Raw genomic sequence first — 68498 nt, 5'->3', positions numbered from 1 at the left:
GCAGTCTTTTTTCTTAAGCTCATGCATCTGGTTGTACTGACGTCAAAGGAGAAATTAAAAATTAAAAAAAGGAAAAAAAAAAAAAAAAAAAAAAAGTAGTCCCACACTTCCTAGCTTCTCCTACAAAATAAGCTCTACCCAAAGGCTGTCAGTGACAAAATGAAATACCACTTCAAGGGGAATCTTCCAAGTACTTGAATCATCGCTGCAGAACAAGTTCACTGAGCTTGGTTTCTTTTCAGTCCCTTTGAGGAGAAAAACAGCATGCAGAATGCCTCACTCTGGACTTTCTTGACTGGTGAAAAAATACCTCACCCAGCTGTAACGTTAAAACAGTCTTCACACATTCCAGACAGGCTAATAAAAAACACACAAATGCAGGAACTTATAGCAGTGATTTCTTAAGGGAAAAAAAACAAAACAAACATTCACCTTGAAAAGTTCAAATTCAGTTCATCATAAGACAACTGTCACACAGAACAACTTGGATGAAATACCCACATTGAATAATTGCACTTTGATTAAGCTGTATTAGTTAGCTATGCAAAGATCCTCAGAACCAACTGCCCAGTTGCGCTCCATTCTCTAAGGGACAGATAAATAAAAAAAAATCCAACTTCTGAAAACATTACAATCTTTCAGGGGAAAAAAAACCAAAAAACAACAAAAAAAAACCAACAACAAAAAAACCCACACATTCCTATGTTTCTGGAGTTCACATGACTCTTTAATGCCCTGCTGCTTATGCACTTCAATATACAGAGTTGTGCTTTAAATCCATGGAAGCAGTCTCTTAAATCTTTGCTGAAAATCCCAGAATCACAGAATTGCAAGGGTTGGAAGGAACCTCAAGAGATCAAGTCAACCTCACTGCTAAAGCAAAATAGGTCTCCCAGGTAGGTTTCTAGATGGGTCTTGAATATCTCCACAGAAGGATATCCCACAAGCTCTCTGGACAACCTATTCCAGTGCTCCATCAGCTTTACCATAAAGAAGTTCTTCTGCATGTTTGTATGAAACTTCCTATGTTCAAGTTTCAGGCCATCGCTCCTTGTCTTATTGCTGCATATCATAGATAAGAGACTGGCCTCATCCACTTGCCTTCTACATCCCTTTAGATGTTGTTAAACATTAATCAGATCCTCCCCCCACACAACAAAGGTCCTTGAGTTCCTCAAAACAAGGCAAACAAAAATTATCACACGTAAAAACCAAAGGAACTGCACTAATATAGCCTCGGAGGTGTTCTATTACACACTAAAGCAGGAGCTGCTACATCAACACCTAGGAACTTGCCGCAAATCTACAGTTGCCCACTGAAACACATTCATGCACTATTTTGGATGTCTAGGCAAGTAACAAGCACTCCCTTGCCAAACATTTCTGTAGGAAGCTCTATAAGCTGCAAATCTCTGTGATTTCAACTTTCCCATGGTATTTTATGAGTATGCTATCTAATCTGACTGTCAGGAGAGAATGGAGAAGGAAAAAAAATAAAAATAAAAAAAAATCACCACACAGAAGATACCTGGCATAGCAAGATGTCTTTTGTGTTATATCAAGGAAAAAAGCAGAGTTTTAATCAAAAAGTTGTTGAAGTATCATAGTTAACTATAAGGCCATCAAACAGAAGAAAACTAATACTGACAAGTGACCTCTATGTGTGCACATACCTACTTGTACCAAACAACATATCAAAGAAGAACAAATTCAAGTCTCTTAAACTCCCCTTTTGAGCTCCATTATGCTTAAAATAATTAGTTACTTACTAAGAAAGTACTACTGAAGCTATGGTTACAGGCTGCTACAACTGTATTTTACAATGCTAAATATATATATATATACACACACATATATATATATATATATATACATACACACACACACTCCTCCCCATAAAGTTTTAATTTGTATGGAAGAAGTATTTCCTTACAGCTTTGCTTACTGCCTGGCAATCCAGATGGTTGAGCTGCATTGTAAACTATGCACTGTGCTGAAAACCCAGTAGCAGGGTTCTCTATATGTATTATATACTATCCAGGTGCCTTGTTCAGAGGCCCCAACTGGATTCTGGTGATTTAAAATGCAGCTTTGCAACATATCTTGTCACAACACCTGTGACCTCCCTCTAGATTTGACTCAACATTTACAGAGTCCTGTCTTCTTTGTGAAAGAATTTAGTACACACAAGAATTAATAATTTCTTCTGATCTCAAATCCCCTTCTGTGATCCAATATACACAGCTTCTTTGCTCTTTGGTGTGAATAACTCTTAAGAGTAACCTAATAAAAATCTCTCAGGTCTAACATACTAGATAACTGACCAAAATCCATTCCCTCTCCCCTCTTCCACAGTCTCTTTGAGACAACTGTGGTCACAAATCATACCTAGCCCTGCAATACTATTCTACATGCTATACCTCACATTACAGTAGCATTCTGCAGTTCAGGCTGAAAATTTCTTGGCATGCTGCTCAGCAAGATGAAAGGCATCCCAAGCAAGGTGCTTGGCTGCAGCAGACTTTAGCCAAGGTGTTCATCAGGAAATAAACCAAAAGCCAAGAATTTTTAACATCCCATTGGGAAGCATGCCATTGTTTCAAGCATCTCCGAAATGTTGCAGTCTTGACCAGCAGAGAAGTGTTTCCCATAGTTATGATCTCAAAAAGAGTTGTTACTTGAAGTTCTTGGAATTACTGTTCAGAGAGGCATCCTGGCCTGTAGCCAGCAGACTACAGAGGTGACCATCCTCCTGTACTCAGCCCTGGTGAGGCTGCATCTCACACACAGTTTCGGGCCCCTCACTACAAGAAAGACATCAAGGCCTATGACCTGTTTAATGAGTTTTGTTTTGAATTCTCCAGAAATATTTTACTTGAAAAAAGCACTAAAAGTGCCAATAAATTATAAAGTAGCTTTTAAGCAGGGTAATTTTAACACTTTCATGATGCTTGTGCTCGTCTTCGTGTACAAGTTAACATTAAACCCCAAAACACTTTTACATACAGCAAGGCATTGTCACTTAAGACCCAAGTTTTGTAGTTCTTTTCCCAGACAGAAGCGTGCTATACTCACTTCCTCAGAGAGTCCTTCTTATTAACATTCAGATGGCCATTCAAGAGTTAGCTCATTACTGCCCAAGTAGTTAGCTCATTCTGGTGAATAAAACTTGAAAAAACATCAGGTTCAGGAGTGCACAGCAGTCATCCCACAACAACGGGAGCTGCTTCTTACTGACAAGACCTGGTGAGCTGAACTCTAAAAGTTTAGCATTAACAAACACTAATTCCCCCATCCTCCCTGTTCTTTACCTGCCACAGAATAAAACAAACTGAATTCTTCACTCTAGCTTCCTTGCACGAAGCAAGCTTGTTAGATGACTGTAATGCAATGGAAAGTGCAACAATGACAGTGGAGCAGCAAGGTCCCAAGCTGCAGCAAGTAAGGATCTGTTCAAATGCTGTGGGCACAGAAATAAAGGAAGGAAGCTGCTTACCTCCAGAATGTCTCATATACACAGTGATCCCTACCAAGATACCCTTGCCTCCACTGCCAACGCTTAAATGAGGTCTGAGAAGCCAGGATCCACCCATTCTGGTCAGTCAGGTACACTGCACCTGAGCTCCCCTGGGTTGGCCCTGTCCTCCTACCAGGTGCTCAATCACTGTTTCAAGCCTTGACTTAACATTTCCACTACAATGATACTCTAGCTTTCATAATGAAACAGGTATATTACTGTTTGTTTTCATTATGCTTTGGAGAGTCGATCAACAAAAGGAAACAAGTAGGAATGCTGAGAGTTAACCACTCCAGAGAGATTCTCCAGGGGACATAAGTTAACATTCAAAGTGAAAAGTATTTCTCAAAAGCCAAAAGAATAAAAGTAATTTTCATTAACAAGAAACTAAGAGTGTCAAGTTGGACTTTATTTTACATAAAACAAGAAAAGAGTTATCCATTTAAAAAAAATAAATGCAAACCTTCACCAAGCTCCACCTCTAAAGACACACATGCAGTTGGACTCCAAAAGCCAACAAAAAGGAGACACAGGAATGGCTCTGGTAGGATGCTTCTCAATCTGGAAAAAGTTATTTCCCTTCTCTTGACGTCATTCTCAGTTTAAGCAATGGATACATTCTCTACCCTTTCCTACAGCACAGGAAACCAAAATAGTATTTGAGTCACTATAAAAAGAGAACAGATGTCTGGTATCAACATGTTATCCTGCTCAGAGGAACCTGAAACTCACTTCCCTGTTTAATCCAAGTATTTTATGCAGTGAAATTCTAAGCTCGACTGCATACTGCTTCTTACTCTGAAGTGTTTTAGATACTCAATCTTGCATTGTCCACAAGGGAGCCTGCCTGAGAAACATGGCACCCAAGACTTCCTAGGTTACACCTGCACCAGAGGATATTTGCACCACACTTGAGCTTTTAAGTCCCACTTTACCTGACTATGCAACCTGTAGACTTCACAGACACACACACACAAAAAAAGCAAATACAGCATAGCTGTGCTAGCACACGGACCCTATGATTTCTGCAGCAGCAGCAGCATGCTATAGGAATATCTTACCTCTACTCTGATCATTTTCACATAGCACTGTATTTCACCTTTAGCAGATATTAAATAGCTTGAGGCCCCCTCTGGCCCTTCACTCAGGTAAGTGAAAGAACAAGTGAATTATGACAGATAAAATAATGTGTTAGTGCTGCTCCACCACTCTAGAAACAGCTGTTCTAGGGTGACATGTAAGATTAGTAGGGGGGATAAGCGCACATGTGGGGTGGCAGGGGAGTGGAACTACTACTCTCAATTCAAATTCTTATCATGCAATTTGGCCCACTATCAAGACTTACCATCAAGTTTTTCTTCAGTTCAATGAAACTTTGAAATCCCACCACAGATTGTTTCTGGCTGCTCATAAAATCAGACAAAAATCAGTTAAGTCAGATAGAAAAGTACTATACAGGCTTTTCCTGTAATCTTATCTGAAGGTCTTTGAGGCACAGAAAAAGCCAACAGGATGTTAACAGAGTAATTTCCAGCCTCTTCACGGACTACAGGCAGTTTACAAAACCAAAAGTTAACCCTTCACCACCATCGCCACCAATTAGAGAACACTGATAAGAAGAATTTACAGGGTGCATCATTTGACCTTAACCTTATTCCTCGTGATGCAGACTTGCATTTCATTTCTGCAGCTGGTCTTTATCACTTCACTCTTTATCATTTCAAAATCACTTCCACTAGTTGGTGAAGATCTTCACACCAACTAAGATACTTCACTACACTGTTAAATGCATTGGCACCCTCTCCCATTTGACACCCCCACTTAAAATGCAAAGCAAGCTTCTGAGGCAGATTCAGATCTCAGTAGACATCTCCTCACATACACAGATTTAGCAACAAAGGCTGACAAAGTTATCTATGCCCTTGCCATTCTGCAGAGCTTTCTCCAGTCATCGCAGAGGCGTACATCAGGACTTGGCATATTTCAAACCACCAACATCTTGAGATAGAAAAAGCCATCAGGTTTCGAAATACAAAGTCTCTCTTAACAAGACCCTATGTAAGAGATAAATTTAAAGTAATGTTTCTCACGCAAATTGTTTATCTTTCCTAGACAGAATAAGACAACAAGCAAACAATGTAAGATAAAGAGTGTTGAGTGAAGTACTTCATGGAGAAAGTTGATCCAGGAGCCAGATAACACCTCAGTGAAGCAACTGCTGTCACAGTGCAGCTGGCAATCTCTTCCATAGCATTTCTTATCTCTATCAGAGAAAAATGGTCTCATTAACTTTCTTTGTTAGAAGACACTTTTAATGTAAATTCCAGCCATTGTTTGAAAAATAATGGCACTTCAAGAGTTAAACTCATTAATAAGTTTGATGGCCTTTATTCAAAAATAATTTTATTCTAAGTAAGTTCCATGAAAACAACTATTACTTGCTCCTACAAAGTCCAAGATAATTAATGTAATTTCCGCTGGATGTAATAGGAACGGTTTCAATTACCCTACTTTTCAATTATTCTCCGTAATATCTTTTATTTTAGAAAGACTAGAGTGTCTTTATTAATAAAAGTGTTAAACTGATAATGATGCTTGGGGAAGTTAGGGAGAAGAGGGGAGAAACTGTCTACATAGGAAAAATTGTATCATACATTATTTACCCTAGTTCACTCAAACTGCAAAGAAAAGGGAAAGACAGAATAAGTGACTTAATGGGAATGTCTGAATTGGACACATAGATGAGTTATAAGGATTAAGGTCAAAGGATAGATAAAGGGCATAAATCTGTTCAACTTTCATTAAGATACAGATGTTTTATTTAAAGACACTCCTAATTCAGACCAACTTGAATTAAAAAGGTCTTTGTGATCAGTACTGACAGATTTTTACTACAGTGAGCTCTTTCCAAATCACTGCACAAGATTTAAGTTAGTGGCAAAGAAATGTAACTTGAGAGCACTCCTTTTTAATGCAGCACTTAGTCCCCATTTTGAGGTACTATATATGAGGGAACAGGGTGAAAAATATTGCATGCTATTACAAATACTATGCCTACCGCTTACCGCTGAAACTCCTGTTTACTAAAATAATTACCTTACCTGACACAACATACTTGCTGATTACCAAGTATTCACGCCCTCACATCTACATTGTGCCTGCATAAGCATTAACATGTTCAGTTCTGAGTATGAAGAGCTTTCAGAACACAAAGGTAACACCAAGAACTCTAACACTCATCCTAGCAGTGTCCTCGTTACTTCAATAAGTCTGTCTGACCATCAGATCCTGGAAGGTGGTAGTGTTTTTTAACCTCAAAAAAATTTAAGAGCCTATGCTTGTACTTCTGCTATTTTAAGTACTTTCCAGAGGTCTTAGCTATGAAGTATAGAATATTTATTCTACCAAAACCTTTCAATTGATTTACACAGGTTTTTAATATACGAAGATCTGTGTATTCTTTCATTATTTTTTTTTCTTTTTATTTCAACAGTTTGAATATTTCAGAATGCACCATGTTCAGTTTGTCTGCCATTTTAGAAAAAGTCAGTGAACTTAAAAACAATGGATACTTTTCTATGCTAGACCTGGTATTTACAAAGCTCTCAAGCTAATTTTAAGCAGTAGTCATTGATGTTCGAGCAATAGACCTGTGACTATTCCATTTGGAGAATGCTGAGAGGGGTTCTCATCACTGTTTAGAAACACCTGAAGTGAGTTAAATCAATGGAGGCATGCTCTTTTTGGTGGTGGACAACAGTAGAACAGGGGGCAACAAGCAGAAACTGGAAGACAGGAAATTCCATACTACCACAAAGAACTTTTTCACTGTCAAGAGTGGTGGAATAGGATGCCCCAAGGGTTTGTGGAGTATCCTCCTCTAGAAATATTTAGAGACCTGTTTGGACAGCTAACTACTGTCACAACAGGGTTGCACCAGACAGTCACCAGAGGTCCCTTATAACCCCTCCAATTCTTTGATTCTGTGTTATTAATTTACACCAAATCATCAAATACATAGTAATAATACAGCAGATACTTAAAACATAAACACTACTGAAGTGCAAGAATTAGGCTATAACTTATATTAAAACAAGAAACACTTATACTATCAGTGGTACTTTGAAAACATGATATAGATTCAAATGTCTATTTATGCTTCCATTATAAATCCTGTTTTGAAGCTATTAAAGACTTGTCCTGGTTGATTTCCATCAATGTGAAGTCTTGCATTACAATTCTTCATTTAGATGCACATTCACTTTCCTAATATTGAAAAACATTTGATGTAAATCATTCCAGATCTTTTCATTATTAGATGAGCTTATAACTTTATTGCTTTTCCAACCAAGCACAAAAGTCTAATATAAAGAACTGATATAATCAGCTCATTCTTTTTGTATTAAGTTTTATTTTTCAGTGTCCAAGAGGAAGAGGTTTCCTCCAGCACATTCATTCTCAAAGCTTCTTTAAAATGGCCTCCCAAGGACGCATGCTAACAGCACTAAATCTACAGAAACAAAAGGGACACACAAAATGCAAAGCATAAATAAACTTATAAGCAGGTCCAGCACAGTACCTCTTACTCACACAGAAGGGCCTTAAATTTCAGTCTAGGCAGATGCAACCAGTTGTGTAACATACATGTTCTTTTATGGAGAGCCTTAGCTTTTAATGGCCATTAGGTACAGCCCATAACAGCTATAGCTTTTACAGAGATCAATCTTTATCTCAGTTTGGGTGCACAGGTGTTTTTACAATATGAGAAAGTGAAGAGAATCAGAGTATCATGAATTAAAAGAGATCCAGCAGACTCAGCTTCACATAGGTACACTGACTTCGAACCATCATTTCACACCTCAGAGGAACAGATCACAGAGTTACTGAAACCTTCCTCAAAGCTCCTCCAGAACTGATCCTTCCTTGCCAAGAGGAGTAGACCTTACAAACAGAATCCTGGAGAGAAACAGGTACAGCTACTTCAACACTTCAGGATTAGTAGACTGAGAGGGCACTTTCAAAAACACACATATACCACTTCACCTTGCACAGCAAAGCAGGTATTGGGTTCTCTTAGGATGAAACTAAATTAGAGCACCCCCTGTATTCCACGCACAGATAGCCCACGGTATCAGATTGAAGCTTATACTTCATATCTACTCTTCTCGGCTCATACTACTTCATATGGGAAACGGTTCAGCATCTCACCACAACACAAGATGCAGGATATTGCACTGCTTGAATTTCAGTTTTCCAGGCTCTACTGTGACCATCTCATAAATCTTATGAGTGTTACACAGTAACTTGTTTTAGTCACAATAATGAAAAAAATGATAACAAGAAAGTTCTTCATTGCTGATAACAATCTAATACATAAGTCATAAAAAAAGAAAATCACCACAACCCCCACACCATATCAACAATTAAGGTATATCATCAAATAAAAGTAATGATTCCTGTTCTCCTAGGAAATGCCTTCACTATTTTTAAATTGATCTGTCAAGTTGGAAGAAATACATGGGCAAAATCCATGGGAAGAGTGAATATAGGAAGTTATATTATTTGCCCTTCTACTTTGTGAACTCTGGTGCAGAAAGCTCTGTCCTACATGAGAGCCTTATTTTCTGAAAAAGACAGCTCACATTTCAATCTAACCAAAGCTTCACTACATTGATTTATGTTTTAAAGATGCACACAGGAAGAGATGTTAGCCTGCAAAAGCCAGTGGCCAGATGTGATATTTCAAACCAGTCCCATTTTATTACCTTTTCAGTGTCATTTCAAGGGTTTAATGTGATTTCCTCATCTAGTCATTGGCAGGCCATCTTGGAATAAGCTGATAAATTTAAAATAAAACAAGAATACTTGGGACAGTCAATAAACCGTACAACCAAGCAGTCATAACAGAATTTGCATACAGAGATTACAAACAACTGTAGCCCATAACTTATCACTTACATCAGCATGTATGCAAGAGTAACACTGTATGTTTGCCACCTAAAAGCCTTTACAGTGATTTCAAGTGAGCAGTAAGTTTTAATCCATCACTTGTGTAAAAAGCAAAAAGTAAAACCCATGAAAATTAGAAGACAGGTTAACAAACACCATGGGAAGAAGACTGGTTTGTATAGGCTAAGAAAGCATTTCTCACATCTGTATCTGAAGCCCTTAGAAAAGGCCGGAAAGCACACAATCTTGAAAATATACTCAAGTCCCCTAAACGCTTTTGTCACAATTCCTCATTATATGTTCTTAAAGAAACAACTGTAATTGGATGAAAGAATACTCTACTCTTCATTTCCAAACTTTGCCTACTGATGTATGACAAAGTGAAACTGTCCTTTCTAAACATTCACTAAGACAGTACTTGAAACATACATATTGGGTTCTTCACGGTTCAATAAACTCAAATGATCAGGATCAAATGGTGTGAAGAAGACACATTAAGATGAATAAGAGCAGGCCACGAAACTTAAAGATGAGCTAGATGAGGATTACTGTGACAGATTGCACATTGCATTAAGCAGATGAACAAAGATGAATGCAAAGATGCACATGGAAAAAGTAAAATTGTTCTTCTTTCGTACTAACATTTGACATGGGACAGTTACCACCAAGGAAAGACACTAGAATTGACTCACTGTGTAGAAACAGACCAAAAGGCAGCTAGAAGATGTTAAGAAAAATTAAGGCAGAAAGCGTTGTAATATCTCTCCAAAAGGCCATATATGCCCATTTATGAATTCATATTTCATATAGTTTTATTAATCCCATGACAAAAGAGAGGTATAAGAACAAGAAAAGATGCTAAGTGTTGTCAGGACAAAGTTACGTGAAAATCTCCTTTATAAAGGGATTAAGCAGATTAATTTGCTATTTAAAGAGAAAACTAAGGAAGAGAAATAGTAGTACTCCACAAAATTATGCATAGCCTAAAGCAGCTGGAAAAGGGATTATGCTGCACCTGGGTCACAACAACCTCCACCATCAATACAAGCTGGGGGATGACAGGATTGAGCATGGCCCTGCCAAAAAGGACTCAGGAATACTTGTGGATGGCAAGCTAGATATGAGCCAGCAGTGTGCCCTCACAGCCCAGAAAGCCAACCACACTACATCACAAAAAGCATGGCCAGCAAGATGAGGGAGATGATCCTGTCCTTCTACTCTGCACTGGAGAGACCTCACCTGGAGTACTGCATCGATATGTAGAACCCTCCATACAGGAGAGACACAAATCTGTTGGTACATGTCCAGATGAGGGCCACAAAGACGATCCAAGGAATGGAATACCTCTCCTATGAGGACAGGCTGAGAGAGCTGGGGCTGTTCAGCCTGGAAAAAAGGAAGCTTCAAGGGAGACCTGAGAGTGGCCTTTCAGTATGTAAAGGGAGGCTGTAAGAAAAAAATGGAACAGACTTACTTTATAGCAATCTGTTATGATAGAAAACAAGAAGAAATGATCTTGAACAAAAAAAAAAAAAAAGACAGAGAGAGAGAGAGAGAGAGAGAGAGATTTAGACTGGATATAAGAATGTCACTCCTGACACTGGAGACATTTGCGGTCAATCCAGACAGGGCTCCAAGCAATCTGATTTACTTGTAGGTGTCCATGTTCACCACAGGGAGTCAGACTCAAGAGGCCACTAATGGTTCCCTCTAACACAAACAATTCTATGATACTAAGAGTACTAGGCAGCTCTCAGCAGTCTTTGTAAAAGAATTTGAAAATTAAACCAAAAGTAATTCTGCTTTTCATATAACTTTTCATTACAATTTTTTACATTTGCTGCCAAAGAATGGTAAATCTCAGATTAGGCCAATTTTCATGTAGTCAGCCCCATGTGTAACCATTACAACATGAACGCTCGAACACAACGCCCAGAGGGCTAAGTGCTGGTGAAGTATAGCAGAGTTCAGACTTTGAACCACTTTGAACTGTTTGGTGAATGCTACATGCTCTCAGGCAGCAGGCTGAGAAGATCCTCAGTTAAACTCGGTACAATGAGTGACCAGGCACAAATGGAAAGTCAATTAAATCTTTCTCAGTCAGCCTTGATAAGGGTTGATCAAAGGAAAGACGAAGGAGCCCTCAACCCTTTCTTATTTTTAGTCTCCAATTCATTATTCATACAAAATGTGTTGTATCTCCAGTTCTGTAAGGAGTGTGTACACAAACATGTAGCCTGTAAAACTATCAATTCCATTTATATTATGTCTTTGTTACGTGCAGTTTCTTGGGAATGGTTTGGGTTTCTCCCCCCCACCCCCCGTTATTTAATTGTTCTTCCACACAACCTCACATCGGGAAGTAATTTCAATTGGTTAATTCTTGCATAGTATGCAGAATGTCATTCCAAGGACTGTAGAAGAGCTACATTTTTTTTTTATTTTTTTTTTTTAAATTCAATTCTATTTCCTGAAGTTTTTATTAAAATTAATTTTAGCATAAAACTTATTTGATCACTGCAAATGCTAAGCTACACTTCCAGGGGGGTGGGGGGGGAGGAAGAAAGAAAACTGGTCATTGGCAAAAATTCATTATTTCCACTTTCATAACAGTCATTTTCTATGAAACCATATGCTTAAACTACTAACAGTCCTCTGAGAACCCGTTCAGTTCCCCTACCTGCTACTCTCACAAGACGGAGAGAACAGGACTGGCAGTTTTTGTTTTTCCCTCACTCACTGCTCCTGTTCTCTTGGTGTGGACTTCAGTCTGACAGAGAGCTACTAAGTTTCCCCTGAAACCACCAAGTCATATCTGGATACTTAGTTACATTATGCAAGTGTTTCCTGCAAGATGTAACATTTCATCACACTCTGATATCAACTACATTAGATAAATAGGGATTGGATAGGGAGAAATTAAATTAAATTAAAAAAAATAAAAATCACAGATGGGAAGAAGTTTTTTAGCACAGTAACCTATATACTGAAACTACTCAAACAGCTGCCTAAAGAGACTTTCCAATTTCAGACAATGTTTAACTACATGATTTAAAACAGACACACCCCTATCTGAAGGAGTAGTAGTTTGGTGAACATAATGTAGATTCTGCTAGAGACTTACCAACTGCTGGACAGGTTTCCTAGTTTAGAACTAGCCAAGGTTTCCCTTGGTGCAGCTGTAAGTGAACGTGGCACCAAAGAGCATACCAAGGATTGTTGTGTTCACCATCATCTGCTCATCAGCAGTTAACCTGTCAGCCTGCTATTAACCTGTCAACATCTGCAACATAATTACTACTGATTTTTTCTTTTAAAATATGAAGTTCTTGAGTGCAATAGCTTACCTTCCCACTAAAAGCCATCTTCAGAAACAAAGACTACTCAGTGCAGTTTTGCATAATTCTCTGGATTTCAGAGGCAGTGCATCAATTTACATTAAAGCATTTCACAATTATTATTTTTTTACACTATCAGGGAGATACAGAGATGATTAAAAGTCAGGGAACCATCTACTCCATACAAAGGGATTTACTCTTTAGCATTGTTTTGAAGACAAATGAAAAAAATATTTGTTCCACTTTGGTCTTGTTAAATTGAGTAACTCTTACATCTCCTCAGGAAAGCCAAAGTGAGAGAAGCCTAACTTTCCTCACAGGGAAAAGATCATATACGAAGACTAAGCTGTAGCTTGACCTTTATCTTCATAAGTGATAACTCTCAAAAGTGACCAAAAGGTTAACTAAACTCTAAAAAGGTCACCTGTCTTTAATCTGACCGTATAGATCCTTTTCTGATGTTCAATAATACACAGCTACTGTTCATTAAATATCATCCATCCATTCTGCATTTTCACCTCCTATTTTCAGCAACAGCAAGGTTTTTATTCTGTCATATTAAATAAATTGCAACTTCTTCCACATCAACACATTTTCTGGAATAGGAAGTATTGTAGAATTATGCAGGTAAATCACTAATTGTTCTTCTTCTACTATCATTCTCCTACAATGCCAGGTACTCAGTGAGTCCTGACTACAATGTGTTTTCCTCTTTGCCCTAGTATGCTTTTTTCTCTCCACACTATTACAATAGTCATCTATTTTGCTCCACAGAAGCGATGCATTTCAAATTGTATTCAGCTAAAACACAGTTCAAAACAAAAAACTAACCCAAAATTTAGGTTTAGTTCCTTTCATTACACATTAATCAAAATCCAACTCATTAAGTAGACAAGTGTTACCTTCTCATTTTTTCATCAAATATATAAAGAAATTCATGGAAAAGAGACTTTATCTAGAACTAATTCTGCAAGCTCTCATGGTTTTTTGTAGATACCTATTAAAGTCAGCCTATGTGCTCAGTGTGAAGAACTTAACCTTTCACTTGTTTTATGAAATTTGTAATTCTTAGTTTTGAAATAATATCTAGCACAGGATCTGCTAAAATACCTTTCAAACTACCTCCATACCATCAAGGTGAAAAGAAACAACATATCAAATGACACAAAGCATGTGCTGGATGAGCTTCTTAGTCTCACTTGTTCCCGGCATTAAGACAAAGACTATAAGAGACCCAACCTCAGACACTATCTGCCTGCTAAACCTACAATAATACAGGAGGAAATGGGATGTAGATAACCATCAGATGATTTTCTTCCAGTTTTCTCCTATCTATAAGATAACTGTTGTCCTAATTACCATATTTATTGCAAAGTTCAGAAGTAATTCTGCACTGTTATGCCCAAATTTGTGCATGAAAAGTCAATCTGGGCATTAATTCTAACCCAGCTCAACTGAACAGCAATCATCATCCAACCATGCACTAGTTTGAAATGCTTGAAGAACAGGCTATGAGAAAGCAGGCTTTCAAATGAGGGGCATCTCTTGAAAGCAATACCAGACAGATGTGTACAAGACTCAAGATGAGGACAAGGCAGATTTAATTCCCAGCAACTGAACAGTGCAAGACAGGTCTGCTTGTCTGTGATACTGACATAACAGATTCAAGTAAATCCATCTTTTCCTGGATGTGAAGTATGCACCAGTTCAATGATTCCTGAGAGAATCAAGGTTAAACAAAAAGAGAGAGGTCCTAATCCACACAGCTGTAGTTTCTAGTCTTCTAAGAGCTGTATAGCTCTTAAGCCATCTCTTGATTTCCTACTGCAGCATTTTAGCCTGGTTCCCTCAGGGGAGAATTACAAGTGAAATATCATCAAACATGATACTCTCACTTGCACGCAAATGCATGTACATTCTTTCACAGGTCTTGGTCCAAGATCGGAATCACTAAATACCACAGCTCAACGACTGAGATGCTTAAATCAACAGAACTAATACTTCCTCATTTGCAAGAAGTTAAAACTAAGCATGTCATGGCATTTGACAGTCCCACACGTTTCTGAGCAAACTGCAGAAGGTATCCTCTTAACCTGCATAGTGTCATGCCAAAGGGGGGGGGAAGGAAAAAAAAAAAAAATCAACATAGAGAGAAAGGTTTGTGGCTCAATGAATTAGTGAAGCTGCCTTCTGACTCACCCTTCTCACCACACACAGGTTCCCATATAAAAGATAATCACTCCTTTGGATTCAAAGAAAAAGGAAGGATGCTTTGTCATGTTTTGCCAAAAGCTAAAGAGGGTAAGAGAGATTAAATGGATTTAATGGGAGGGGATCAAGCCCTCAGTTTTAGATATAAGCTTATTGTTGTAAAAGAACAGTAAAAGGGTCAGAAGGGATAGGGGCACAATATGCAAGTTTGCACATCTGTTTCTTCTATCTACATAATTCAATCTAACAATAGCAGAACAATGAAGTGCCATTTCTATTTTCAAAGTTGAAGTTTTTCCTCATTTCTTCTACAGCATCAGCAAGAAACAGAAGCTCACAGGCTGAACCATACAGCATGCACTACAGGTCAGCATCTTAAATCTTAGGAAGAGTTGCAACGTGGTCTGACAAGTGCTGAATAATCTATTATGAAATAAAATAGAATCACTTAGGTTGGAAAATACCTTCAAGATCATGATAAGAGGTGTAATCATTAATTCACTTCTTGAATCTTCCAAAGGCTTGTTTGCTTAAATATATCTACTCACAAATACAGTGGGGAAAACGTGTGTATGTAAGGCAAAAAGAGTATGAGGAAAAATTATTTTCATCCCAGCATACTTAAAGGTCTTCTCACAAGAGTAGACTTCTAAGCAGCAGTCCTTATATATGCAACAACAATAACCAATTTCTTTCAAATTCAGTGAGGTTACTTTGATCAGAGAAGTTCACAAACCTTGCACTCTAAAAATTAAACAGACTATAGATTTGTCTTTTCTGATATCGTCTTTCTTAACTGATTCCTATGCATCAGAAGACAACACAAGAAAACCCCCAGTGTTAAGAACTAAATGGTCAAGCACTTGCAACTTCGAAAAGCTAACAGTTATTACTCCAAGAAATTGTCTCCTGCCTTTTTTCTCCTTCATTCAAATTCCTTCTCTATTACTACTTTAAATGAAAGAGTTCAAGTTGAAACAAAGTCCAGAACCGTGTCAAGACTTCAACTCAACAAGGCTTGGAGGGGTGACTGCCTAATCTTTTTATGTTTTTTTTCTTCAAAGATAACAGGCTTACAGACTCTAACTGTGCTTTATTAAAATGCTTTCAGACATCATTTTGCAGGATGCACCTAAGCGGAAAAATCTTAAATCTAGTGGATGATCAGATTAAAGAATCTGCTGAGGCAGAACGTCTCCCTCCCACTACTCACATGCCTGAAACAAGGAAAGAGGTCCACTGCAGTCCCAATTACCAGTCCAGCAGCTTTCAGCACTTCCCCAAGTTAAGCAAACATCAGACAACCCTCTCTTGGGTCTGTGCCAAGTCTTTCATCACTCCCAAAGTCTGGCTTGGCCAGCAGTTCCCTGAACTGCTGAAAGCAGGATCTCCACTTGCTGCACATCTCACTAGCTGACCACAACCTCCCTCAGCCTGAGCACACCAGGAAAGCAGCACATTCCCCTCTCCCCCCCACCCCCCCTTACGTCAGCAGCCAGGACACTGTAAACAGATCATCCTCCCTTTCCAGAGGCAACTTAATGTGACATAAACTGTTCAGCTTGCCTGATCAGCAAAGCACTTCTCATACCACCCCTAACATGCTACTCTAAACTCCAAACACTCATTTAACCCACTCTTGAATATTTAGCCTTTTATACTTTCAAATACACTTATCTGAACTCTTGATGTCAGTCTGCATGATAATTGCCTAACACTGAACTTTGTTTTCCAGATTTCCTACACAATAAATAAATAAAAATTATATCACTAGCTCAGAAATGAGATTCAGGTGGATGGTGGCACCCTGTTTTCAGCCAGCATTTCTCATCAACAAATTGGACTGGCCTTGCATTCAGTGAACTCACTTCTCTACGATAATCTATAGATTATCTAAAAATTCTGCTGAAAATTTAACTGAACAGGAATAGAAAACAGGACAGGATTTCTTGCTGGAGGTACCTGCACCTCTCTCATCCAAGGACCTTCACACTGTGCTGCATTAAAGAGTGGATACGCTTTTTTCTCCCCCTTCAGAGGTTAGCCATTTCAAGGTGGACACTGTATAACTTTTCTGTGAGGCTACAGGACCAATGAGCTGATGAACACAGCATTATTCCTAATAAACCTGATAAACATAGCATCTTCATGTGATAGCGTGTGTGAAGTTACTGCATATCTGTCAGTTGAAAGCAAGGTTTTTGTTTCAGAATGAGAATATATGTCCTGCTCTTTCTCATTTCCTTGAGGAGTTTCATGTAGTTTTTGAAGCGATAGATTAAACATAACTTTTGCTTCTTAAATAATATCCTTCACTAAATAGCATGAGACAACCCCATTGCCCACACCAAATAATTTCTAAGACAGAAGATGTTATCAGCTAAATCAGACTCCTCATTTAGTTCTCTCCCGCTTCCCACTGCCTGCAAATTTGTCAATTACAAAGAAGAAAATGAATTGTTCTTAGTGTCACTCTCTTAAATTTTTTCCCCACTGCAGAAGAAAAGCTTTCGGCTGAGAAACAAGTTACATCACAAAACTAAAAAAAAAAATAAAAGAAAAGAAAATACGCATGAACTTCAATATAAACTTGACTTCGATTTCCCAGAAATTACAAGGTCTTGATCTCCAGATCCCATCAAAAGCTTCAAGTTCTCAGCTATTGCTGCAATCTAAGAACTTCATTAAAACTTTCTTAGCCTTCACAAAACTTCAACCCTTAAAGAAGCTGTAAGATACAATTGTCGCAAAGACTATCAGCAAAGGGTATAACTAAGTTCATTATATATTTCCACAGCTGTGCCAACTGCAGTGCTCAAAGCCAGTGCATTCAAATTATCATACGTGACCCCATGGAGCTGATAATCAAGGGAAGAATTTGAACACAGAGAAAGGGAGAACGAAAAAAGGATGTTAGAAATACAACAATGAACCAACTGTAGAGTATTGTAAAAACCAGTAATTGGTGATATCACTTAAAACAAACATACTTCCACAGTGGCAGTCAGCCCTTAAATGGGGTTTAAGAGAGGTGCAGCCAGGCTCTACTCCTTCCATTCACACAGGTGAACTGCCATCAGCTGTGCTCCCATGGTTGACCCAGTCTTTCCCCTAGGTGATCAATCAGTAGTTCAGGCTATGACTCAACAGTTCCCATACAACAAATAAATCCACAGAGGTATGGGAAAAAATAAAAAAATAAAAATCTGCATAATTAATGAATAAAAATATTTTAAAATAATGTTTATTTCATCATTATCTCTTTTAATTTCTACTTTTGCATGTTTTGTAACATACATAACAGGAGCATGTAGGACATTCATTCAATTTATAAGCAGAAATCAAAACATTGGAAGTGCGCACTCAAAGGTTTTTTTTACTGGCAGAAGTGTGCAATCAAAAAACAAAATTAAGGAACTGCTCTAGATAACATATCCATCTAAGAGTAGCACTTTGAATATCTGTGAAGTATTTAAACCTCTCTCTAACATCTCTAGCTACAATTTCCTGCTCAAGCTCTAAGCCATATCAAATAACCAAAACACCCAGTAACTGTTAAATGCATATAGTTATTACATAATCAAATCTTAATGCACATGCAGTCTTCTCTTTTATCCTTTATAGCCTCTGAACACATAATATAATCCATTTTCAAGTACCAAACGAGAATTAAGGTTTTCAACTAACTGATCCATTTGTTTTCAAACTAGCCACCTCAGTCAAGGCAGAGGTTTTTAATGGAAGCAGAATGAAAGAGGGCAAGAGGGCTATTTCTTGAGCTTGTGTGTAACCACCACCACCACCTGACCACTACAGAGAAACATTCTAACATTCTTAGGTTTCATTCTCCGCTTAGTCAAAACAAATAAACCAAAAGCAAGCTTTCATGAATATACATAAATAATTACAAGATTCAGAAAGTACTACCTCCAAAGCAGTTATTTTTCACTCAGTTCTATTTCATTATTTATTATGCATCTATTTTTAGAGCAGCATCGATGAGCACAGAGGTTGGTTGGTTAGCCACTCCTCCCCCCCCCAAAAAAAAAGAAAAAAAAAAAAACCACAAAAAAACAAACACCAAAAAACCAACAACCAAAATCACTGAGGTCCAATTCCCCCTACAGTCTTGAAGGGAAATGCATCTAAGAGTAACTATCAGGAATAGCATCCTACAGGACTCCAAACCTATCCCCCAGCCATTGATTACATTATCTCATTGTTTGCTTGTGGGGCTTTTTTGTGGTTTTTTTTTTGTTTGTTTGTTTGTTTAATCCCATCCCTCAGGACAGGTTTTTACTGAAGATTTTTGCAGCATCTTAGCATGTTCAGGCTTACAGTTGCTAACTGAAGCCCCCACACCCTACTCCAGCACATGAAAACAGCCCAGATGAAGCAGCTTGCTTCAGCTCAGATGATATCAACCCAAACTTCCTATTTTTGTTTCTAACTTATTTTCACTGCCTTTGAACAAAGCCACAAAAGCCGGCGAGCTGAGGACACATACACAGCCCCAAGCCACAGCTTGCCATTCACCCGAAGCACATGTGCACCCGCACCTCCACCTGCCCCCAAAGCCCCGCAATGCACCCGCTACCACACCACGCACAAAACCAAACCTCGCAACAGCCTTCCAATCTCCTCCCTTCCCTGATTTAACTGCCTCTCACGCATTTTTTACCTCTTTACACAGCAGCAATGCGAGCTCTCCCGACACGATCCCTGCAGCAGCCCGCTCCCAACAGCTGTCCCCTCCTCCTCCGGACCGGACCGAACCGGGTTGGGCCGGCTGACGTCAGAAATGAAAGTGCCCGTCATCCCTTCTAGAAGGTTCCTCGTGGCCCCGCTCCGTCTGCCTCGCTGCAGGCTGAGCCCGTAGCCTTTGAGGGCTTCAAAAAGAGCCCCAGACTTCCTCCTGCTGTATCATGCAACAAATTAATTTTAGGAAGCATACAATGTTTATAAGGGTGTGAATGCAAATTCTTCATATGTGAATGAAAAAAAACACAAAAGCAAACCAAAACAACAACAACAAAATACTCTTAACAATTCTGTAGACAATGCCTTTTAAACAAAAGTGGAATATAGGTGCACATAATTTAGCCTGCTGCATTAAAACAGACACAAGAAATCACTTTATCTCTAAAAGGACTCAATGTATTTCCATTCTCAGGAAAAAATATGTACATCTTTTCAAAAGCAGATCAGTAGCTACTTTTGTAACAATCTTTTATGCTGGTACAACAGCAGTGCTTGGAATAGTTGTATTTAGCTTTCTTGTTCTTGCTCTGGCATCACAGAACTATATATAGGGGTTGGAAGGACCCTCTAGAGATCATCAAGTCCAACTCTCAACACTCAGCTGCAGGCTTTCTTCGAGGTGAAGTGGTGATGAAAAGGAGAGCAGAGAGAACAGGGGTGCAGCAGCTCAGTCACAATGGTTGTCTGTCAGCCCCACAGAGACCCTGCAAGAAGGGCAGCTTGGAGCTGCTTCTGCAGACACTAGCTCACTTGGCATGGTAGCAGGGGCTGCTTTGAGTTTTCTGCCTCTTCTATCCAAAGCAGAAGCCCAGTGGGGTGCCTACAATTGGGCCTTTGTTTCTTACCCTCAGGCTGCTCCAGCCACAGTGGGAACCACCTCACCCCAGGAAGATCTCTGTTTATACTTTCGTTGTATTACAAATATGTTATACATTTTTCTCTTCTGGAACCAGGAGGCGGTGCTGGCCAGCAGCAGGGAGGATGACAGCTTCTGTGGTGGCCTGCTCCTCCCGCCTTGTGTAACACTGACTCACCTTTCGGTATTAAAAAGAAAAATGTAAGCTGATAAGCTCTCCCCAGGCAGCATTTTCGTGCTACCCAAGACAGCCTCTGTGGCTGCAGAGATCCTTCAATAACCTGTCAAGAGCGGGCATCCCTGTGTAAAGAGCTGTTCGTCCCTATATCTCATTTTAGATTGATGTACGTACCACTTTCATATCCTTCAGCTCAGCGTAACATTTGCCCTTTCATGTTCTCAGTTTAAGCCACTGGGAATTCAAAGCTATTTCAAAGCATAATTATAGCAATCTGCATATAAAAGGCTATATGTCCTACAGAGGGTTCAGTGGAAAAAAGCAAACTCCTCAAAAGAAGAAAATTAGAAGTAAATCCCACAACTAAGATTCAGTAAAGTTAATACATCTTTCATCTGATGTGAACAGTCTGTGGATTTGTAAAGCCACTGGAAAATTGTCTAAGCCACTGTACTGAGTCAGTCTTCCTCTATAAAATAATGTAGCTGTTACAAGGGGCCCACCACTTCAAAGCTCACTCTCTCCTCTTGTGCTGCCCTGTGCCTTATTGACCTCAAGGCATGATGCAAGGCCCAGTTGTTTAAGTGAGCTTTGAAGGGATGGAGAGCTTCCATACCATTCTACCCACGGGCTGCTGCCAGCTCTTGAGGAAGGAGTGTTCTGAAGCAACTTCACTGGCTAAAGATGTCACAAAAGGTAAGAAGAGGACTTTTAAGTAGGCAAATCCATCAAGAGGCTTTCTCTAAAATCTGTACTTTGAAAATGAATTGTATAAAATGGTTTTGCTTTGTCTGTATCATGCTGCCCTTTTATATGGCAAAAGGTGACATATGGGAATTGTATCCACAAATGTTTTATATGCTACTTTGCCAAAATCAGGTGAATCATAATATTCCTCAGACTTGCTGAATATGAAGGGTTACCCAAATCAAACTCTTTAAAATGCTTAAAAATCACTAGAAAGTTTTTTGTTTACCTTACTTGCTTTACCTACTTGGCTTAAAATACCTCTGGCAATTTTTTATTTATTTATTTTTTTTTTTTTTTTTTCAAGTTGAGTTGCACATAGTCATCAGATTTAAGGAACATCATAATCAGTTTAAATTGGAATATTTACAGCTTCATCGTGTTTATTTGTAATACCACTTTTCTGTGATTACATTTCAGAGGTGGTTTCTCTATCATATAACTTCTCCTTCTTTCTAATTTTCTAGGATTCTCTAGTTTTCCAGTCTTCTCCACTGACTTGTCATCACACCCTCCGTTGTGCCATTCCCTTTTCAGGGGAAGCTTAGTGTTCGTAGTGTTCTTCCTCAGTTTCTTCTTTCTTCATCATAAATCTACAGGTTGTTTTTGGAGCAGCATAAAGGTACTGAGAAGGCCACTCCAGTTAAGCTGCTGTTACTTTCTCATAACAACTTTTGCAAAAGCAGTCACCCCTGTCACCCACTGTAGGTGAGATACTGCAGAAGAAAGCACTCCTTCCTGTCTTTCTAAGATGAGTGTGAAACACTAGTAGTCACTGGTTGGCTGAGAAAAGCCTCCCTGAAGATTTAAAACCAATGTTATTAATTGTATCAGTAATCAGAGAGTTTGCATACAGGATGTTTAGAATTACAAATATATGATTTTTTTTTCTATGAACTTACTTTGTGGAGAGGCTGGAACATTTCATTTTAATAATGGAAGGTGACAGTAGTCTGGACACTCAAAGGTACTGGAACAGCTCAGGGAAATCAACAAAAATGGGAAATGTACAACTATCGTTTCTACCTCTGGAGCCTTTTGTTAGTAAAATACCTGTTTGTTAATGTTATTCAACTTTATTCTCTTCTATGAGAATGATGTTGTACTGCTTTCTAAGTAATAAGAAAGCTTTCAGTGTGGGTTTAGTTCTGATTACATTTTCTAGGCCAAACTACAATAAAATGACTAACAGTAAGTTTTTATTTTTAAACAAACTTTGAAGCATCTCCTTTATTATAGGCAATTCTAGTGTGAGAACATGTGTTACAAAAAATAAAATGCTGGTGAAAAGATTGCAAGTAGAAAGACAGGATTTCTCAAAAGTTCTTGAGAGACAGCCTTTGGTCCTGATTAGGAGTGTTTTCGTGCTTATTATTTGGAGAAGTAATAATTTGCCTTTATTTTAAAATCCTGTATATTTTAGAAAATGAGTAACTTCAGGCTTTTAGCAGAGAAGCATTGAAGCATATGGTAATCCCAGTCCCAAACACTAAGATGTGCCTGCCTGTGCCAACTCTTAATTACCACCTCATTAACACTCAGGTGTCAATTGCTGGTGGCAAAGGCAATACTCAGTTGGCCTGGTTTCTGTCATGCACAATGTAATTAAATTGACCTCCGCAAAAGGAGCCCAGTAGTTGCCTGATACCACTTGGACACCGATTGCCGCACTAATCACAATCGTGTAATTTAGTGAATCACACAGTGTAATGAGGGAAAGACTCTGGAGAGCACCAAATTGTACTTGCATATGTAATAATGACTTTAAGGACAATTAGGGAAATAATCGTTGCTCTGTTTTCTTCCAAGCTAATAATGAACTGCAGTACTATTTGAATATGTGTTGTTGATTTAAAACTTCAACTGCTGTCTACTATTTTAAAATAATGGTAACCAGCAATTAAAATGTATTTTAAAAAGGATGTATTTTTGTACCGGTAAGAAAGCTCTAGCTTCATTAGCAGCCCCACAACACATTACAGTTTCAAGTACTATTGGCTGCCTAATTAGGATCTGTGACCTCTGTTGGGTTCTGGATCCCAAGAGAAAAGGGTGATTAAATGTATGTCTCTGTTCTCCAAAATGGGCCAGTGTGCAGTCACCCACACCTCACTGTGTCCTGCGTGCACAGCAGTGATGTGAAGGCAGCACCCAAAAGGTCATCCACAGATGAGGGAAGACCAAGTGCATGCCACTTCCAAGTGAAGGCTCTGACCATGACACAGGCACCCAAATGAAGCATGTGAACACATTTACTCATTTTAGCCAAGATTTTAAAATTGCAGCTTTCTCTGATCAATGTATAACCTTTACAGAGGACTGTCTTGGAATTTCAGAAGACAGAGCTCCTAGACTTGAGTTTATTATATTGAAATTTTAGCACTTAAGTGAAGCATGACAACTCTGCCTTGAACTCTGATAATTAAACAGTAAAATGAGCATGGTGAAGCCATCTTTTATTAGTATGTTTGTGCTTTCACTTGTGCAAGTGCTCCACCTATGAATATGTCTCCTATGTGCTATTGTTTTACTAGTATTGATAGACAAATAAAAATCTGGTCTATTTGGTCCAAAACCAAGTTTGAGCAGAAAAGAGTATTTTGTCCATGAATTCATATACTACATATATTTCACCCATTAACAGATAACATATGATCCTATTTTATTATGTTGGCCCATGATGTCAGAGGTGGATGTTGGTGATGTGGCAGTAGAGTTTGAACATTCTCACCAGTATTCTATTGTATTTTGATGTCATGTAACAGATGGCAGCAGAGGGACAGTCTGACAAAATGGCATCACATCACACACATGGAAGCATTTATGAAGCAAAGGTGTGGAACTGAAGCAGAAAAAATTGCACTTGTTGACATTCATCATCACTTTCTGAATGTTTATGGACACCAAACAGTGGATGTGAGCACAGAGAGGCTGTAGGAAGTGGTTTTCAACAGCGGTGATAGCAGTGTGAAATACTAGCTTTTGCTACAGCTGTATGAGAGTGGCATGCAGGCTCTTGTTCATCATTTGTGAAAATGTGCAGCTAATGGTGGTGACTATGTTGAGAAACAGCATATCATAGCTGAGAATTTACACAATCAAATAGTGCCATTGTGTTTTTTGTATCTGTTTTAATTTCCATGGAAATAAACAGGAGGCATTACTTTCGGAGCAACCCACACTTGCAATATGAAGCAGAATTCTTATGAAAGTTACTAGCATATAAAAGGGCACAGGGACGTTGGATTATGTCAATGCATAACACATGGTAAAAATAAAAACTGAACTTAAAACTCTGCTATAGGTATTTGTCATAAAAATTCTGATGTTATTTTTCTTTTATGCTGATACCAGTGGGATATCTGAGCCCTGAGATCAGTTATGATCAATTCAGTTGTCACAGTGAGTGGTTAAAAAACTGTGCCAAACAGTGATGAATAGATACTGAGTTGGGGGAAGAACAAAGATTTGAAAAAGTAAAAATTTTATTTCCTTGAAAACGATGCAAACATATTTGCTGACAAGTTTATGCAAAACATGCAGAAGGAGAAAAATAATTTTTAGAGATGTTACAAAATCTAAAGAATAGATGAAAGTGTTTCGTTGATTATGTGTTTATTAAAGGTTGTGAATTCTGGAGAACTGATCCATCTAACAAGGATAAAGCAATGCTGTACAGAAACTACGAACAAGCAGGGAGGATGTCTCTTGAAGAGTGACAGGCCATCGTGGAGAGATGCTTTCTAGTGAAGTGCTAACAGCTGTAGCAGGTGAGATGCAATCAGTTGAAAGGTATCCAATCTACAAACAGGGAATTCAACACTGTTTCATGTATAACTTTCTACCTGTAAAACAGTACTCAGCATGGATTGCATAAATATGAAGCTAAGGGAAGAAGAGAGATTCACTATACCTTTCCCAGCAGACATCTGTAAGTGTATTTTGTGTTTGTTGAACAAAGAAAACTTAACACTTAAATACAGCTGATGGAAACACTGCATACATAATTATGAGAGAAAGGAAGTCAGACTGTTTCTTAACATATTAACTTACTTCTGAAAAATACTGCCTATATACATATAGCACCCTTTGACACAAACAGGACCTCTGGATGCTCAGAAATTCATAAAACAAAGCTTTTTAGGCATAAAAGCAACTAATTCCTTTTTGTCCAAAGTTATGTAAGAACCTCTCCTCAGCCAGGGTAAGGACCAGCTGGCACTTCTGCATCAATGGTCTGTGCTCTAGGGCTCCCCAGCTTGTCCAAAGAGAGGGAACCCAAAAGTGGCTTCTTGGTGATGTCCAAATAAGGTTAAATTAACTGTGCTAAGGAGCAGATGGCATAACGTCAAGAATACGACAACTAGCTGTAACCTTATGAGGCTCCAAACCTTTTCTGACTTTATTAACTATTGTACAGTATAAGAGCACATAAACAATCCTAATAAAAATGCTTGACATTTAAAGGCATTTTCCATTCACATTTTGAGAGGCAAAGCACAATACAAATTTGGTCACAAGTACTGAGATATGTAAATGACTCTTATAAAGCGCTTACCCCACATTCCTTTCACAACATTGTGAGTTACTCATTCATCACCTGTATTGTCTGCAGCACTCCATCTGTACTTCATATTGCTTTCCTCCCCTAAGGAATCAAGCCCTCATTTGTGTGTGCGTGTGTGTGTCTTTCCTCTCCAACTCAGACTTACTTTCTCTTTTTGATCATGACAGCTGCTGGTGATTTAACATACAAATGGCAGCCAGAAATCAGCAGGCCACGGAGTGTAATTTGTTATACCATTTTGCCTTTGACTCTGCACACTCTAAGGGGAATAAAGAGAAGGATGGTGCTGATATAATTCAAGGTGATGAGCAGATTCTTCTAACTTGAATGAGCTTCTAGTGATCTTCCATATTGTTTAAGGGTTCAAAGCCTTCTGAGATTTTTGGCTATTTTCTCCCAATTTTGCTTCTATATGTTGAGATAAATTGCAGGAGGAACAGAGTAGGGTTTTAAAATACAAAATCAATCCAGAGAGGTGTTCTCACCAGCAGGGAGAAATAACAGTCTCTCTCATACCTTTCCTCCTTCAAAGACCATAGAGGAACACCAATCCTGGAAATAGGATGGGAATAGGGATAGGTCTTCACTTCTAGCTACATAGTCTAAAAGCACAGTCTGAGGGGCTGTCAAAAAAATGGACTTCAGCTATTATCAGTTTGCTTCAGTAGTACAGAGGGGTTAATTCAGACACACCTTAATATCAGCTCATGTATTTTGTAGTGTAACTTTTAGAGGGACCAGTGTGTCACTTTTTAAATGTTTGCATTCATGGATTCTTTACGTATATTCACTCAGTTATAAAAATGTAGTTCTAAATAGATGTTTGGTATTTTGATTAATGGACCAGTTTACCTTTATGATAGATGACAGGGCTAGATATTTACTTGTAGACAGGAATCACATTACTACACACTACACTAAGAACCTACCTTTATTCTTATTGATTATTTAAACTAGTATTGCAGAAGAATTTTAGCTACATACCAATGAGTGTAGAAAATTTCTTCAAATAAATATATATTCATTTGTTACCTATGAGCAGAGATTGAGCAATCACCTTGCTTTTTCATGATACTCTCAGGCCAATTTAAGCATCTGGGGATGGAAAGGAAACTGGGGAAAAGGAGAGGCAGAACTTTCATAGATACAAGGTTTTTCTTTGCAAGAGCAAACCAAGACCAAGAAGACAGAAGGACCTTGAGGAATATTAGTGACAACACATGCACAGGAAATTTTCTTCTTTATTTGAAACATCTATTTTCTGCAGTCTAAATACTCTAGTATTTTACAGTAACATAGCAATAAGGAAAAAAAAACCCCAAACTATCAAAACTTCATCTCAAAGTGAAATATTCCTTTTTCCACTCTCTTTGGAATATCTCTTACAAAAAAGGCATATTGTGCCTGGCACCAGTACAGTCTGTAGGAAAAGATTAGATGAACACGTATTGGTGAAGGCATTGCCAGTGCTGGTTCTGCAGCCAGGCAGAAGAATTGGGAGTGCTGGCCTCTTGCTGTCTGGGTGCCAAGGAGCTGAGGCTGGGACATTGCTCCTTGGTGGAGGTCAGCATCAGGATCAGCCAGGGGAATCAAGATCAGACACAGCCTTAGGATGTCTGAGGCCCAATCAAAATAGTGCAAGGGACTTAGAGCCTGAGTGAATCCTCTTTTTAAACCAGCAATTCCAAAATCCCCGTTCTTACTTTTATTTTTTTAATTTATTTTTGTCTTTCCAGCCTGTAATGCTAGTGTGCAGATACTTAGGCCAGGAAAACAGCAAAGAAGTGACTTTTCCCAGCCTAACGGGTACAGTAATTCTGTTGTCCTCAAGGGGATAACTTTTGAAAGATTTCCTTTCTGGGAACTTAGCCAATTGTCCAAAATCTCTGATCTTTTCAACATCTCCCAGGTAAGTCCTTCCCAGTAATGCTTTCTGTTAGTATCAGATTTTTAGACTGCCCTTCCTGCCATTATGTCTGAGTGTTTTCCAATAAAACATTCGTTTATATGACTAACATGTCAGATGTGGTTTGCTCTCTTGCTCTATCCCTTTGGCAAGAAAGCAAGCTCTCTAATGGCTCCGTAATAAGTGTAGTATCACTCTGTACACCAAACTGCAAATGTATATTGAGCAAAAACTTTGTATAAAATATTGTTCACTGGGGAGCAAGCAAATGAGTCTACATTTAGTGAGTGATAATCTGTATAAGGTAGCACATGTACATAATTCCTGCACTAATAAATGTTTAATTGTTTTTGTATAATGAGAAAGCAAAATAGAAGATAGCACTCTAATTTTAGAAACAGCTCTAATTTGGATTATCTGAGAAAGGGAGAAGTGAAATAAGATTTCTCATGTCCTGAAAAAATCCTCTTGTCATACCACCTGCTCTGGAAATCTTCTGTACCCAGCCTTTAACACCTTGGGTTTTCTGAAGGATCCTATTTTTAAGTGTTCTGAGAAGAGACGTATTGAACAGAAAATTGCCAGAGAAAAAAGTACTATATGAGGTCCTTTTTATACCATACTGATCATAATATTTGCCCATAATTTTGGCCCCTGAAGACAAATGCTTCTTTTATATGATGGGATCTAGACCCAATTTTCTTTTCCCAGCCCTCTCTAATAATCAAATCCAGAAGGATTTAGGTTCTGAGTGGAGAGATGAAGAGCTCTTCATTGCGTTCTTTGAAGCTGTCCCATTTTACAAAGAATAATTATATATTCTTTTGACAGAGAGACCAAGGGCACCAAATTACATATTGCTCTCTAGGCTGCTAGTTAGCTCATTAACCTGCATGTGGGGAGATCTTGATATTGTAGCACCCGTGTGGGCTTACATTATTTTATATTATAATCACTGTTGTTGGTTGGTTTTCTTATTATTTTGATTTAGGAACTAGATTCTATTCCCACCTCTACAATAAACAGCATTATGAAATTTCTGTTATGCTTCAGTAAAATAAGGATAGTAATACAGGCATCTGCTGCAACACTGGAGTACATTTTGCTTACCAATAAAGGATATAAAGCACACAGAACAGCAGTCAATAGAAATCTAACTTTGAAATGAATGTTTTTTCAATTTTCAGCTACGCATAGATTTTCCACTACAAAAGGTTTTCATTTGGATGAGAAAAATAAAAGACTATTTCTGTTTTTGTTTTTCCTGAATCTTTAGATCTGTGAATATTAGAAGCATGTTCAATGGAGTTTTAGATTTCACTGTGCAAATGAAGAATTGAAAAACTAACAACTGCATGCAAATGGTGGTTTTCAGTTTACTCCAGATAGAACATTAACAGGAAATTTCCAGTCCAGTAAAACACCGTGAAGGCTTTCAATACTTTTCGTTTCTAGTTTTCATGCCTTTATCACTGAACAGCGGATGTCTGAAAATGAATTATATTTTAAAAAAGGTAAACTTCCTGCTCTGGCCTGGAATTGTTTCTGTGTTACTGCTACTTCTTGGATTAGATTTTTTTAAGTAAAACAAAATAAACCACAAAACAAAACACAGTAACTAATGATAACAACTCAATTAGCAAATTTAAACCCAGCAAGCTTAATTTAATTTTCTATATGGTATATATTGCCCCAGGTCCCTCACTACACCTGATACTGATGCCTACCCCTACCCCAAGCCCCATCCCCATCCCCCAAGAGCTGCTAGTGCTGAGGACTGGCACGTACTGTCCCCCATAGTGTAAGAAAGACTACGATATGTCACCAGCCACTGTTTTTCAACTCAGCTGTGACTGATGTTATTTAAAAGTGTACAGAGCATAGAATCATGGAATCATAAAGGTTGGAACCTCTAATATCATCTAATCATCAAGGAGATGATTTGTTTCTCTTTATTGTTGTTGTTTTCTTTCCCAGAAGCTCAGTAAGGTTTAATTATTTCAATTCAAGGTATACTGCATTTTCTCCCTAGATTGCATTAATTAACTGGCTTTTACTTCCAGCACTCTATGTCTTCTTTCTTTGTTGCTAGTCAGAATATAAATCAAAACAAGCCTGTAAGAAAAAGGGAATGGCCATGAGCTCCAAGGGCATCATTTAGTCTCATCTTTGGGGGTTTGAGCAGAATAATGTTTTCTTGTATTCTTTTTTTTTTTTTTTTTTTCTTTCCAGATAGCATAAAGCCATAATAAATGTATAGCTCTCAAGGTGAAATCTTTCCTTCTTGTTATATTTATGTCCTGAGCAAAGCACTATTTAAATACCAATTAATGACATCTGTAAGGCTAGGAAAAGCAGAGTACTCTCTTTCCTCTTGATGGCTGAGCAGTGCCACACCAATGCTCTTCTGTCAGCATCCTATAAAGTTCTTGCTTTAAATAATTCTGAAACCTATCTAGAAAAGCTGTAATGTTGGCAATGGAATTACTATGTAGTTTTGACATCGGGCGTCATTTATGTCCTTTTTTATTCTCACCAAACATGCACAGATACATGGAGACCCTCCTCTATATACCCTACTTCTATATCCCAAGTAAAACTTAGACCAGAAAATGTGAAAGGAAACATCTTTCAGAGTAAATCTGAAGAGATAAAGTTATTAGGACATTTGTTACCTTCCAAAGCAAAACCTTCTGAAACATTCATCACTGGGGCTGGTATTTCTTTGCTGGCTTTATTCACACTTTCAATCACCACTCTTCTCCAATGAATTTTTAATTATTTTCCCATTTGTAAAAACATTAATATTATGTTTTCAAGACTGCATTTATGTTGTGGTCTTCTAAGAAAATCTCAACAGAGATGTCATTCAGCTTTGCCTTGAAATAAAATCACTCAAAACTTCTCTGTTTTAAAAAGACATATAGCCACATCAAGTTTCAGAACTTGACTGCACAGCTCATTGAAAGCAGAGCTAGTAAAGTTTCCCATCTTTTGGTGTCAAATATTTTTATTGCAAATTGCTCTTGCTCAAAAATGCATGTGCATAAAGAAAGGAGAAATTTCTTTTGCTCCCCTTCAAATCACTGCAGCTTTGACCACTGCCTTTAATGGAATTAGGCTCTGATGCATACAAAATACAGTTCAGTTTTGGAACCTGAATGTTTGAATCCAAGGCTTCTGAAATTTAAGGTTGATTTGGTTACATTCACTTTATCGTGTTGTTGTAAGGCATTGTTATACAATACATTACTCTTCACTCTTAGTGCAACTCAAAGATGAGTTACCCAAAATACACTTTTAAGCTGATAATGAAGTGAACTTTAATCATTGAAGTGCGTGTATTTGGAAGCATACTGTTTTGTGAATTTCATGGCTTAACTGAGTTTTACCTATTACATAATATAAATAAGTATTTTAATACAAATTCAACGTCTTGTCTTCACCTTTCTTTACTAAGAATGGTAACATTATCTGAATCTCTTTTGCCATTCTGGGTATCGTCTGAATGACTACCATGGTTAACCATCCAGAGGACATTTAATCAGTGCTGACACAGAGAACAAAAAAGTTTGGGCACAGTATGTTTCATCTTGACTCAGCAAGATTTCCAGCACTCACATTTACACATTTTTGACAGGATGCTTCCTAAATGAAGCATTTGCCTTCTGGAGAACTACACCCACATAGTTTTCTTTTTTCCTGATGTCTCAGCCAACATACATTATCATGAACTTTATTAACAAATTCAAATTCAAAAACAGTTTCAATTCAAGAAAGCTGTCCACGTTAGTTCTTGCTCATTTCTTACATATGAGGATATCTACAAAAACACAGATGCTTCAGGAATGGATTTTAATGGCTGTATTTGTTCATAAATATGTATTCATTTCATATCAAGACAGATCAGCAGATAAAAAAAAAAAAATAAAAAATTGAGGGAGACCTTTGAGATGAATATGAGCTCTGATTGTAGGGGTCATTGCAATGGATTTAACTCACGGTTCCAGAATTTTTCATAGCATAACGTAATAAAGTCTTACTGGCTGCCTTTTACTTTGCTTCAAATAGAATAATTTTTCTGTTCTCCATAGACATCTGGTACCAATGTTTTGCAATCAAATTGTTATGTCTAATTGTATATCAGCAGTGCTTACTTTGGCCCCTACAACTCTGTATAAATTTTAATTACAAAGTCCCAATGCCAAACAACTTAAGACTTGAACAAGGAACAATGGTAGGATATGATCAGCTTTCTCCACATAAGACATATAAATATTTAACAGCCTTGCAAAATTGCAATGACAATTTATCAGCCTAGGAAGACGATCTATTTATCCACCTTTTACCCTGAGGAATGATAGTAATTAAAAAAGCAAAAAGTCTGCTGTGAGCAGGTAGAAGTTTTAAAGTCAGACAATGAAATGTGTGTTTGATTGTGGGTGTGACGCATGAGGAAGGGGCTGAATTCAAATGTTGAATACAAAACTCCATTCTACACTAAAGAACAAGTCTAAATTTCTAGTATCATAAATGTGTTTCTACCCTTCTCTTTGAATTTACTGATAGGAGCATACTCCTGTAAGAAAAAAATCCAGAGGCAACTTACCAGATTTTGAACTATAATTATATACACACACACATACCCCCCCCAACACACACATATATAGTGACTATAATGCATGAAGCATAATCTTTACAAATAATATATATCTGTGCACTGACATTCCACTTAGTTTTGTATTAATCATGTTGAAAAATTACTACACCTTGTTCAAATCAGCTGAGACTACTTAATGGAAATGCCTTTTTTTTTTTCTCCTTCTCAGGCAGATTGATTAAAACCTGCACGGAACAATGGTAATTTTCTTTCAAGTAGTGAAACATTTTAGCATTTTTCAGTTTTGCAATACTCAGTCTTGAATAAACGAAAGAAATTTAATAGGCAAGTTCCTTATATGTCCACTGCTACATATCTAAACCAGGAATTTAAAAATAAATAAATAAATTACACATCTGGTTTCATTTTGTTATTCTCTGCAAGACATTGTCTTGTGCTGGAACTTTCATTTACTCTGAAGAAAGTTCTTCACACAGACAGCTTGCTCTACTAAGCTCACAGTTTTTATGTAAATTTAAACATTAAATATTGCTTCTGATACCTAATTGAAGGATAGAACATCTTTATTCCTACAGCTGTGTACAGGTAACATCCTCTGAAGCTCAGTATGCCTTATGATGAAAATTATAGAACAGGACTGAGAGGCTAGTCCATGCCATTTCTCTGAGGCAAGTTTAAGTACACTTATATCATCCCTGACATGTATTTTTTTTTAACTCTTCTTAAAAATCTTTAAAGAAGGAGGTATCAGAACTTTCCCTACTCCAGTTTACCAATGTAGATACTTCTCCTTAATATGCATCCTAAATATTTTCTAACTACTTCATTTTATTTTTATTTTTTTGCCCAATCAGAGTCCTTAGACATTAGTAACACACTTAGAAGAGACAGATACAAAAGGCTAATGTTTAAAGGCATTTACATACCTACCACTGCAGATAGGCACCTAGTAGCATGATGAAATACATGGACATGCTGAACAATTCAATTTCAATGGAAGTTGGCTGGATGCAACAGGTATCTTCCCCACTACAACATAGAAACAGGGAAGGGATTTAACCTCTGTACAGCCAAATGCACTTCTCAGTACTTCTCTTGGGGCGTAACAGATTGGTACTGTATTTTAATTTGACCTAAAACCTCATGTCATCAAACATTAGCATACTGAAATTCACAGTGAGCTTGGGAAATCCACCGAAGTATTTAAATATTCTGGGAGCCCGGGATGTAGTAGTTAAAAACTTCCTGTTCCTCAAGACTTCCACATCCTATCACAGAAGGAGTTCTGTGCATACACAGATCAATGTCTGTACTACCTAACTTTAATTAAAAAAAAAAAAAAAAAAAAAAAAAAAAAAAAAAAAAAAAAAAAAAAGAGGTGAATACACAGTTCACTGAAAGCATTCAGTTATGGAAAGGAATGACATGGTATGATATGGTTGAGTTTTACAGAAAGAAAAAATGCATGCAAATTGTGAAGGAAATTTTATTAAATAAAAATACTTTGCTGTCTCTGAAAAAGAAAGAAGTATTTTTCTTCCCAAAACCTGAAAACAAACTTACTTTACATCTAATATTAATGAGGTACTTGGAAACAAAGAAAAACAAATTCCTTGAAGGTCTTTAAAAGCAGAAACAACAATTTAACATAATCCTTTAAGTAAAAGTGATGTCACAAATTTCACTGTTGTTGTTCACAAAACTAAAAAGGCTTATAGGTGACTAAAAGTCCCACTGTCTACAGCTAGAGAAACATTTCATAGTTGGTGTTTGTTCAAATCAGTAACCACTCCCTTCAGATTGTGTTTTACACATATTTTTAAAAGGATCCCCAAAATATATTTGAGTTATACAGATTGGCTAGAAATATCCATTAAAAGTGTTTAATAATAATATTTTGTTCAGAGTAGTTAAATAAATTTCAGAGCTCAGTCCAGCAGCCATGTGTACAGATTGATCAGGAATTGATCAGGATTCTTGTCTGAATCCTCAGCAGGACGGTTTCCATATGGATGATTTATCTGTCTTCTAGAAACTGCCATTATAAACAAAAATATTGACAAAGGGAAGAAAACCAGACTTAATAGCCACATAGCAGTGGCTAAACACAGCTTCTCGCATATTCCTCCTGTGGTAGCACTTGTGGGGGTATCAAAATTCCTATATAACAGCATGATTCAAGTTCAACTGCAATCAAGGTTTTCTGTTGTCTTAATATTGGATTGTCCCCAGTCATTTGTTCAAATTTGGGTAGATGCTGCTTGATAACACAGTGTTACAACATTTCTTTTCGGTACATGACAGATACTAAGATACAGTGGGCAGAAAAAAACAAAACAAAACAAAACAAAACAAACAAAAAAACACAACCCAATATAAAAATTTAAAAAAAAAAAAAAAAAGAAGAAGAAGAAAATCTCTTTACTACATTTTTACATTTAGTAAATGGTACTTAAGTTCCATGGAGATGAATTTGCCTTTGAAAGTTTACTGTTTTCAGTATTTCATAGAAAAAAATTGCTCTAAGATACCATTTCCAACCATACAATTATTACAGAACATGAAGATTATATGAAAGGGCTTGATCCTTTTCCCAGATGAGATGGTAATCAGCCCCTTTTATACTCCTATGGGAGAAGGGTCAGATGAGAATGTGTCATGTTCCTAATTTCAAACATCCTTTGTGATAAAAGAGTCAATATTTTGGCATATGCTTTGCCTCTGTAGTTTGAATTCTATCAATAACTATTCCTAGCCACAAGAGAAATATTTTTAGGCAATATATTTGTATAGCTTCACAAAAGTATGTCAGAGAGACATGCGTGTGTTTGTGTGTGTGTATGTACGTATGCATATTTATGATTTTCGGATGATTTTCTTAAAAGACTTCACTTACATATATCTTACATTGCAAAATGTACAGAAACTCAGTGTTCTTTTCAATAACATATATAGGTGAGCTTATAGAGCCTTATAAAAAGGTTTTATGATTCCAAATTAAAAAGCATAGAAATATCATCAAAATAATGGAGAGTGAATTATTCCTCTGATAGTACATAGCGCTCATTCTGGTAATATTGACAGCTGCATCTTTGGCATTAAAAATTCATTACAACTTTTAGACAAAATGTTGTTGCTTACAGCTTTTTTTTATTATTATTATTATTTTAAACAAGAAAAACGGGGTTGACCAAGATATGAATATTGGGGAAGTACTATTAAAGGTTTATTTTATATTTGTTTTTAGCAAGGATAGCTTAGGAACCCTGAATTACCTTCTCATTTTAGTGTACGGTGTAGACTGTATGAATCCATTTAAAAATCAACTAAGTTGTACCACATTTTTCTCAAAATTATATATAATATAATATATATATATTTTATATTTATTTAGAAGCTTTGAAATAGTACAGTAAACACTTTGCAACACGGTGTATAAACTACAGAATGTCTTTGATAATTTGGTGGGTCTTCAGATTAACAACATTTTTGTGACCCACGGGTGAAAAGAACATGATCACAATCTCTCTTGTAAAGTTGGAATAGTTTGGGGAACACTTGATCACACAAAAATAATATAAAACAGTCAAGTTTAAAACAGTGATATTGCATTTATAATGCACATTTCTTTTATCTGTACGATTGGCTTCTTGTGGTGATTATAAACATCTAAAGGGCTCAGTGACATTTTGGAGAGAGAAAGATATATAGTGCTGTAAACAGGCACACACTGATCAGAGAGGCAAGATCAGTTGCCTCTGAAGTTTCTACAGTTCTACGCGTTTCAACTCATTTCTCAGGCCTGCTGAGAGCAATTAGGTCCTATTGTTGGCCATGATGTCTCCAACAGCACACAAATCCTTCAGTTAGACAGAACTGGATGGCCAAGATAATGAAGTTGAAAGTTGATGCTTTTTGTTGGTCGACTTTTGTGCAAATCATGCTGCTTCAGGTAAGTTCTGTAGAAGTGACTAGCATATCCTTTTCCGTGCTGCAGGAAAGAAAGAAAGACACTTCTGAGAGAAAAAGGAAAAAAATCAGTCCCCAACAGTTCTTAGGTTTAGTATTTCTTAGAGTGAAGAGAGACAATCAAAACTTGTCACAAACTGTTGCTTAAAATTCCCACTGTAGCAAACAGTTTAATGTTGATTCATTTTTTCAGAGAAAAGTCTTTTTGAGGCTTGATAGTCTGAAAACCAAACTTCTCATGTTGTTTTATTATTCTGTCTAACACATCATGGCAAGTATTCCAGTGTGCCTCTACAGAAACAGTACAAGAACAAGGCAAATAGTCAGACTTGTAGGTTCAATATTACAGGAATTTCCAAGCCTATTTTTTTCCTAGTTCATCTTGTTATTTGAAGCAAGATCTAGAATCCCCCAGATTCAGAAGCTGGTTTTCCTTCCTTTCAAAGTGAACCATTATCCTCATCATCAAATGACCCTTTAGTCTGGTTTGACAGAGAGATGAAAAAATGGTACATTAGTGCTACAATTAAAATTTCAGCATTTACTGTTAGGCTGGAAATTAACTCATGTTACACAAATGAAGAAGGTCAATGCATTAGCAAACCCATATCCTAATCCACCAGCTGTGCTAGCTATGTTATCTCAAGATACTGCTTATTTTAACTGTAATTGGGAGCAAAGGTAACAAATGACTTGTATAGCATTCAGAAAGACCTTGGGTTAAATTCTGATCTCAGTTACATGTGAAGTTGAGACAAGGAACTGGCTCAGTTGCTGAAGCATTATTAGTACCATTACTACCATCATCTTCATCATTGTTATTATTTAGTAAAGCTGAAATGATAAAATCAGCTTTTACCTTAGCTCCAAATCAAGAAAATTCTCTACCTGAAATTCCCTGTATTCCTGGCCGTGAAGTGTTACAACTTAAACAAAAGGAAACTTAGCTTGAACTAAGCCATCAATATATACATGCCTGCATGTAACAAACAAATCCAGTCTCCATTCCATTTAACAAATACATACATCAGACATATTTATTAACTACAGATACTCTTTTCCATCCTTAATGATTCCACGTCTGTGATACCCACTAATAAATATATGAGATTTATCTACTGTATCACAATGACTTGAGTTTACTCACAGAATAAAGTTAACATGGACATTGTTTGTTTGATCTAACCTAACTACCCCATGGGATGCATACAGAAAAATGTTACAAACATTTTGTAAGCTACTTGTTCAACACACAGACACCTGCAGATCTGTTATTAACACTAACACAAAAATGCCTATGGTGTTGAAGTTTCATTCTGTAGTAAATTAGTAGTAGAATGCAAAAGGATTTTTAAAAGCTCCAGCAAGAGTTTTTTTTAATCAGTAGTTAAGACTAACAATATCAGAATCTTCATGATCTTTTGAGGTAGTACAGGATCAGATGAATCAAGGTTCTGGACAACTTTATAAGAATATTTTTAAAATATAACAAGAAACAGTAATTCCATTAATAATAACAAGATCTATATTTGATCTTCAATACTTTTTCCAAAAGTTAATAATTTCAATGCAATTGTAAATACATAAGTACAGTAGTCTTGATTGTTGTCTGCTATTGAAAAATTCATACTGCAGTATATACACAGGACTTTCATGAGACAAAACTATATAGACATGCAGCACTACTTTCTTTCCTAACAGTGCACTGGTGTTATTAGCCTGGCCCCTGAGGTACACAACCTTTGTTAATATTTGCAAATATTCTGTCAGATGTTTGAGCTGCTGCCTGAGTCTTATCTTTTGCCATGAAAATCAGTACTTTCATAAACGTTCTTATATCAGGCCATTTTATAGTAATAATTAAATATTATGAGTCAGGCTGCAGAACACCTGTAACTCTCTCCACCTATAGAAATCCTTGTCCGAAATCCTCAAATATCCTCTGCCAACATACAAAATACTTTGGATTTCAAAAGTAAGTTTTGTCTTCCATGGTTGTTTTTGTTTGTTTTTTTGTTTGTTTGTTTGTTTTTCTGTATTTGCACAGAAATCAATGTGCAAGGAAATCTCTCCACATCTATACCAGTTTCCGTCTTTTTTACAGATGGGGAATATAAGTCAGAGAGGTTAAATGGAAAGGAGGATGGAAGTAGTTTAAAATAGGACAATAAAAGTTCTGACAACTATTGCTGGCGCTGTGTGTGTGCATGCGTGGGTGTTCATAAGTAAACTCAAAGTAGAAACACTAAGCCTCTCTGTATCACAATTTCTCCATCTGTAAAATGGGAATAATATTGCTTACCTATCTCCTAGAGGTGCAGGAAGGTTTAAATCACTATTCTTTATAATCCACTTTGAGATCCAGAGATGGCAAATGCTACAGAAATGGAAGTATCAGAGTCAGTGTAAGAGCTGGAACAAGAACACCATAATTTCTGGTGCTTAATTCTCCTTCAAGATCTCAGCTCTCTCTTTCATCTTTATTTTATTTCCTGTTGCAAATTCTCAGACCATAGGAAAGCTTCAAGTCTGTGTGAGTATGGATGTTAGAAAGAGGGTTTTAATGATGAGCCATTTCCTAATGCTCTTAATGTAATTGTGCTATTTATATATACATATACATTCTCACAGTGCTTGAAGTGAACAGGACAATTAAATAAGCACATGTATACCAATTAAAATTCTTAGGATACATGATATATGCTGTACTGACTATTGGTTCTTCTCCAAAGTCCTTAACTAAGGTTTTGAACATTACAGTAAGAATGTTTAATGCATGAAATTTATATAGAATTTCAATAAAAACAGGAAATAAACACAGCAAAAATATATTAAGGTTCACTTATCCCTCCAAACTCATTAGTAAGTCTCCCATTCACAGACATGAGCTAGTTCACTGTAGGTTGATGAGAGAAGACATGTAAATACATCAGTGGTAGGTGAACAGAAAAATGCTAACATAAAAAAACAGAAAGTAGAAAATAAAATATGCCTTGATTATTCCTAGCTTATGAATCAGAGATGAATAAAAAATACTGTAAAGCCCTTATAAATAGATATTCCTTCCACCCCATAGTGAATCATCCTATTGCATCTAAACGTTGTCAGACTACTATCTCATCTCACAGCCAGGAATAAAGTAATATAGATATCTGCTTCTGACAAACCCTGGAAAGCATTGCATGTACTTGGAAGACCTTTAAACTCTCTGAATAATAAGAGTTATCCTGTTCAGCATTGCTAGCTAATCTACCTAGCACAAGAGAGAAGGCCCACTGCTTTCCTCCACTGCTGGAAATCAAAGCAGCAAAAGAAGACACATACTGTATTTTTATAATTATTGCCACTTTCTCTGTACTATATTTAGGAGCTCCAAAATGTCCCACAGCATTCTATCTGCTGTGACAGAATGACTGCAGACTTCCTCTAAGTACCACCAGTCTAGAGAACCCCTAGCTAATAGGATCTCCAAAGAACATGGAATGCTGCAGTTTCAGAAATATTACTGATGCCCCTCCACTTAAGAGAACGAAGACACTTTAACCTAAAAGACTCTCCTCTACACCAAAGAAAGCTCTGCAACAGGAGAATGGGGAAAAGATTATATATGAACTCTCATCTTTCTATTTCCGCTCCAAATTCTCTTTAGTCAGTACAAGTCTCTTGGTACTATTTATCTTCCTGTGTGCTTTCAGATAGACTTCTACTATGCAAGCATTTAATGCATGCTTCTTTATCTTCTATTCAAAAAAAACCAAACAAAAACATTCTTGTTTTAACTCAACCTCATTGAATAGGGATCATGATTTCAGTAGTGGCAAAATGTATCCTACATTAAGTAACCTGTCTGTTTCAGTGGAGCTCTAATTTAGCTATAAGCAACCAGATTTTAGGAAAGAGGTCAACAAGTGAATGGGAATGCAGAGTAAACTACTACAGCTCCCTCACCCTTTGTAGTGATGTGTCCAGGTAAAGGGTGAGACACATGGCTGGGTGATGTAGGAAGGGGACTGCTGCTACTCGTGTTCTGTGGTAAAAAAAAGTATGCCAGTCATTGCAGGTCCAAATTCAGTGTCTCCTGCAATCCATTGTGGTTTTTTGTTTGTTTTGTTGTTGTTGTTGTTGTTTTTAAATAAACTACTATTCAATCAAGTATTTTAAAACTTTGCTAATAAAATTTTATGAAAATTCTATTAGCAGCATTATAAGAAATCAATTTATTCATTCCCATTTTACTTTGGTACACAAATAGGAAAATAAATTTATCATACCTATTCCTCATGAATAATTCTTTTAGTTGATTGAATCTTTAGTTAACTGCGCTTCATACCTACATATGCCACAGAGCACATTTGAACAAAACAACCTGTGTTCCAGATGTCCATGCTACTTTTTACCCATTTCATACAGTTCTATTAACTCTGTCACTATTATATCTATTATATATATATATATATACATATATATATATATATATAATAGATATAGATATATAATCTATATCTATTAACTCTATAACTCTGTCATACAGTTGAAAAAAGGAAAATGGAATATACTTAATTTTGTCCCTTAAAAGTGGTGGTGGGGGGGGGGGACCAGGGGGGAAAGGAGGTCTTAATGTCAGTGATTCAGTTGGTTTTATAGACTTATGTAAAATGTTATAGGTCTTAAGGCTCTTGAAGGCCACATCAAGGGAATTAGGTAACAATGAGGCCACATTCTGCCTAGCCATTACTGGCATCTAACAGAATAGAGGAGAAGCTCATGCATGTAAACAGCTACATCAGAGCAGAATATGTTTCGAACAAAGACATAAATTATGTCTTCATTACTTAAATGCATCTTATGAGATCTGCAAAATGTGAATATTTTCTAAAACAAATCAGCAGCATTTGGACTGATGTATCCAATTACCCAGATTTCACCAAAAATAATTTAAAAAATTGTATCAGGTCCGAAGGCTTAGGCCAAAATGCAAGGGTTTAGAAATTAGTGCAGTGAATCTTTTCTATAAGATTTTATTAAAATACACTCATCCTACAGACTATTAAAGTCCTTCCTTTGAGATTATGTCATTACTTCTAGAACAAAGAAGATTATGGCAAAGAGCTATCTTCCATACAAAATAAACAGTATAGTCCTAAACATTGTCTTTTCCTTTTGTCTTGTATTTAGTGCACTATACACTTCCCTGACCATGTTCATTTAAACCAATACAACAGATCAGCATCTGATTTCCAGCCAAGCCAAATTTGACAGTGGTGGACACTGCACTGACCACAACCTACTGAACACAAGGAATAATATTACCTTAGGGGAAAATAATATTACTTAGGGGAAAAGGGTTTTGTCCTTTGCCCATAAGTACAAAAGCATCACCTCCCAAATCTGAATACATGTGCTTGTGGAGGTATGCTGATCCCACCAGGAGTTCACACTGATTGTGCCTCGGTAAATATTTTCATATGACAATGATACAATTGTTGACACACTGTGACAGCCATTGAAATCATAATTCCTTTGTGCTATTGAGTGCTCTGAGATTTAAGTTCTACCTGGATTCAGCTGATACTCTGAAAAAAGAATACCTGTTCTTAAAATTCAAGTCTCAATTCAAAGGGTATTCCTAAACAGAGACCATTTCTATTTTTTCTTTATATGACAGTTTAAGTCAGTTTAAGCACTGACCATAATCAACACATGCTTTACATTAAACATGTGATTGACAGTGTGATTCTCTTTTGAATCAAGTAAGCTTTTTGCCATCAATTTTCAGTGGCAGATAATTTACTTGTATTTGGATTTTTGTGCTAACTGTTACTATTTGGTTCACTGCCAGGAACAGCCCTGTGGCATAGTAAGTCAAAGTTTATTTATCTCTGGTTGCCATTATTTACTACAGAAACAACACTTTTTAGTTATTACAAAACAGTATGAAAAATTCCAACATATACTCTATAATGTACCATAGAAATGCCAAAGTCAGTTTTCCCATAGTAGAATATGAACAGGAGAATATCTTCATCTTTCTGTATTACTGCAACTGTACTATTGACCTGACTACACTAATACATGACATCACTCTTCCATCTAGTCAGAGAATCATTAAACATTTCATTTTGAAAGAGCTCTTATAATTATGTACTGTATTAGGTCTGATTAAGTAACTTCTAAATTATCCCTGATGTAAGTCATACATACTCCCTAAGAATATTGCCAAATTCTTCATCAAGAATTCATTCTAATTGCATACATATTCTTGTAGCAAATTCACATTCTCCATATTCGCATTCAGTTTAAGCTAATAATTTTGGTACCACCCTTTGTAATTCTAGTATTTGATTCCTTTCATTTTGTAAGTATTCCTTATGTATTCGAATGCAACTATCACTTCTACTCCTCAGATCTTCTTCTCTTCCTTCTTTAAAAAAACAATTTTAAAAAAATCTGCATTTTATTGTACTCTTCTGAAATCTGTACTATACATCTCTTTAAGCTGACAAGCCTGAAAATGAACACGTCAGTTTGAGAGTTAAGCAATGTGGAATGCACTGAAGGTTAGCTACAATGTGACTTAAAATTTTCAGTGCCCTGGGGAGAAAAGGTAGGATATGAACAAGTCATCCTAAATTGCCCTCAAGTGCCTAACTTCCCCATAGATTAAAGAGAGTAGATACACACACACATATGTATATATAAGTTCACCATATGGTGGCCTTCAGAGGCATCTAAATTATTCACACTGAATCAAGCCTGAAATAATTAAACGTACTTCTTACAATAGGCAACATGCATTACAGCATTACATCAGCATCACACTGTATTCCTGCAGAATTTATCTTTGTCATTACGTTTTTTTTCTGCCATCCCTCTCTCCTGATGGCATTAGGATTTGGCAAGAATGATGCTTCCTCTCTTTTTGTGAGCATTTTCTTTTCTATTTCACTAAGCACAGTACTTTACATTGTCTTTCATGAGTAGCATACATTCAGATTTCAGAGAGTTCTTCTCAGTTTGCCAAGATAATATATTTAAGTGTATAATATAAACTTCAGAAAGACATATTGGCACAGTTTCTATCCATAAATGAAAAGTGCCCTTGACCATTCTTTGTCAAAATAGCACTAGAATGAAATGATTTACATCCCCATTATGAAAATATCTCAGCTCTATCCTGTCATATATGGGAGCTATACACTGTGATCAAATTCATTCTGCCTTCGGAAATGGTTCCTGGCTGGTGTTCTAAGCTGCACCATGCCCAAGACTTGTTATGGAAGAGATCTAGTTGCACAAGCCAAAAGGACACCAGAGAGCAAAAGGCTATTGACCATAGCATCCCAGTGTTGGAAAGGGTCCTGCTTAACTAATGAGAAGAAATAAGCCCTACTGGACATTAAATATACTGCAAATACAAAACACACAGCACTTTGTTTCAAGTAGAATAGGAAAAAAAAGTTGCATTTCCTATCAGTACTCATAGCTATACACATCTATATTCAATTGTCATCTAAATGCCAAATAAGAACAGATAGGTGTCAAATTAAAGCATAGATAAGAGACTAAGAAAGTAATAAAGTCATAAAATGTTATTTTGACACCAGATGAATCCACAGTATCATCATCTACAACATTTCTTAGGAATAAAGCAGTTGTGTTCAAGAAGTTTCAGACTAAATCCTTCTATGATGCTGAATGCAGCCATGAATCTGGAAGTGAAAAGAAAAAGTCAAAGGACTTAACAGAAGTCTGTCATCCCCAGAACTTCCTTGGTGAATCTAGTCTGCTTCAATTTGTTTCTAACCCACATGACTCCTGTGAAAAAATCATGTAAAATAGTATCATTCACACATACGAAAGACTCATGTGCATACCAGTGTTTGATTTACTCTTGCAACTCATATATGCACAAAATGTTCAGGTAGAATTTAGGAAGCAAGTTCAACAAGTTCATAGTATTTTCTTCAACCAATGAGGACAGTTACCCTATCAAAAAAAATGACTAAATTATCTTAGGTTGAATTTTCAGTGAATTCATATTGCTTATCATTCACCATATTTAGTTCTTCCAGATATTAGGTGCAGAAATTAAAAATTATACTTTAATTGTCCATATCTTCTATTTCCTGCCTTATAAGAAGGTACCGACCATATAATTTCTCACTCTTCTGACTTTGCCTTACAGTGTTTCTAAAACAAATTAAACACACTGACAGGTATTTCCCAGCAGCAATCATCTTACTGCTTACCTGGAACTGTGGATTCTCAGTGTCTAGTATTCAAATAGAGCTGTTTACAGGCTTGCTAGATAAATAGCAACACTGATCCCTATAGTGTGCTTGTTAAAAAATGATATACGTTGTTTCTTTTCTTACAGGCTATATGTTGCATTTCTTACACAGTTTTTCCTATTCTTCCTCTTTCGGTCAAGAAAAAATTAGGAAGGAAAGCCCTCTAAAATTAAGGTAATAGAAATGAAAGTAGAAAATCAGAGCCACTGTGTACAGGGAAAGAGTGAGAAACTAGTATCATTTACTCTGCCGTGCAGCCCAAGGAGCTCCTAAGATAAAGACAAACAGAGAGGAGAAGACTTTTCAGCATGTAGATCCAAGATTAGCTACACATTCAGTACTCCGGCTCCTCACTGTCACATTAAGGTTTCTACATTTAAGAACAACATTTATTCATAATGAAGAGAGTTTGCCTATCAAAAATAAATAACTTCAGTGGCTTTGAAAATTTTAACTGCAAACATCTCATTGCTTTCCAGAGAAACTCATGTCTGTAACTAAGTAACTTTTGACATAGGATTTACAATTATAAGAGGAGGATTTAAAAAATGACTCCTGAAGTGTTAAACAATTTTTTTCTTCTGCATTCCCTCCCATATTCTACTGGTAGGAATGCAGAATATAGCATTTCATTATTATTGTTTTTTTAAACACTGACTAGAGATGGTATATTCACAACAAATATAAGCACTCTCAAAAATGAGTAAGTACAGTACCAGTCTAAGGCTGCTAGATATGCAAGAGTTCTATATGTTCCAGTCATATAGAGAAAAGTGGTACATAGAGGCTTTTACAGCTCTTGAAAGGGAAAAAAAGGTTGAAATACATATATATTAAGACAAATCAAAAGTTCAGTATTATTTCAGATAGAAGTTACCCAAGTTCCCTTAATTTTTTCCATTTATTTTTCTTCACTATAGATGCAAAGAGTGCTATAGTCTTCCTAGATAAAAGATGCAATACACACCAAGTAAATGATAGGTTTTCTCATCTGTGTTTTGAGGAGCACGGGATACAGTGATTTCTGTCTGAGACCACAGTGGAATAATGGAATTCAAACAGACTGTATCTAAATATAGCAGCTAACACCCGTTCTTTGAAATTAGAAGAATGCTTATTTTCTTATTTATTTATTTTTAAAAGCATTTTTATATGTTTTATTGAGTTGAAGCCAAGTTACTTTGCATATTTATATATTCCTAATTTTGCTTTCTGAATTATCAATTTCCTTTCTATTACTGCAGTAATATCTTGTAAGTGCTCTTCCCTTTGAGTGATAGCTGCAAGAGGGATACATTCAGATGAAGTAAGCAAACCAGTCAGGAATGTAAGATAGAAGTACCTTTCAGAAGTTACTCAAAAATCATTGAACAGTAAAGCATCCTAAGTGGTTTATTCAAAACCATACAGTACTGACAATACTGAGTACAAGTATCATAGTCTTGCTCTCCCTTGATAGTAGTTTGTTTAATTATTATTACCTATGTATTTTTATTTAGTAAGCTTTATTTACCTCATACAGACATACTTGAACTGGCAAACCTTTCGATTTTAGAATAAATCTCTTAGCATTGCAGATATATATAAATAGGGAAGCATAAATGGGAATTCTCTGGTAGATTTTGTAGAAAGTATGTTTCTTAGCATTATATGTTGGCTTTTCATCTCAGCCTTCATTTTTGCTGAGCAATTCTGCATGCGCAGTGTCATTCTCATTTGCGCAGAAATGAGAGTAGTACTCTATGATGCAAATAAATTCTTGACTATAAGTTGAGTTCCACTATCTGCTACAGTATCCCGCTTGTCCTGAACTTTGCAGATCAGAATTAAAGTTGAAAGATAACACCATAATACCTGTTTTACTGCATGAAATTGTTCTAATCACAAATGAACAGCTTTTCCATCATATTTCAATGCAACTTTTTCTTTTAATTCAGCATTAGAATATTTTCTTTCTTCTGATCCTATAAATTACATCTAAGATGCAACTTACTGGCACTAATTTCTTTGCTGTAAATTGTGTTTAAAAAGACATAGTGACAGGAATAGCCAGCTTACAAGTTTACCTGATTTGTGTTAGAAATCAAGTTGACCAATTTTAAACACATAAACGTAGAGAGGGATAATATTTTTTTAGAAATGTATCAAGCGTTCCATTCAAAATAATTATTTACATCAGTGTAAATGCAATGCTATAATTTTTATCACAGCTGTGGTAAAAACGCAGAAATGATATTTAGAAGTAACATGCAATTAAATAAAAAATAAAGAAAGTAATTATTTTATTATACAACTCTTAATCTATGATACTTAGCTTGCTTAATTTTGAAAACTTTTCTAGAATAGTAAAGACTTCTTGCTTAATACATCTTTCACATAATTATGTTAAATAATAGCAGAAACTTGTGTTACATTGCCCTGCTGCACAGGAATAGTCTTTGTAATCTCACATACATATGTGTATATTTTTATGTATATATACCCACACATATCCTTTGGTGTACTTTTCTTAATTCTTTTAAAATATAATTGAAGACATTAACATTTTTCTCCCCTAGGTCATTTGTTCTAATCTAATTCAGAGGGTTTATGTTAGCTCTGTGGTAGATTACCTGAAATAAATTGATAGTAAAGTTCTTAAACATTCAGCCCTGCAAAGACTTCTGATTGCTTTTCAATTTTATTTGTAAAGCTGACTTGGGTATGTTGAGTTGAGAAGATGCAAAACATTTCATAGAACCGGAATCTTGGACTACATCTACGCTTTCACGTAAACATAGATACTTGTGCTCAGACCCAAGCCTGATCTCCCTCATCACACACAGATCTCCACTGTGCCTCTACTGCAGAATGAGACAGTGACTATCCAGATTAAGAAACAGAAGCACGCAGTGAGAACAAGATAACATTTACATTTTTCAGATGGTACAAACAAAACTAATGAAGTCATTTGACCCTATAAACCTAGACTTATGTGCATCTATCCAAGGCAGTGAAAATCTTTAGTATCCATGCCACACAAAACAGCCAAAGAAGGAGATTATTCTTGTTCCACTTCGCCTTGGTTAGGCTAACAGCTATCTGGGATAGGGATCAGGTTTTATATTCTTTCACTCTTTTCCTATCAAACCTAATATTGTGTTGGCAGTAATTATCATGAATAAGTTTCATCAGTGAAGGCACAGATACTTGTGTGTACACAGAAAATACTGTAGAGCTAATTAGCAGGCTACTTTAGAACACAGTTGTTATTCTACAATATCATCTCCTTATACACTGTTATTTTGTGCAGTAAGTAGTGCCTGTATGTAGTTTACTTAACTTGCTTCCACAGTAGTTTAAGCTATGCCTAGGTAATTTTTTAGAGCAAGACAATCATTCCTACATAGAAAATTCAGGTATGGCAGTATCTGGCTGTTTTTATATATCAAAAAGCAGGGGAAAAACAAAAACAAAAACAAAAACAAAAACAAAAAAAAAAAAAACCAACAAAAAAACCAAAAAAAAAACCAAAAAACAAAACAAACAAACAAACAAAAAAAACCAACACAAAACAACAACAACAAAAATGTCAGTGCATTTAGGAAAATTCTAAGGCATTATTAAAGTAATGCATATCTCAGAATGACCCAAAGTGGTGGAAAAAAGTAATGAAACAAAACAAAAAAAGAATTTTAAAACTACCTCTTATCATCTGTTGTAGACCAGCTCTCTACTGGGATAGATCAGATGGTACTACTCACACTTCGGCACCTTGCCCAAAGTAGTATGAATAGACCTGCCTGACATGGTATTCACTGTGAAGATGGTCTCTGCTAGAAAGTCTACAGTATTTGGTACCTTGGAGTTCTAATCTTGGATTAGGGTTTTTGGTGACTATAGTAAAAATATTATAAAAAATTACTACAATAACAACTATTGAGTGAAAAATTACACAGCACTGGTTATTGTTAATTTAAAAATATATATAAATTGTCCAAAAGCTATGTTTTATTTTCCTTACCAGTGCTACTTCACTTATTTAATTTGTCCTAGAGAAGTCCAGAATCCCTTACATGTTTTACAAACATTCAAGTCCTCATGAACATTTCTTAACTGTTTGCAGAAAGTCACTGTTGAAATCACATGGATGAATAAGAAGAAAATGAGCCATGCAGCAAGAAGAACACTGCAGGTTAGAAGTATTCCAAAGTCACTCTAAGAAAACAATTTTGAAAAATCCTACAAATTATCAATACTAATTGTACTCATAATAAATGCATGTATGTTATATATATAAATATATAAAATATTATAAATATAAATAAATATATAAATACATTAGGTCTAGAGAGACTTGCTTTCAGTGTATTCTACTTAGAATGCCACTTAGCGTATGTATGGTTATGTGGAAACTAGTATGTAAGGCTAACAGCTTACATCAGTAAGATGAAAATTTCTTAATGGGACTTAAAGAAATGCTTCAAAAATATGAGGATCTGCATCTACTTCTATAGTAACTTACTTTACAATGCAGCTTTTTTTTTTTTTTTTAACATGTTTTCTTTTATTCATGCTATCTCCTAAGACTTGAAAAATCAAACAAGAAAACCTCTTGCTTGCCCTTTCCCCATTATGAAGTCTTTTGTTTCTATTGACCCCCAAAACCATGAGTTCGAGACTATTTCTGTTAAACATATATAATATTATCAAACATATATTTCTTTATCAGTTTATGACCTGGTAGCCCTTCAGCTGTTTCACTGCCTTGATGGTGTCATTATTGCAAATGGCAAATTGCAAATGGAAGTGCCAGCTTATCTGCTATTTTCTTTCATTCTCATGTTTTATATACACCTCTATCACTGTTTGTCTAAATCAGTGCTAATCTTTTGATATAGCTTTGCATATCAGCATTTTTTAGTATTTTTGCTCTTATGCTATGTATTTTTGCAGAATGAATAACCTGGCTAGAGTAACATAGAGAGAAGTTTTGTGTAATCATATACATTTTCAATTCCATTCCTTTTTACAATTTGACATTTCATTTCTTACTTGCTGGATCTGCACATCAGAAGATGCTTTTCAGGGAATTGTTTCATGGTCTTTTTCTCAAGAAGAGTTCAAATTTGTCATGATAGCTTACATTACCTTCCTCATTTATATTTTGTAGATCTCCACATTAAACTTACTCATTGGAACGCAGAGCAGGAATCACCATGAAGACACATTCTTGAGCAGATACTTTCATGTAGCACAGTGAAAGCTCCGTGTAGAGCTATCAGTTTACATACAAATCTTTTGTTCTAATGGCACAGATTGAACTGAGTAAGCTCAGCTGTTCCACTGCTCTGATACTGCTGTGCAGCTTTGAACGCCAGAGCAAGATAAGTCAGAAGCAGACCAGGTTTTCTGGATCACACATCAGCAGAGTGTGGACATACATGGTCTTACTAGGGACTTGACTGTCCTAAATTGCTTCATGTCATCTGCAAATACATGAAAAAAATACCATAAAAGACTATATTTCCTCTTCTAGAAAGGGAATATTTTAAACTGTGGATTTCGACATAGCCACAGGGAGAACTTTGCTTCTGTTAAAATGTGCCATTTATCCAAAATACTTTTTCTGTCTCTTAGATGCACAGAATCAGAAAATGCTTCCCCTCGACAACACTTGTTTACTTTAGTAGTTTCTACTATACAGAAACACAGCTGAAGACTTTTTTTGACAGTTCAAATATGTATTATTGATTAATTCTCACCCACTCTGTCAAAATTCTAATAGATTGACAATCTTTCTGTGATGTTTTCTTGGACAAAAGCCAGTTACCTCATTTCTAAAAATCTGTGGTCACAAATTTATGCCTTATGCTAAAGTTTATCACTGGCCTCAAAAGTACAAAATTTTCTCGTATGGTTAAAAAAAAATGATAGAACTTCCGACTTTCTATCAGCACTAGCTTTTGTTAAGAACTGAAAATAAAGTACAGCTAATCCCCTGTCGTCTTCCTGTTTCTTTCAGTCAATTTTTCAGCAGCATCCTCTTTTATGAAGCCACCTTGCACATTTACTTCGAAAGGTTACCTGAGATGGGTAACTTCTTATAAAAATACCTTTCTTTCTTTCTCCCTTCCTCCATCTCACCTTCCTTCTATAAAGATAAGCTCAAAGAAACAGCTTAGCCCCTATGCAATGTTCTTCTTACTAAATGCAGCTTGGGATATCCTCCAGTTCTCTCTTACACTTCTCATGCTTGGCTTCATAAAAATTGTCTGTTTACTTGCATTCCTTTGTCACTCATCTTTCGTATTTTCCACCCTGAAGCTTACCTGCTTGAATAGCTCCCTTTTTCTGACAAGTTCACTTGACACTGTTTCTATTGTTGTTGTTGTTTTTCATTTCAGTTTAAATAGCTTTAGTGTCCTGTAATACTTTTTCTTCTTTGCTACTGTTTCCTTTTTCATACAGACATCTTCTTACATGCTCTAACTTTTCATACAGCAATTTTGCTGAATGTGAGGGTTCTGTTTCACACACTTTAATCATTTCTTTTTTAAAAAATTGTCCGACAAACTGGTTTTGATACTATCTTCTTTGCTAAGAGGCTGTATTCAAATTTTATTACAGTTGCAATTAGTCAGTGGCTCAACTACAATTCCTTCCAGAATCAACTTCACTTTATACATTCCTCTTGCCTTATTCACTGACCACAGTATTATAAATGACTTACTGATACAACTATTCAGCTCATTTTATTTTATCTGGTCCTGTTACTTAGTATACAATTTTAATAAAAAATTTTACTAAAGAAAATGTTTAACAGGAGAAAATAAAACAAATACATATTAAATGTTTTTCTGACAGTTTCTGGTTTGAGGGCTAAAGAAGAAAAGCAAAATTATATCTGGATTCTCAGATGTGGATTATTTAATATCATTCATTTACGTTGTTTACTTCCAACATTTTACCTCAATTTTTTATGCCTCCCTATCGGATAAAGATAAAATGTGAACCAAGGTCTATATCTGTACATGCTCAACTAAACTACCTCTGTTAGCTGAACAAAATTCGAAATTCCTAAAATATGAACTAAATGTATATACATAGTTATTCCTTGATATCACTGGATATAATCATCACTATAGTACACATACTGCATCAGAACTGTTGTTGCTGTAAAATTTGAGTGTTTTAACTGCAGCAATGGATATGTAAATAGTACTGCTAAATTACAGTTCAGTTCTAAAGAATATTTTTTAGATATTAAGTGGTAGGAGACCATCTAGGGGAAGACAGAGATGTGAGTCATTACATCACAGCATAATGAAATTTCACACTGGTCTTTAGAGTATGACCAGATGACTGACACTTGAATGACTGAAATACCCACACAGAGCTAATTAAGAAGGAATAATTGAGTTGCTGGAGAAGGATCTGTAGCAAAGATCCTTCATATTCTAAAACTGCCAGTGCAGCACCTTTCAGAAAAAACTAGATGCTTTAGAAAAAAAAAACAAAACTATCATTCAGTGAGGTGTTTTGTGCTTCTTCTTTTTTTTTTTTCCCTCAGATCTACAGTCCTAGAAGAGTTCTATTGCTTTGTTAATATTGCAATGTTTATGTCTTTGGCTTGTTTGGGTGAAATAAACATCATAAACTTTTCAAGGCAAGGAGATTTTCATAAGGTATAGAGGGGCTACTGAAGGAAAAGACTTACTAGACCAATGTCAAGTTCTGCATCTAGCTCAGACTCCAAATGAATTACAAACGTATTTCTGAGCCCTATCACACTCTTTCAGTCAAAAGAGGCAACATTTTGGAACAAGAAAAAGCATAGAAGAACACTGACAAACATCAATATTATGCGGGTTGAAAGATGTTCAGATAGAAGGCAAACAATTTTTTCTTCTTCCTTCCAAGTCTTTAACACCAACTATGTAAATCATAGAATGACATACGTTAGAAGGGACCTTAAAAATTAGCTAGTTTCAACCCCTGATATGGGCTGGGTTGCCAACCATTAGACCAGAGTCCTATCCAGCCTGGCCTTAAACACTCCCATGGGTGGGGCATCCGCAGCACTGTCTGGGCAATCTGTTTCAGTGCCTCACCACTCTCTGAATAAAGAATTTCTGCCTAACATCTAACCTACATTTCCCCTCTTTCAGTTTAAAGCTACTCCCCCCTTATCAACATCAGACCACGTAGTAAGTTGATCCCTCTTCTGCTTAGAAGCTCCCTTCAAGTACTGAAACAGTTACTTTAAAATAATTCTAAGGACACTGCTCAAAAATAAAGAGAAGTTCCAGGGACCCCTTCACTTGACTTAATTTTCTTCTTTGAAAATGTCATCCTGGCAATGTCTATATGTAAAAAAAATCTGATCATGAAAACCCTGGAAGTAGTTCAGGATCCAAAAACAAATTTGAGCAACTCCCTCACTGATCAGTTCATGCTTTTGATGTTGATAGTCATGTCATACTAGTAAGAATCAAGGTTTTGTCTTTATAAAAAACATTGAACAACACCTTCTTCAGTTGCGCCTCAATCCAAGGGAAGCCACTTCCCCCTAACTGTGTTTGTGTTATTCCTATAATGAATAGGAGAAAGCGAATCTTTATTCCCGCAAAGGGAACACTTTCATACAGCCTTCTGAATAGTACTTACTCAAATATGGTGGTTTGTAAGGCGCTCGTGTATTAGACAGCAGTCCATCCAACTCCTTCCTCTCCAGAGTGTTGTGAAGAGACTTCTCTTTGCCGAAAGTGGAGAAGGATCTTTCTGCCCCCGGCTGGGCTTCTGGTGTTTCAAACACTTCAGTGTCTGGAACGGAGTCCATGCCAGGTACATGCAGATTGCTGCGGTAATCTGCAGCTTGGCGTCCGTCAGACGGGACAAAGGAAGGCATCCAGCACCGATCTGAGTGGCCCAGTGCTTTACATTCCTCTGTGCAATTGGAGAAGAGATCCATGCCTGAAAGCATGAGAGAAAATGAAACTACAGATATAAGCTTCAGCATCATGAACTGATAGCTGACAGATTTAAAAAAAAAAAAAGATTATACTGAGAGGAAAAGAGATCTCATAAGAACTTTTCCTACCACTTTCACAGCAAAAAAATTTTTTTTTAATTAAAAATTTTTAAAAAAGAAATCTGAATGTCCAGTCTTCAACACTCAACACCATTTAATAAGCATAAATAAATGCTAGAATGTCACACACACACACAGAGGTGTCACAAGACCACAGTACCAGAAAGGTATGGATGGATCTATCTCACTTGCAGACCTTTCTTTTTAGAACTCAATTCATTAAAGATCAGTTCTACTTGCAAACAATGTATGTACTTCACTAGTCGTAAATACTTGTTTAAGAACAAGTGTTTAAGAGCAATTGAAGGAATTGTTTATACATAAACCCACCCCTGGCCGAAGAAATTATATGACCTGATTGAGTAATCACAGATCTCAATTATGAAAATGAAGTATCAGAATAAAATAATTATCTGTAAATATATACATACAGATAGAACCTATTGTTATTAAAAGTAGATCTTACGGAGTTGGAATCCAGCCTGTATGTGATCAAAACAGCTTACTAAATCACTCACTATGAGTTTTCACTGCTACAGCAACAGTTCTTACTATCTTGTCATCCAAGTAAAGGGATAGAATCCTACATTAAATTAGCAGTACCTTAACTAGCAGTATGAAGGTAGCTGTAGTGCAGTGCAACATACCCATGGATTCTACTGACAGAATGGTTAGTGCTTCCCTTATATCAGTAAACAGCTATCCTTGCCAACATAAAACTGCTTGCTTATAAATGCTTTAATGCCATTAAAATTTCATATGACAAGCAAATGCTTCCATTGACTACCTTAAGATGAGCAGTCCAAAAGAATATTTCCTGACAGTGATTCACTAAGCTGTTGGATTGTACTTGTTTTGAGAGGAACAGTGTAGGAAATCATAGGCATAAGGTAAAATAAACATTAAGGTCTCTAAGTCATTGTTCAACATCACACAGAAAAGCAAAACAGTGAAGAAATGTCTCCTTCTTGAACTTAGAAATTTGTGTCTTAGAATGGGCGTATGTCAAGACTGAACTAAATCTGTTATAAGTATCGCATTTACAAGCATTTCATTAGAATTACAAATAAAAAGACTTGACTTGCAGGAGAAATAGAAAAAAAACTAGAAAAGCTTTAATAAGATTCATGCATTGTAGCTCGTTCACCAGCCTACACCACAAAGAACTTGATTAGTTTGATCTCCCATGTGAGGATTAGAGTATTAAGAATGCTACCACTGTTTTAAACTGTTGACTTGTTTCCTATTAATAATATTATTGTGTTAACTCACAGTAAAGGAAACAAACTCTTCAGCAAGCAAGACCCCTTTCAAGCTACCAATAAGCACTTGAGAAATAAAATCTGTCTTATATACAGACTAAAGAAAAAAGAAAGAAGGGGGGAAAAAAAGCTTTTTACCTCAGATTAATCTCACTGCATCGACTTATTAATTTTAAATTAAGTAATATACGATGGCAGGTCTTGTTTTGATTAGAACCTTGCATTGATAATTGGCACACAGAAGTCTGAAAATAAATTACTGATCAGTGAACTGCAGAAGAATGTAAACTTGAACTGCAGGTATGATTAAACAATCAGATGATGAACATTATGCAAGTTGTAGAAACTATATCATTCTATATTCTGTAATGGTAGTAGCTATGACAGACTGAAAAGAAAGGTTTAGATACACGCTTCCTGGGAAGAAATGTATAAATAACCACATCTCTAAAAGCATGTGCACATGTATCTTACGTACAGAAGTATATGAATAAAAATCTCCCTCATGCAAGAAAAGACATACTTAAACTTTTTTTTTTTTTTTTTTTTTTTTCTGTTCAGAACATTTTAGCAACAAAACTGAGTCTTTTTTTTTTTTTTTTTTTTTCAGGCAACCTGGCAGTCACACATACAGTAGAAATAACCCTGCCTCTAAAGAACAATTGATTACAACTACATTTTGCTAACAGTATATCAATGACCATACACATTCATCCCTTCTGAAAGAGCAAGTGAAATACAAAAAAAAAAAAAAAAAAAAGAATGGATGCAAGTTAAATTACATGCTTATGTCAGTGGGGAGGGAGATATTATGGTAATGATGTTGCCTTCAAGATATATAGATATTCAAGGATAGACACTTCTTTCCTTATTATGAGTTTTTATTTCTCCTTGAAAATTACCCTCCATTTCACTATTTTGTTTTCACATCAGTTGCTAAATGACAAAAAATCTCAACCCACATGTTACTTTTCAGTTTGCTTTTGAACACTGCTTGTCTATGACAGTGCACAGCACAGTATTATATAACAGCTTATAAAAGAGATGTTATAGCCTTCATAAATCAGGTTTTTGAATAAACGAAGTAATGAATGTAGGGTATGAACGAAGTATGAATTTAGCTTACATAAAATGTAAGCTCAAAGATTCCCTCTGCTAAAAGCAGATGAAAACTTTTAAAAGAAAATGTATGTATAAATCTCCTGAATTTCAGTATTACCTATGATTATTTTCACTGACTATGATATAGGTTATTCTTCCTCCACCTTTTTCCTGTGAGTCACAGTATATAATTAATTATTTATTTATTTATTAAAAACATTTTTAATACAATGGATGATGAGAGGGGAGGAAAAGCACTTGATACATTTGTAGAAGGAAGAATATAAAATGGTAAATTAATAAGACTTTTAGCACAGAACTCCCTCACACACCAAGAATCATATTTTTGATTTATAACAAAATGGAATGTTCAGCAGCGTAACACTTCTATCTCATCTCATAAGTCTGCTTATATATATGTAGTATGAGTGGAACTATCCATGGTTATTTTAAATTCACAAGAAAAATGCTTTATATTTTTCACTTAGTTACACCGCATACAGATAAACAAAGATTTTAAAGGTGACTCTGCATTATGAATTTTAAATGTCCTTTGAAGATAAAAATAGGTAGTATAGAGTACTGAAGAGCTAAAAATTGATAAGGTTTGAGCTATTCCAAATACAGCATACATACATATGAAAGCTCATGGCAAAGGTGAACATTTATCTAGATAGACAGCGGGCAATATGAGCTTTTGCACAACGTAACATCGCAGATTTTGAATCCAAACAAGCCTCTGCCCTTCCCTCAAAGGAAACTAAAAAGAAAGAAAGGAGTTAAATACTAAGTTTTATATCTGCATCTGAATTTCCTGAGCTCAGGTGCTTTGAATCTGATACTTGGCAGCGTTGCTTCTCTAAAGTGTATTCCCAATTTGCTTCCTTTTCATATTTCTAAAGGAGAAAAGCAAAATTTCTGTGTGCATGAATTCTAATGGATTTGAAAGATGATTTAAGATCAAAGTGGAAAATAAGCCTACAACCATTTTTAAATAATTTATTTTTTCTTAATTTAAATAAAGGAGAAAAGCCACATACCAAGCCTTTAGAATAACTGATATAATCCAAACGAAAAAAAAAAAAAGTAAATTAAACGTTGACAAAATGTTTTTGTAGTTTTGTTATTGAGAGGCTTTTTCCCAAAGTTTGTCTTTTTATTTCCCCCCCCCCCTCCTTTTATTCCCCTCCTAGATTTGTCTTTTCTGCAGAACTAAACGTCATTTGTTGCTTCATAAACGGTAGCTTTTTAAGTGTTATTTGGGAGGCAGGTGCAATATAGGGAACGAGGACTTCTTTTTGAAACTCCATTAGCAGATCAGATAAATGTTTGGTTGGATTATCCCTGAGCAAGCTACTAATTTCTCTGTGAGTCATGTTTTCATGTCTGTAAATAAGGATAATGACTTTAACCTTCTTTGTGGAAGATTCTCTCTACTGAAGAAAACTGACTTCATGAAACACAGCTATTATCATTCTAACATGTTAAGTAATTGGTGTGCTGCCTTGGATAAAAATGACTTCATCTGCATGAGAACATGAAAAAAAGACTTAAAGATCTTCGATATTCAGCTCTTCCAAATCTCAACTTCAAAACCCTGTCTGGACCATTGAGATGTGAACATTATTAAGCATGAAGCCCAAAGAAAGAAGAAAAAAAGAAACAAAAAAAACCCTCACCTCAGTTCAAGTCAAAGTGCTTTTCTAAGCTGTCTTAATGTTTAATGTTTAACTCTCATTTTATCCAAGACAGCCTGTTAGCCCAAGTGATCTTCAAAACAGGATTTACCTGTCAGACTGAACAGACTTCGAAGGAATGCTGGTTTTCTCTGTCCCTTTACCACCAAAATTCTCATTTAGATTTCTCAAGTTCTTGTTTCCATGAAAACTGAAATACCATAGCTATTCAACATCCTAGCAGTAATGCCTACTAACCCTCCTGAGGTTTATGAAATCCATACAGAAAAGGTGTAAGGTAAAGTTTCAGTCTATGTCTTTGCATTATACCCCTAACAATTCCTTTCATAAAGTTCAATAATAAAAATCTGATTTAGGATCTCAGGCAATCACCAATGTGTACTGCCCAGTTCAGTACAGTCTACTGAGTAGATGGTTTAAAAAAAAAAAAAAAAAGAAAGAAAAGTTGATGCATTTAGTTATATATAACATACAGTGTATGTATTTAGCTTCTCACCTTTGATATTCCTTCCTGAAGAATACATCAAAGATCATGCCTATTCAGTGAAAATAAGGAAATAAAGGTAATACTGTAAAGAACTCTGCATGTCTGATGTGAGAAAGCTGAGTGGGTAGTGACCAACCAAATGAAACAAATTGATGGCAAAAGTCCAGATCTTACAGGACAGGTGTCTAATCACACAATTTAAACATACACACACACAGAGTACTAATTGGCACCCAAGTCAGCAATTTCACATGGGAGGCCAAGAATTTAATCAACCATGGGGAATAAACTAACCTCAAGCGTAGAAATGACTCCTGCAGTACATGATTGAAATACTGTGCATTAATAACAGGTAGTAGTGTTGCATTATTTGTATTTCTTCCACATTTTTGTTTTGTCTCTACATTTTTCAGATAGAGAAGAAGAGTACAATTAATTAGCACACTCATTTGGAAATCCTCACCTCAGCAGCCAAAACTTATTGCACGACCCTAGGAAAGCCATTTTTTTTTTTTCCCCCAAGAAGCTCAGATCCTTACCCTACCTAAATGAAATGATTATTCAAACCAGAAAAAGTAGGTTCTTGAACAGTTTTGAGTATCCCACTATATGGCATTCTCTGCTAAACACACCTGACAGTCATTTCCTAGTTCATAGACACAAAGGTAGCTAAGAATGTAGATAATAATAATGTATTCAAGTGCTACCTTGATGGGAACAGTATGAATCCCTTACAGGCATTCAGAACATTTTAAACCATGATTAAATCACTATCAAGAAAACATATTCTGCCAAAGGGTGACCTAGACTCTTATTTTAAAACATAATAGGGCATTTTATGACACATTGAATGGCTTAGTGCAGAATTTTTATCAATAATTTTGCAAGAATCATCCGCGATGCTGCGATAGATTTTCATCCTGCATGTTTACCTTCCCAACTAATAATTCATCATGCCCTTGACAGGCAGCTTGCCTAACAACGAACTACTATGGAATAGCTATGTGTATGCCGCAGGACTGTTCACTGATAACAATTACAGAAGCAGTGCACAGAAGATGAAAAGTTTGTTTTGCAAGCAAAACCTTGCTGAACTTGGTAGGAAGTAAGTTGTATTTTTTGGTAAGTCGTATCAACTAAACATTTTCAGATGAGAATACACTGCTTTTGAAGACAGGTATTATTCTTAGTGGTATTAGGAAATGCCTTTATAAAATTATCAAACACTGTGTTTTATTTTAATAATTTAGACAGGATTGATTATACAGCAACAGAATGACTGAAAAACTGAGAAAAGATTCCCTCAGAAACTTTCTCTAGACATTCAAGATCAAACAAGATTTATGCATTTTTTTTCTTTTTAATAGCATTAATCACTAAAAGCTAACAGCTAGTGTGAAGTCTTGATATCAAAATATCTTGCCATCACAAACGTCAAAAGGCACATCCTATGAATCATGACAGCACAGCTCAGCCCAAAACTTACAGAAAAACTATATCACACATTGGTAGAAAATACGTGCAGTTTCTTCAGATGGTTGTATTTAAATATTTACTTGGAACCAGCATTCTAAAAATTGCTCATCCATCCTAATTACTCCAGAAGCACAGTACCAATACATTAAATTGGAAGTTATGTATATTTGAGGTTTTGGTTAAAGCTATTAATTGTGAGCAGCCTATGACTAACTGTCAGCTTTCATTACTTCATATGTATTCACCATTTAAGTTACAGTGCATAAATCACACCATAATCTTAAATGAACTGAAATTATTTTGGAAACGCAGCTTTTTCTCCCTATTTAGTAAAATAGGAATAATAAAAATAAGGAATTTACACATTTAGGAAATAAAATGTCAAGTCTGACAATAGTTGCAGTGTTCATATATGAGATAAACTACTTGTAAAACTGGAAGAAAGGATAAAGAGCAGAGGCACAACAATAACAATACTAGATGCAACTAAAAGAAAATAGCTTTCAGTTGATGTGCAACTGTATGATTATATTCCCACCATCAGTCAAACCCAGTCCCTTCTGCAGATGTTTGTACTTTTCTCTCCTGTTTGGTTATTATGGTTTATTATGTTGAGGGACTAAACTGATTGAAATTTTCATTGAGATGACTGCTGCAGTAAAATGCATAAAAGAAAAAAAAAATGGAATGCAGGGAGGGCAGGAGGGGAGGGAGTTTTTTATCACGCAGTAGCTGGTTGCTGCATCAGAAACAGCGCAAAAGAATGGGTGGGGGAGGCTAAATGCATGGCTTTTTAAGACAACAATAAATCATACGCCATATATAGGCCAAAAATGAAAGAGGCTCTGTCTTCAGATGTAAACTTCTGGCAAGACATGGTTTGTTGTCAGGTTCCCAGACAGAAAATAGGCACTCTGTTCATTTAGCATGAAGCCCTGCAAGAAGCAGAGAGCTCCGGAGACTCTTGGCTCTTCTCAGTCTCATTAGGTCTGCATATTAATGACTTGCAGCAGTATAAAGGGGCCCTGTAGCAGCCTCCTCTTCCCCCTGGTTCCTGGGTTTCCCATCATTAAGGGAACAGTGACTATAGCAGAAGGAAAATAGAGGATGCTAACATGCAGGAGATGCTGTACTGCTATGACAGCACTGAGTCCCTTGCTCTGAAATCTTTTAAGGCAGGGGTCAGGGGAAAAAAATAAAAAAAATAAAAACAGGAAAACTGGAGAAACTTAGGCAGTATTTTGTATGACATACTGGTAGCAAATTCTGATACCTGACAGAGCACAGAAGAAACAAGGGGAAAGAATCGCTGTATTGTATCACTGAATCAAGACATTACCAGACCTTTGGAAGCTGTGGTAGGGAGGAAGGCAAAAGCACTTGTGGCTAAAATGCAGTGTGGGGGCAAGAATAAATTCCAGTGCATCTAGACTCTAAACAAAAAAAATGTCCCTTTCAAAGGAAAACTGACAGTAAGAGAGCAAAGACAGCAAGCTATACACACAGGAATAACACTGCAGTGTATACAGTTTCTAAGTCATTCAAATCACGGCTATATCATAATCTCTTAAAGCATTTACTTCCTTTGTATGAATTGAAAGAAATGTATTTAAGAATACCCTAGCCTTATTAGCATGGAGATCACTTATATTATATGGTTCATTAATTTGAATTAAAAAACAGTCCTCTAAAAATGCAAAGGTATTACACATTCAGAACACCCAATGTGTCTCCACTCTCTCTGAGCAAAAAATCCTCAGAGTCTGGCTGTCATTCAGTCAACCGGTTCATTCTTTCCCCTGGGAACTCCCCTTGCACTTCACACTGCCATGCCAGCTGAAGTGCCTACTAAACAGAGTTGCCTAGTGCTTTGAAATCTTGCAAATCTATTGTTGAGGAAAAAAAACAAACAAAAAACCAAACAAACAAAAACCAAACAACAACAAAAAAAGCAACATCATAAAATGTACAAGAACTTTGTTTTTACACGCAGGAAGTTTTGCTACAGCTGATGACATAGAATAACACACCCCAAGCCCCTAGAATTAAGTTCTGCCCCTTGAATACACAGTGCTGAAAATTGTCTCCTTGTCCAGATCACCAAAATGGCAAGCTGACCTCAACCCAGCCTTCCATGCAATATGCTTATGTGATTTTGTGCCACTCATGTTTTACATTCCTACAGGTAACTCTTCCTTCTAGTCTCCCTACTTACAAATCGACTATTTCCACTTTCTTATCAGACTTACCAGAGGATTGACCTCGATTAGTGGCATCATGATCACTGTCTCCTTGCTCACTGTCTCCATGACCACTGTCCTTAGAGCTTACTATGTCTGCTTCCTGGAATGCAGAACTAGACACAGAAACATCTTTACATTAGAATAAACATTAAAGAGGAACTCATAAAACATTCTTCTGCCATCACATGGCCAAACAAGGTGCTGCAGTCACTCGCCCCTGCCTTGTACCTCTGCAGAGCAGTGCCGCCCTGTCCAATGTGAACAAAACTTGCCTTTTCAGACAATGGTAGCCTGGCCCAAATGGTCAGTAGGCACTGCCACTCCATCTGTTTTTCATGTAATTGGTATAAATAATTGGGAACCATTGACGTAAGCTGGATGACAAAACTTTGACTTAGAGAGGCCAATGTTATAAGGAAGACTCTACAGAAGGATTCATAAGTATTTAAAGGATGTTTTAGACTAATAAAACATGAGATTTTGTTCTCTTTTCAGATCACTTTGAAGCCACTTCAAAAAAGCAGTAATTCATACTCATTTACTTGTCAGTGTTTTATTTCATATGTCTACATACATCCATTTTCCCACTGCTTTGCTACTGTTTTACATCTGCAGTAAACACATTTCTGCATCACATTCACACTTGATAAAGCATGCATTATGAAAACATGACTAAGGAGCTCATACCTGTTTACCCGTCGGGGTCTGTCAACTAGATAACTGAGCTCAGCACGCTGATGTTTCGTCTAGGAAAAAAAGAAAATTGAGAAATATTTGAACACTTGGTATTTCTGCAACCAACATCAGAAAACACACAAGAGCAGCTCTTTATATTCACTGTAAATGGTACTGTTTGGCTGCAAGTAGGCCTACACAATCTATTTCTAAGATGTATGAAGAAATAAAAACAGCCAAATACTCTTCTTCACACATACAGGAAAGCGTGAGAGATTTTTTTCCCCCCAAGTTCTTTGGGATGAGATTCTGACACGTTTTCTCACAGTGCATGCTGTCAAGCATCACAAGGACTCCCACAAAAACCAGCCAAACTATTTCTAGAGTTGCGTACCACTTGCTCTGAGACAAAACTTATTGTAATCTGGTTTTCAGCCTGTTTTCAATTCCGGTATACAAAAATAGGGACAGACAGTATCGTTATTGCACACTAAGGAAGAAAATACATTAAGACAGACTTGAGTCCTCAAAACAGCAACAGAAGGCAGAGCTTTACAGACATTTTGAGGGAAAGTCAATGTTAAAAGCCAATATGAGACACTGCACTGCAGAACTTATCCAGCTTTAGAAAATATCATGCAAACCGCGTCAGCCAGACTGGACAGAGTTCAGGTTTCAGTATTCACATTAAGGGAGTTTTGTTTCCCACAGCACACAAGCAGAGAGACACCAATAGCATGTAGGAGCTTAACACAGAGAAAATGATAAACAGGGGAGCATTATGACAGCCATATGCTGGGACAGAAATTCTCTACACACTGGGCAACACAACACAGACAACGTGTTTAACAAGAGGAAACTGTAAATCTTTGCATATAATTTCATGGCAACTCTTTCACGATGCTTTTCTTTGCAAACACTGCTTTGAGTTACAAAGTGAGAGAGGAATAAGAGTCAATTAATAGACCCTAATTCACACATTAATTAAAGCTCCTGCTAACTGCAGAGATTTTCACACTCCCAGAAGGGGGTTCCCCCATAGCCTTTCTTGCACATGATAAGGTTCCAGGGGGGAGTGTTGGGGGAGGAGGCGTGGGAAGAAAGTGCAGTTTTAAGAAACTCAAAAGCGCCAGCCTCCCCCGCCAGCCGCCTGCAGCCAATGGCTCGGAGAGCCCCGGTGCTGGGCTACAGGAGCGGGGGCCGACCCGACCGAGCCTCCCTTCGGCGCGGGGGCTCCCAGCCCTCACCCACCCCCCCGTTCCTGCAGCCGGCAGGTGAATCAGAACGGGGAGGCATGCGAAGCGCCTTCCCCGCCAGGCAGCGGCTTCGTTAGCCGACGGGGGAGAGCAGAGGCGCGGGGCAGAGGTGCGGCCGGTGCCCGAGGGTCCCCCAAAGGCCGCCAGGGGCCCGGCGCGCGGCCCGGCCTTACCTCGCTGGACAGGATGCTGCCGTTGGAGATGATGTCAGGCTGCTGGTCGGCGTAGCCGGTCACGATGGCACCGCAAGGGTTGTGCTCGGCGTCGGTGCTGCGGGAGGGGCTGCAGGGCTTGAGGAACATCAGGTCGGTCTTGGCGGACTCGGGAGTGAGGCAGACCTGGTAGCAGTAGTTCTGGTTGTGGTGGTGGGATCCGAAGCTGCCCGACTCCTCCACCGGCACCTGCGCTGGGTTGCTGGGCGCGTTAGAGCTCTGCACCAGCATGATGTCCGACTTGCTGAGTTTCTTCTTGCGGGCCCGCGCCTGGCGGCTGCAGCAGGGGCAGCAGCAGCAGCAGCCCAGGCAGCAGTCGCTGGCCAGGCAGGTATAGATGTTGAGCTTCTTCTCCTTCTGGCAGCGCACGGCCAGTACGATCATGGCCAGCAAGAAGATGAACGAGACGGAGCCCAAGGCGATGATGAGGATGAGGGTGAGGTCGAGCGAGGTGTCCCCCCCGGAGCGGCTGGGCCGATGCTCTCCGCCTCCGCCGCCGCCCCCCGCGCCCACCCCCGCACCCAGCGCTCCGCCGCCGCCGCCTCCGGGCCGCTCGGCCGCGCCGTCCACCAGCACCACCTGGATGGAGGCGGTGGAAGAGAGCGGCGGCTGCCCGTGGTCGCGCACCTCGACCACCAGCTCGTAGGGCCGCTGCGGGTCGCGCTTGGCCGGCACCCTGCGCGCCGTGCGCAGCTCGCCCGTGCGCCAGTCCATGCGGAAGAGGCTGGCCTCGTTGCCCCGCACGATGCTGTAGGTGAGGCGGGCGTTGTCGCCGTCGTCGGCGTCCACCGCCGCCACGCGGCTGACCAGGTAGCCCGGCTCGGCGCCGCGCGGCAGCACCTCCCGCGCCGGGGTGCCGTTGCGGCCGGGCAGCGGGCTGACGATGGCGGGAGCGTTGTCGTTCTGGTCCACGACTATGATATTGACGGTGGCGTTGCCGGCCAGCGGCTGCGGCTCCTCTCCGGCGTCGCGAGCCTCCACCTGGAAGCTGAACTCCTTGAGCTGCTCGTAGTCGAAGGAGCGGAGCGCGTAGAGGAAGCCGTTCTCGGAGTTGATGGAGACGTAGGTGAAGACGGACATGCCCTGGATCTGGCTCTCCAGGATGGAGTAGGCGAGCTGGGCGTTGGCGCCCTGGTCCCGGTCGGTGGCGCTGACGGCGTAGATGTAGGCACCGGGCACGTTGTTCTCGCTCACGTACACCTGGTAGACGGGCTGGCTGAAGCGCGGCGCGTTGTCGTTCACGTCGCTCACCCGCACCTGGATGGATTTGCTGGTGCTGAGCGGCGGCTCGCCGCGGTCCCGCGCCACCACCGTCAGCGTATAGGCGTCGCCGCCCGGCTGCTCGCGGTCCAGCGGCCCCTCGGTGACGATGGTGTAGTAGTTCTTGAACGAGCTCTTGAGGCGAAAGGGCGCGTCGCCCTGCAGCAGCTCGCACTGCACCTGCCCGTTCTCCTCCGAGTCGCGGTCCGAGACGCTGAAGAGGGCCACCACGGTGCCCGGCGCTGCTGCCTCGCTCACCGCCTCCTTCACGGTGGAGAAGCTGATCTCGGGCGCGTTGTCGTTGGCGTCCAGCACCCGCACCAGCACCTTGCAGTGCGCCGGCACGGCGTTGGGCCCCAGGTCCTTTGCTTGCACGTACACCTGGTACACGCTGCTCTCCTCGTAGTCCAGCTCGCCGCTCACCTCCAGGCGCCCGGTGCGCGGCGCGATGCCGAAGAGCTCCCGGGCGCGGGCCGAGATGTGGCTACTGAAGGAGTAGATGACCTCGCCGTTCTGCCCCTCGTCGGGGTCGCTGGCGTTGAGCTGCAGCACCAGCGTGCCCGGCGGCGAGTTCTCCGGCAGCGACACGGTGTAGACGGGCTGCTCGAAGGCGGGGACGTTGTCGTTGGAGTCCAGTACCCTGATGGTGAGCAGGGCGGTGCCGGTGCGCTGCTGGGGCTGCCCGCCGTCCACCGCGGTCAGCACGTAGCGGTGCACCGCCTGCTGCTCACGGTCCAGCGGCTTGTCCAGCACCAGCTCGGCGAAGCGGTTGCCGTCGCCCTGCGTCTGCACGTCGAGTGAGAAGTAGCTGTTGGGAGTGATCTCGTAGGTGCGCAGCGAGTTGGTGCCCACGTCGGGGTCGAAGGCGCTCTCCAGGGGGAAGCGGGTGCCCGGCGTGGCGCTCTCCGAGATCTCCACGGTGAGGTCGGGCTCGGGGAAGGAGGGTGGGTTGTCGTTGATGTCCAGCACCTCGATCTCCACCCGGAACAGCTCGAGGGGGTTCTCCAGGAAGACCTCCAGATGCAGCAGACAGGAGGGGCTCTGCTTGCAGATCTGCTCGCGGTCGATCTTCTCGTTCACGTAGAGCACCCCGGTCTCCAAGTTGAGCTCCAGGTAAGGGCTGCGGGAGTTGGACGCCGTCTGGAAGCGGCGAGCCGAAAGTTTTGTAATGTCCAAGCCCAGGTCTTCGGCGATATTCCCCACGAATGTGCCATGCTCCTGTTCTTCCTGCACCGTGTAATGGAGCTGGCCGAGGGCCCCCTCCAGCATCCAGAGCGAGGCAAAGAGGAATAGCACGATCATCTCCAACGGGGAAAGAGATCCCCCCCTCCCCAACGCCACCTCTTCCTCCTTTTCCAAAAGCCTCCAACCACCTCCTCCTCCGAAAGCACACAGCACAGTGCGTGCGTCTGTGTGTGGATGTGTGTGCGCGACTCTGTGTGTGTGAGTGTGTGTGTGTGTGTCCGCGCCTGCGAGCGTGTGGCGAGAGAGGGAGCGGGGAGGGGGAAGGAAGGGGGGCTCCGGCTTAGGGGGGAGTGCGCTAGGTATTATTTCTTCTGAATCATGTCAAGATTTTTTTCACCCCCATCTCCCTCCTATTTGTTACGAGTATTATTGTTTCACACGCTGACCAAATGAAGAAGAAAGGCGTCCCCACTTCATCTGTGATCTTCAAAATCAATGGCCAACTAATAATAGCTATTAGCTGCCCGCATCTACAGACACACAGTAGCCCGCTTTTATTTATTCCGAGAGTCTTGGCACTGCACCGCGGCAGCAACAGCGGCAGCAGCAGCAGCAAATCCCAGGGAAGAAATTTTTGTATTTCAGGATTGTCCTCGGTTTGTCTTCCTGGTGGGAGCCGGAGGGGGAGACGCTGCTGGCGGAGCCGGTGGACATGCCCTCTTCGGAGGCAAGAAAAAGGCAGAAAACCGCGAAATTAGAAAAAAAGAAAAAAAAAAAGAAAAAAAATTATAACCCGCAAAAACGTTTCATATCAAAAACGGCAGAGAGCAGCTTCTCTCCCCAAACTTTCATTCCCTGATTTCTCTGGGATTTCCTCTTTTTATTTAAAGATCTTAGATTTTTCTCTCTTCTATCAATAGTCTTTCATTTTCTTCTCTTATTGCTATTATTACGTTCATCATCATCACTCTGCGTTTTATGGACGTGCCGATCAGTTTTGCTTTTTTTCCTCTCTTGCTGCTTTTGCTCCTAACCCCTCTCTTTGCTTGCTGCTGCTGCTGCCGCTGCCGCTGCCGCCGCTCTCCTCCCGTCCCGGCTCCAGCCCGGCTCCGCTCCTCTGATCTCTGCCGGCAGTTTCTGAGCCCAGAGCGCTCGGCTTTGCTGTTTTTGCGCAGCGCTCGGCTCCTGCCAACCAATTATCTGGCAGCAACGCCCCCGGGGGCGGCACCCTATTGGCCGCGGCGCACGTCAGGTTGGCTGCATCAGAGGCGGGCGGGCAGGCAGGCAAAGCAGCGCAGGCAGCAGAGGCAGTGCGGGCAGGCAAAGCGGGGAGCGTAGGCAGGCAGGGAGGGGAGACAAGGCGGGCAGCGAGGGCAGGCAGGCAGGCAGGCAGGCAGGCAGGCACCTAGCTAGCTAGATAGCTGGCTGGCTGGTTGGCTATCTAGCTAGGCAGCTATTCCCCTGGCGGAGTAAGGGAAATCACCGCTCGTCATCAGCGCGCACACACGGGTAATGGTAAACAGCCATCTCCTTAGAGAGGGAATTTCCACCAGCCACCAACTTTCCTTTCCCAGACCGAGCGCGGCAGCGTTGATAGAAAAACCGTAAACAAAGGGAAACTTGAGAAATTTCCCCTCCAGCCCCCCCTTGGGCTGCGTTA

General features: G+C 38.2%; 1 protein-coding gene across 6 annotated transcripts; it reads right to left on the bottom strand.

Annotated features, from left to right (window-relative positions):
- Nucleotides 1–28809: 28809 nt before the first annotated feature.
- On the bottom strand, nt 28810–68122 carry PCDH10 (protocadherin 10). Of its 6 annotated transcripts, none has more exons than XM_015861066.2 (6): nt 64355–68122; nt 62938–62996; nt 62257–62363; nt 53561–53866; nt 38923–38997; nt 34124–36642 (listed from the first exon to the last, which is right to left on the bottom strand). In XM_015861066.2, exons 1-5 carry the CDS (start codon nt 66953–66955, stop codon nt 38963–38965), a joined length of 3108 nt encoding a protein of 1035 aa, XP_015716552.1. In that variant the 5' UTR covers nt 66956–68122; the 3' UTR covers nt 34124–36642; nt 38923–38962. The 6 variants fall into 6 exon arrangements, with proteins under 6 accessions (XP_015716551.1, XP_015716552.1, XP_015716557.1 ...); XM_015861068.2 differs by lacking the exon at nt 34124–36642 and adding an exon at nt 36649–37102; XM_015861065.2 differs by lacking the exons at nt 34124–36642; nt 38923–38997 and adding an exon at nt 28810–33680.
- Nucleotides 68123–68498: the final 376 nt, after the last annotated feature.

The sequence above is a fragment of the Coturnix japonica genome, chromosome 4 (genome assembly GCF_001577835.2).
Source record: "Coturnix japonica isolate 7356 chromosome 4, Coturnix japonica 2.1, whole genome shotgun sequence".
Lineage (NCBI taxonomy): Eukaryota > Metazoa > Chordata > Aves > Galliformes > Phasianidae > Coturnix > Coturnix japonica.
Note: the sequence above shows the minus strand (reverse complement) of the source record. Positions and strands in the feature narration are given on the sequence as shown.

Coding starts and splice junctions, on each gene's coding strand:
- PCDH10 (XM_015861065.2), bottom strand. CDS start 66,955: ATGATCGTGCTATTCCTCTTTGCCTCGCTCTGGATGCTGGAGGGGGCC. Junction 62,997..64,354: donor GCAGCATCCTGTCCAGCGAG/GTAAGGCCGGGC, acceptor TTTTTTTCCTAG/ACGAAACATCAGCGTGCTGA. Junction 62,364..62,937: donor AGACCCCGACGGGTAAACAG/GTATGAGCTCCT, acceptor TTCTGTGTCTAG/TTCTGCATTCCAGGAAGCAG.